General features: G+C 35.4%; 4 protein-coding genes and 1 long non-coding RNA gene across 5 annotated transcripts; 4 read left to right on the forward strand and 1 right to left on the reverse strand.

Annotated features, from left to right (window-relative positions):
• Positions 1-1,405: 1,405 nt before the first annotated feature.
• LOC120351291 lies at positions 1,406-4,026 on the reverse strand. The gene is made up of 3 exons (XR_005571295.1): positions 3,650-4,026; positions 1,736-2,470; positions 1,406-1,530 (listed from the first exon to the last, which is right to left on the reverse strand). It is a non-coding gene; the product is annotated as an uncharacterized LOC120351291 (long non-coding RNA).
• Positions 4,027-16,058: 12,032 nt separating this feature from the next.
• On the forward strand, positions 16,059-26,633 carry LOC111048698. The gene is made up of 7 exons (XM_039432831.1): positions 16,059-16,246; positions 16,483-17,376; positions 18,155-18,291; positions 19,298-19,435; positions 23,464-23,568; positions 23,987-24,085; positions 26,596-26,633. Exons 2-7 carry the CDS (start codon positions 16,484-16,486, stop codon positions 26,631-26,633), a joined length of 1,410 nt encoding a protein of 469 aa, XP_039288765.1. The 5' UTR covers positions 16,059-16,246; position 16,483.
• Positions 26,634-27,492: 859 nt separating this feature from the next.
• Positions 27,493-28,412, forward strand: LOC120352423 (piggyBac transposable element-derived protein 4-like). Its single transcript, XM_039432841.1, is given in 2 exon segments — positions 27,493-27,997; positions 28,000-28,412. Coding segments are annotated over 2 exon segments (918 nt in total).
• An 18,515-nt stretch (positions 28,413-46,927) lies between these two features.
• On the forward strand, positions 46,928-48,022 carry LOC120352425 (piggyBac transposable element-derived protein 4-like). Its single transcript, XM_039432845.1, has one exon. The coding sequence runs from the start codon at positions 46,928-46,930 to the stop codon at positions 48,020-48,022; it is 1,095 nt and encodes a 364-aa protein (XP_039288779.1).
• A 472-nt stretch (positions 48,023-48,494) lies between these two features.
• Positions 48,495-71,081, forward strand: LOC120352426 (serine/threonine-protein kinase VRK1-like). The gene is made up of 5 exons (XM_039432856.1): positions 48,495-48,557; positions 54,077-54,351; positions 62,279-62,461; positions 70,006-70,196; positions 71,049-71,081. Exons 1-5 carry the CDS (start codon positions 48,526-48,528, stop codon positions 71,079-71,081), a joined length of 714 nt encoding a protein of 237 aa, XP_039288790.1. The 5' UTR covers positions 48,495-48,525.
• Positions 71,082-72,089: the final 1,008 nt, after the last annotated feature.

Raw genomic sequence — 72,089 nt, forward strand, 5'->3', positions numbered from 1 at the left:
CATACATGAAATCGGAAGGTGAGATGAACATGTTGATGTATTTATTTTCAATTTTTCGTTTAAATTAACCTCTTAATTTGATATATTAAAACCGGCGCTCTTTTAGAATCACCCTATATAATTATTATACATGGAATGGTTGGCCAATGGGAGGCGATCCTGGATAGGCATCTCCTATCTGACGCCTTTCACAAGACCAAAGAGCCCCAACCACTCGCCAAAAGATACTTTGAAAGAATGGGTCTTTTAAAGGTTGTTATTGTTTCATGCATATATCTAAACTGTGCCTCAAACCACCAGGTTGATGACAGGGCGAGATCCACAATCTTCATCTAAAATTCTACCTAAGGTTTTTACAGAGGCTAGCAGCCTGGTAGAGTCGAGGTATGACCTCATTCATGAGTAATGAATATTATAGCTTTGAATGCTATTTTTTTTTTTTAAACATCTTTATTGCCCATAAAAACAAAATACAAAATAAAAAACTTACAAAAGAAATATTCTAGATTATATTAATATATTATGCTATTTTACATATAAATTAAAATTACATGGCACCACCCAGCAAGGGCAAAACCCTGACCGCTGAGTGAGAGTATCAGCTGTTAGACAATATAAAAAATTTATTTACTAATAATCAAAGCTACAAAAAAATCGAAGTTAACAAATAAATTACTAGTCTTGTAATTATAATATTTGACTGATGTCGAAGAAAAAATTTTGTATCACCCACTTATTTATCTGTTCCATCCTCTGTCTACCCCTATTAGAAAGATATTCTGACAATGCATTTGGCATTATATTTATTATTTTTGAGCTAAGATACCCCAATTGTCTTCTCACTATTGTCAAATCTGAATAGTTAATATTATAAATGTTATGAGATGTAACTCTCAGGTTATACATAGAAACGTTATTATTCACTGTAAATTCTTCCTTCCTCATCCATGCATAATAGAGAAGTTTCTTTATATAAATTTGACGTACTGTCATCACTTTAAATTCGGCAAATGTTTCACTACTAGAAAAAGCCCTTGGCTTATTAAGAATTGCTTTTATTATCATTTTTTGAAATGTAAAAATTTTATTCATGAAAACATCATACGCTCCTCCCCATACCACTAACCCATATTGCAGCACCGATTGAACATAGGCAAAGTAAAGGACCCTAAGTAATTTAATGTCTAATATTTTACGGACTTTATAAAAGATTATTTTACGGATTTTATGGCTATTAATGCCATCGTTTATTCAGAATGTCACCAGGGCAGATTCGCCATATGAAACTGCAATATCCATGGTTATTAGTGAAGCTGTTGGTGGCCAAATGAATGACAAGAAAACAAACTACTCATGTTTTTATACAGAGGCTAACAGCCTGGTAGAGCCAAGGTAGGACCTCATCATGAGTAATGGATATTATAGCTTTGAATGCCATCGTTTATTCAGAATGTCCCCAGGGCAGATTTGCCATATGAAACTGCAATATCCCTGGCTATTAGTGAAGCTGTTGGTGGCCAAATGAATGACCTCATTCATGAGTAATGAATATTATAGCTTTGAATGCTATTAATGCCATTGTTTATTAAGAATGTCGCCAGGGCAGATTTGCCATATGAAACTGCAATATCTCTGGCTATTTGTGAAGTTGTTGGTGGCCATATGAATGACAAGAAAAAAAAACTACTCATTTTTTTATACAGAGGCCAACAGCCTGGTAGAGTCAAGGTATGACCTCATTCATGAGTAATGAATATTATAGCTTTGAATGCTATTAATGCCATCGTTTATTAAGAATGTCGCCAGGGCAGATTTGTCATATGAAACTGCAATATCCATGGATTTTAGTGAAGCTGTTGGTGGACAAATGAATGACAAGAAAAAAAACGACTCAGTTTTTTATACAGAGGCCAACAGCCTGGTAGAGCCAAGGTATGACCTCATTCATGAATAATGAATATTATAGCTTTGAATGCCATCGTTTATTCAGAATGTCGCCAGGTCAGATTTGCCATATGAAACTGCAATATCTCTGGCTATTTGTGAAGCTGTTGGTGGCCAAATGAATGACAAGAAAAAAAAACTACTCATTTTTTTATACAGAGGCCAACAGCCTGGTAGAGTCAAGGTATGACCTCATTCATGAGTAATGAATATTATAGCTTTGAATGCTATTAATGCCATCGTTTATTAAGAATGTCGCCAGGGCAGATTCGCCATATGAAACTGCAATATCCATGGCTTTTAGTGAAGCTGTTGGTGGCCAAATGAATGACAAGAAAAAAAACTACTCATGTTTTTATACAGAGGCTAACAGCCTGGTAGAGCCAAGGTAGGACCTCATCATGAGTAATGGATATTATAGCTTTGAATGCCATCGTTTATTCAGAATGTCCCCAGGGCAGATTTGCCATATGAAACTGCAATATCCCTGGCTATTAGTGAAGCTGTTGGTGGCCAAATGAATGACCTCATTCATGAGTAATGAATATTATAGCTTTGAATGCTATTAATGCCATCGTTTATTCAGAATGTCGCCAGGTCAGATTTGCCATATGAAACTGCAATATCTCTGGCTATTTGTGAAGCTGTTGGTGGCCAAATGAATGACAAGAAAAAAAACTACTCAAAAAAAAAACTACTCATGTTTTTATACAGAGGCTAACAGCCTGGTAGAGCCAAGGTATGACCTCATTCATGAGTAATGAATATTATAGCTTTGAATGCTATTAATGCCATCGTTTATTCAGAATTTCACAAGGGCAGATTTGCCATATGAAACTGCAATATCCCTGGATGTTTGTGAAGCTGTTGGTGCCAAATGAATGACAAGAAAACAAAGACAATGAAGAAATTTCATATCTTATATAGCTTTAATTTGACATGAATTGCACCTAATACTTGGTCACATTTGAATCCCTTATGAGGAGAGTAGGGTGGAATATTACACTATGTTCTGAGAGTAATAGCTCTGAGCTGAGAGCTCTGTTTTACCTCTGTCATGGAACCATGTATGAACATGTAAAAACTGGCAAAAAGATGGTGAGCAAGTGTTGTGATAAAATCAAAATTTGTGACTATGCTATGCCACAGCTGAGACACTGAGAAGTTTAATGCCTAGAGAAGTTTCCAGAAAGTACTCTAACTTTCAGGGGTTGTGAATTGTTTCGTGCATATATCTTAACTGTACCCCAAACCACCAGTGTGAGGACATGGGGAGACACCACAATCTATATTAGAAATGATGGGGCGCACTTGTTTGGGGCTGGCTTGGCAAGTTGCCCTATTGGCTGACCATGATCCTCACAGACGAAAATGGCTATTTCCTGAGACAAAAAGGTTAGTCATCAAAATTATCTACTTGAACAATACTCTGAATAGTCAGATATTGCATTCCTTGGTTTGTTTATTTATTCATTTTTTTATAGCAATAATATTATACATATACAATTCATTCATAAATGAGTTATTGTCAGTTTTGTTGTTTGTCAATTGGATTGTCAGTTTTTCAGTCACAGTGTCCTAGTAATAATCACGATTGAACAGTATCACACAGCCTGCACGCTCTAGCGACTAAAATGAGAACTAGAAATGAAACTACTCATGTATTTATACAGAGGCTAACAGCCTGGTAGAGTCAAGGTATGACCTCATTCATGAGTAATGAATATTATAGCTTTGAATGCTATTAATGCCATCGTTTATTCAGAATGTCGCCAGGGCAGATTTGCCATATGAAACTGCAATATCCCTGGCTATTAGTGAAGCTGTTGGTGGCCAAATGAATGACAAGAAAACAAACTACTCATGTTTTTATATAGGGGCTAGCAGCCTGGTAGAGTCAAGGTATGACCTCATTCATGAGTAATGGATATTATAGCTTTGAATGCTATTAATGCCATCGATTATTCAGAATGTCAAAAGAGCTGATTTGTCATATGAAACTGCAATATCAGTGGATGTTAGTGAAGCTGTTGGTGGCCAAATGAATGACAAGAAAACAAAGACAATGAAGAAAATTTCATATCTTATATAGCTTTAATTTGACATGAATTGCACCTAATACTTGGTCACATTTGAATCCCTTATGAGGAGAGTAGGGTGGAATATTACACTATGTTCTGAGAGTAATAGCTCTGAGCTGAGAGCTCTGTTTTACCTCTGTCATGGAACCATGTATGAACATGTAAAAACTGGCAAAAAGATGGTGAGCAAGTGTTGTGATAAAATCAAAATTTGTGACTATGCTATGCCACAGCTGAGACACTGAGAAGTTTAATGCCTAGAGAAGTTTCCAGAAAGTACTCTAACTTTCAGGGGTTGTGAATTGTTTCGTGCATATATCTTAACTGTACCCCAAACCACCAGTGTGAGGACATGGGGAGACACCACAATCTATATTAGAAATGATGGGGCGCACTTGTTTGGGGCTGGCTTGGCAAGTTGCCCTATTGGCTGACCATGATCCTCACAGACGAAAATGGCTATTTCCTGAGACAAAAAGGTTAGTCATCAAAATTATCTACTTGAACAATACTCTGAATAGTCAGATATTGCATTCCTTGGTTTGTTTATTTATTCATTTTTTTATAGCAATAATATTATACATATACAATTCATTCATAAATGAGTTATTGTCAGTTTTGTTGTTTGTCAATTGGATTGTCAGTTTTTCAGTCACAGTGTCCTAGTAATAATCACGATTGAACAGTATCACACAGCCTGCACGCTCTAGCGACTAAAATGAGAACTAGAAATGAAACTACTCATGTATTTATACAGAGGCTAACAGCCTAGTAGAGTCAAGGTATGACCTCATTCATGAATAATGGATATTATAGCTTTGAATGCCATCGTTTATTCAGAATGTCGCCAGGGCAGATTTGCCATATGAAACTGCAATATCCCTGGATGTTAGTGAAGCTGTTGGTGGCCAAATGAATGACAAGAAAACAAACTACTCATGTATTTATACAGAGGCTAACAGCCTAGTAGAGTCAAGGTATGACCTCATTCATGAGTAATGGATATTATAGCTTTGAATGCCATCGTTTATTCAGAATGTCCCCAGGGCAGATTCGCCATATGAAACTGCAATATCCCTGGCTATTAGTGAAGCTGTTGGTGGCCAAATGAATGACAAGAAAACAAACTACTCATGTATTTATACAGAGGCTAACAGCCTAGTAGAGTCAAGGTATGACCTCATTCATGAGTAATGGATATTATAGCTTTGAATGCCATCATTTATTCGGAATGTCGCCAGGGCAGATTCGCCATATGAAACTGCAATATCCATGGTTATTAGTGAAGCCGTTGGTGGCCAAATGAATGACAAGAAAACAAACTACTCATGTATTTATACAGAGGCTAACAGCCTGGTAGAGCCAAGGTAGGACCTCATCATGAGTAATGGATATTATAGCTTTGAATGCCATCGTTTATTCAGAATGTCCCCAGGGCAGATTTGCCATATGAAACTGCAATATCCCTGGATGTTAGTGAAGCTGTTGGTGGCCAAATGAATGACCTCATTCATGAGTAATGAATATTATAGCTTTGAATGCTATTAATGCCATCGTTTATTAAGAATGTCGCCAGGGCAGATTTGTCATATGAAACTGCAATGAACTCTCTGTCGAGTTCTGGATTCTGAAGCGATAGGACGTTGTTTTTCAAGTGCTCTGTTATCTGTTGCTGCGCTACTCTACAGGTCGACAAGAGATAGCTTCTACACGTAAAGTTATTCAAGCTATTTTCTATTATTTACTCTCTATTTCGCAATAATTCACGTAAATTTTCTATTCTTTGCATCCACTTTCCTTCTTTTTTGTCTGTCGTATTCCTCTTCCAGTTTCAGGGGCTTCCCATTCAATATCTGTATAAAGATGTCACGATAGCCCTCTTGACGCAATTTTCCTTTCAACTACCTTCTATTGTCATATTTACCCTGATTTCCGTGTATTTCATTTCAAATTTATTTTCCATAGTTATTCGCTTACTCGGCGCATATAATATTTTAATTTGTTATCTATTAAACCGTGTTCTTTCATAAATTTATTGTTTGATATGGCTGATAAATCTGCATGCACAATATGCCAGGCTGCAATTCCGGCGACTAGAAGCAAACTTGCATGTAGAGATTGTAAAAAACTAAGTCATCCTCAATGTGTTAACATGACCAAGGCAGACGTGGAATGTATTGTCAAAGAGGGTCAGATTTGGAGATGCCCACCTTGTTCCAAGTTGAGGAGGCAGAGTATGAGTGCTGTGTCTTCTGCTGAGGATGGCAATGCCAGCATATCACAAGTGATATTTATGCTAGAGGAGGCCAGAGAGGATAGGAAGCGAATGGAGAGGGAATTTAATGCTTCTTTCGAGTTTGCAAACAGTAAGATTGACGACCAGACTAATACAATTACTAATCAAACTTTGAAAATAAATGAGTGCCTTAGATTAATTGAGGACTTGAAAAAAGAGAATACAAGCCTTAAGAGGAAAGTTTGTGACTTGGAGACACGGCTCGAAGATGCTGAACAGTACACACGCTCCAATACACTTGAAATCTATGGAGTACCAGAGACGAAAAACGAGGATGTGTATGAAACTGTAAAGAGAGTGTGTAATGCTCTTGATGTTAATATAACAAGAGAAAAAATTGACGTCTGCCATCGACTGGGAAAACCTAAGGGAGACAATCGGCCTGCTGGTATTATTGTGAAATTGTCAGGAGAGAGGACAAGTTCTCGGTGGTGGCGAGGAGAAAGGTTAAGCGTAATTTATCGACGCAGGACCTTGGATTCCAGCAGCAGGCAGTAGTCTACATCAACGAGAGTCTAAGTCCGGCGCGGAGAAGAATTTTTGCAGCTGCCAGGGAGGCTAAGAAGAAATATGACTACGCTTATCTGTGGGTGCAGAACGGGAAGATACTAATGAGGAAGGAGCAGGGTAAACCGATTGTGAAAATATCGTCGTTGAGTGATCTCGATAGACTTTAAATTGTTTTTTCTTAATGTTTCAATACTAGAGGAAAATATCAATGACTTTCGTTTATTGCAAAAATTTCGCTTTCGCTACTCGGGTAGAAATAAGGAATGTTTAATTTTTCATTGTTTGTTTTCTCTCCTATATAAAATTGATTTCTCTAGTTGGTCAAACGTTTTATATTACTTATATTATTTGATAATAGTATATCGTAGAGGTTATGAATCCAATTGTGCACATTGGGTCAAGCGATGTGCTCTAGTTGGTTTATCTCAATTTTTGTGTAATGATAACATTTTCAGCATTGGAAAGCATAGTACTGGTGACACAAATTTTATCACTCAGTTCAGAGCTTTATCAAGCTCCGTTATGATTGTGATGGCTATCCCAGTCGAATTGATAACAGATTTTTGTAGCGGTCTATCGTTGTTTATTATCAATCATGTTAGTTTAAACTGTTTTCTTCTATTCATATTATGTTCTGGTGGAGCTGCTTTTGCCAAATTGATTTTCATTTGTTCAAAAGATTCATTTATTTTTCCCCCATTTATATCAAATTTATGGAAAAGAGTGCAATTGTTGATTGATGCTAGTTAATTTAAACTTCAAAGTTAGCGAATGAATAATTCTGAAACGACTCTTTTAAGCTCAATTGATGAAGTGAATGAGTTTTTTGATTCGGATTCTGGTATTTTGTTCTTCCATCAAAACATCCGAAGCCTAAATACTAATTTTGATAACTTCCTTTCATACATTAATAATTTAATAACCAAGCCACATATAATAATTTTAAGTGAAGCCTGGTTGCAGGATATGAATGAATTAAATTTATATAATATTGTCGGATATGAAAGCTTTGCTGCTGCTGGTTCTGTGACGAGGGCGGGCGGTGTTGTGATCTTTGTTCATTCTTCTATTACTGCCACTAAAAGGATTGTTGCATTGCTGACTGTGACTCACTGTTACTTTTTTGTAAATACAAGAATTATTTATTTAATGTGTTAGGTTTGTACAGATTTCACCTAGGTGATCGGCATACATTTATTGCCAGTTTTGATAGATTCTTGGCTACCACCAGGATCTCAGATTTATATTGTCTAGGGGATGTTAACCTAAATGTTAGTGTTTCGGATGTTTATAGTGATTCGTATCTAAATTGTCTCAATGGAAATGGTATGCAGCAGTTAATAGATATAGGGACGAGGGTAGTGGGGTCATCTTCAACCTGTATTGACCACTTATCATATCGTTCAAATCTTTTTGTCATTGACAAAGTTGCTGTCATTGAAACCCTAATCACGGATCACCGGGCGGTGGCTTGTATTTTGCCTATAGTTATTGAAAAGAGAAGGATTCAGCAGTCTGAATTTAAAAAATTGGACCACAAGCGTTTGAGTACCTTATTAAAATATGAAAATTGGGAACCTGTCTTTGAAGAACCCGAAACTAACAAAGCATTTGATATTTTTTATCAAATCTTAAATAACTGTATTGTAGAATCACAAAAAATATTAAATACAAACAGAACATAAAAATGTTAAAGCCCTGGATGACTCCTGGTTTGTCCAATGCCATTTATGTAAGAGACAAATTGCATAAGATGCATAAAAATGATCCAAACAATTTGATCCTCAAAAGAAAATTCGTAAATATGAAAGATAAAATAAAAGTATGGGTGAAAGAGGCCAAACTTCTATTTTACTCTTCACAGTTATTCATTCAAAAACATAACCCCCGAGAAAAATGGAAAACAATAAAAACACTTTTGCCAGTAAAAGACAATAATAAAGATACGGATATTGTGTTGCAGGAGAATGGTATTTTAATTGATGACAACCGCCTAGTTTCTGACGTAATGAATAAATACTTTATTGAAATGCCTAAGAATCTTTCTGATTCTTTTCCTGCTTTACCCACCCATATTCAGGCACAATCTTCAGAGTCCTTCAGAATTAAAACTAGCCATAAATCTATTTTTTTCAGCCCTGTTACACTTGTTGAACTCAAAACATTTGTTGACTCTCTTTCTACTCGTAAAAGTTCGGGTGACGATGTTGTGACTGCTAGAATCCTTAAAGATAACTTTTCTTCTATTTCTTCAGTTCTTTTATATTTGTTTAACTTGTCGTTGGTATCTGGTTGTTTTCCTGAAATACTGAAGTCGGCTACTGTTGTTCCCATCTTCAAAAAAGGAAATAAACTCAGTAAAGAAAACTACAGACCCATCTCATTATTACCAGTCATGTCAAAACTATTTGAAAAAGTTATAAAACTAGATTACTTTCATTCCTCAATAGCTGCAACTTTTTTTCGGCCTGCCAGTTCGGTTTCAGGGAAAATCTTTGTACAGAAATTGCCTTACAGCATCTTTTGGAATATGTCTATTCAGGATTAAACAGTGGCTGTAGTGGCAAAACAGCGGGAATCTTCCTGGATATTAGTAAAGCATTCGATACAGTTAATCATAGTCTGCTGTTCCGCAAGCTGGAGAGTGCTGGTGTAAGGGGAATTCCACTAGATTGGTTTAAGTCCTTCCTACAGGGTAGGAAACAGTATGTAAGGATCAGAAACGTTGCAAGTGAAGTATTACCCATAACTTGTGGTGTCCCGCAAGGTTCGGTTCTTGGTCCTATTCTCTTCTTAATTTTTGTAAATGATTCGTATAATGGTGAATTGAATGGACGGATAACTGCTTTTGCGGACGACACTGCTCTTTCATATAAAAGTAATAACCTTCAAGATTTACATCAGAAAATGCAGTCTGACTTGAACAAAATATCTCTATGGTTTACATGTAACAAACTTAAAATTAATGTAGCCAAAACTAATTATATGATGTTCAGTCTCTCTGGAAGTGCTGACTTGCCTGCTCCACTGCGCTTTCACTCTCCGGTTTGTTCCTATTCTAGCTGTGACTGCTATTAATGCCATCGTTTATTCAGAATGTTGCCAGGGCAGATTTGCCATATGAAACTGCAATATCCATGGATTTTAGTGAAGCTGTTGGTGGCCAAATGAATGACCTCATTCATGAGTAATGATATTATAGCTTTGAATGCTATTAATGCCATCGTTTATTCAGAATGTCGCCAGGGCAGATTTGCCATATGAAACTGCAATATCCCTGGCTATTAGTGAAGCTGTTGGTGGCCAAATGAATGACAAGAAAAAAAACTACTCATGTTTTTATACAGAGGCTAACAGCCTGGTAGAGTCAAGGTATGACCTCATTCATGAGTAATGAATATTATAGCTTTGAATGCTATTAATGCCATCGTTTATTCAGAATGTCAAAAGAGCTGATTTGTCATATGAAACTGCAATATCAGTGGATGTTAGTGAAGCTGTTGGTGGCCAAATGAATGACAAGAAAACAAAGACAATGAAGAAAATTTTATATCTTATATAGCTTTAATTTGACATGAATTGCACCTAATACTTGGTCACATTTGAATCCCTTATGAGGAGAGTTGGGTGAAATATTACACTATGTTCTGAGAGCAATAGCTCTGAGCTGAGAGCTCTGTTTTACCTCTGTCATGGAACCATGTATGAACATGTAAAAACTGGCAAAATTATGGTGAGCAAGTGTTGTGATAAAATCAAAATTTGTGACTATGCTATGCCACAGCTGAGACACTGAGAAGTTTAATGCCTAGAGAAGTTTCCAGAAAGTACTCTAACTTTCAGGGGTTGTGAATTGTTTCGTGCATATATCTTAACTGTACCCCAAACCACCAGTGTGAGGACATGGGGAGACACCACAATCTATATTAGAAATGATGGGGCGCACTTGTTTGGGGCTGGCTTGGCAAGTTGCCCTATTGGCTGACCATGATCCTCACAGACGAAAATGGCTATTTCCTGAGACAAAAAGGTTAGTCATCAAAATTATCTACTTGAACAATACTCTGAATAGTCAGATATTGCATTCCTTGGTTTGTTTATTTATTCATTTTTTTATAGCAATAATATTATACATATACAATTCATTCATAAATGAGTTATTGTCAGTTTTGTTGTTTGTCAATTGGATTGTCAGTTTTTCAGTCACAGTGTCCTAGTAATAATCACGATTGAACTGTATCACACAGCCTGCACGCTCTAGCGACTAAAATGAGAACTAGAAATGAAATGCATCTATATCAAAACATGCTCCAGCATAGTACCAACACATAGACGTAAACTATTTTTTTCCAAATCATATGTTGTTTCTATAATTCTAAGACTTTTTTCCCATTGAAATATATTCAAATACTCATGAATATATATTTTTTGAGAGATTTTAGTCAGTGGATTTCTTGAGAGAGGTTTACAAAATGATTGTACTTGATATGGGACATTGTGACTGGTAGAAAGTGGGAGACATTAGAGATGGGCGATCCGCTCACGAGCTAGCTCTTGAGAGCCAGTTCTCGTAAAAGCAAGAGTGAGCTATGATCACTGCTATAATAGCAGTTTACTATTCAGAGCCTGAAGTTCTTGAAAGTTTTTTGATGATGTACCAGGTCATGAATACTAGAATAGAAGCACGACTTCCTGAATACCTCCTGTATTTAGGAGGTCCTGATACAAGTTAGAGATCACTCACAGATTTCAGCCTAGATTTCAAGAGATGTGGCGTTCCCCTGAACATAGGCCTAGTAGAAAAGTGACTGACTAAGAGTAATATTTTATTACACTACTAGATATTAAGACTTATGGCAAAAATTTTAAACAACAATACTTCTATATTAAATTTTTGTAAAGCAATAATATTATACATATACAATTCATTCATAAATGAGTTATTGTCAGTTTTGTTGTTTGTCAATTGGATTGTCAGTTTTTCAGTCACAGTGTCCTAGTAATAATCACGATTGAACTGTATCACACAGCCTGCACGCTCTAGCGACTAAAATGAGAACTAGAAATGAAATGCATCTATATCAAAACATGCTCCAGCATAGTACCAACACATAGACGTAAACTATTTTTTTCCAAATCATATGTTGTTTCTATAATTCTAAGACTTTTTTCCCATTGAAATATATTCAAATACTCATGAATATATATTTTTTGAGAGATTTTAGTCAGTGGATTTCTTGAGAGAGGTTTACAAAATGATTGTACTTGATATGGGACATTGTGACTGGTAGAAAGTGGGAGACATTAGAGATGGGCGATCCGCTCACGAGCTAGCTCTTGAGAGCCAGTTCTCGTAAAAGCAAGAGTGAGCTATGATCACTGCTATAATAGCAGTTTACTATTCAGAGCCTGAAGTTCTTGAAAGTTTTTTGATGATGTACCAGGTCATGAATACTAGAATAGAAGCACGACTTCCTGAATACCTCCTGTATTTAGGAGGTCCTGATACAAGTTAGAGATCACTCACAGATTTCAGCCTAGATTTCAAGAGATGTGGCGTTCCCCTGAACATAGGCCTAGTAGAAAAGTGACTGACTAAGAGTAATATTTTATTACACTACTAGATATTAAGACTTATGGCAAAAATTTTAAACAACAATACTTCTATATTAAATTTTTGTAAAGAATGATATTTGCAAATGAGCCTCAAAACTATCACTGAGTACACTCTCTATAATGTTCAATATTCCCAATCCACTTTGACCATCAGGTTGGTTGAACCCCCAAGTTAGAAGATCACAAGCCTCTACTGCATCCAGGTACTCATATAGGTAATGTAGTACTACAGTCACATTATACTGTTATCATTTACAATTTTGTCATAATTTCTTGACATAAATATGATAACCTTGTAATGTTAGGAAAAATAATGAAAAATGTTACGATAAATATTATCAAGTTAACTTGAGAGAGAATTGATTTTGTAATTCAAACTTGTCGATCTTGTACCGCCAAAACAAAATTTTAAACTTGCCGCCTTTTAATGTCGATAAATCAGGTTGACTAAATGAGCTCGATTGAATTGTAACAGTAGTTTATTTAATTTTTTATAAAGTTTTGACATTGTACAAATTAAATAACCAGATTATAACTTAAAATTTAACTTTTATTTGATTGATACATTGAATTATATAACTCAGATTTCGGTAGCATTGAGATTTAGTTGCTCTAGGTAGAGGAAGTTCATGAAATATCCTGCTTGATCTGGTATCTTTTTCACCCAAGAGATCCACGAGATAGAACAAAAATTTGGTTGCTCTACATTTATTTGTAAAATTTTAATTAATAACTTGTTATTTCATTTATTTGTTTGATTAAAAATAAAGTAGAAAATTTGTTTATTGAAATGTAAGTATTGAAAGTGTCAATTTAAATTTTTGAGGTGATGAAAATTAAATGTGAAATCTTGGGTAAATTCACGTAGAGTAGAAATTTTAATTAATTTCATCTATTAGAGAAGATCAGTAAAATTTGATTATTATTTTAGAAATTAGGTCTTGTTGAGAGAAAAACATAATTCAGAGAATAGGTTTGGTAGTAATAAGTTTCTATTTTATTGTGTAACATTCTTTTATTTCGTAACCTTGAAAAGTTTTCAATAAATGTAATCAGATGCAATGTATTTTATTTATTACTAACGCATTATCAACTTAATGAAAATGGTAAATTTGTTAGTTTAGGATCCAGAGTAGAATGATGAATATTTTTATTAGACAAGAGGCAAAATCCTTCTTGGAAAATAAAAGTATCAAATAATTCTATCTCTGAAGTGGAATTTCGGTGCTACAATCAAAGTAGACACACGAAACGCTCCAACCTACTATAGATATTACATACCTAACCTGAATGCGCTCTAAAATAGTAGCTTTTCAAGATGAAATGAATCACTTAAAATTCCTTATAATATTCAATAATAATTCCATTAACTACAAAATAAACTAGCAATTCTGATTGTTTGTGTGAATAAATATATCAAAATTGGAATTTACATTTTTTTTTCAATTTCAGATGTCCAGAAGAGTGTCATCTGACATTTGGTACCACTTTTCCAAATTGGGCGACAAAGGAAAATGCAACTATTGCCAACATTTAGTTGTAATGTCTGCTGGTTCCAGCTCTAACCTTAAGAGGCACCTGAAGCTGAAACATCCCACAGTTACTTTACAAAGAACTAAAAAAAATCACTCCAACAACAAAGGTGAGTCGCCATCATGTGATGATCCAGGTGAAGCAATCCAAGCAAGTTCAACTCAAGCTATGCCATCAACAAGCACTTCCACACCTTTGAGCATTGGAACTACATCTGATGTCAGCTTGCCAAAGTCACAGTTCTCACCAACAACTCCCATACAGCCACTCATGTCAAGGTATGTGGAGAGTATCAAACCAATGTCCATCACTAGGAGTAGAAAAATAGACATTCAGTTATTAAAAGTGATAGCAAAGGAGTATCACCCTTTTCTTTGGTTGAAGACACGGAATTCAAAGAATTTGTCAAGATGCTTTGTCCAAATTATGAATTGCCCAGCCGAAAAACACTTTCAAACTCTTTGCTTCCCAGTGTCCACTTCGACCTTCTAAAAAAGGTAAAATCGGAACTGGCGATGGCTAAAGCTATTTCCTTAACAACAGATGGATGGACAAATATAAACAATAGCAGTTTTTAAAATCATACTTATTAGAATGTTCGGAGTTTTCTGAAAGGCATACAGCCAAAAACATTGCCAATTGGTTGATGTGTGTATTGAAAAAATTTGAGATGGATTACAAAGTAACTGCAGTCGTTACAGACAATGCAGCTAATATGAAAGCTGCTGTATCACTATTGAATTTCAGGCATATTGCATGCTTTGCTCATTCACTGAATTTAGCTGTACAAGCTGCAATAACAGCTTCAATAGGAGAAAGCATTGAAAAGGCCAAGAATGTCATTCAGTATTTTAAAAAAAGCTCTCATGCTCTTGCAAAATTGCATGAAATGCAAGAGAGAATGAAAGTTGATAAAGTAAAACTATAGCAAGATGTTCCTACCAGGTGGAATTCCACCTTTGATATGATGGAAAGATTTTTTAAAAATAAAGATGTCATAGTATCAACTCTAGCAATTCAAGGAGTCAATAACGACTTGAGTGAGGATGATTGGACTATTATCCAGCAGGCTTCTGAAGTATTGAAGCAATTTGATGAGGTCACCAAATCAGTCTCTGAAGAGAAACATGTTTCTATCTCTAAGAGTAGTGTTTTGTCCAGGTTGATGGTATGGCGAGTCAGAATAGACTTGAGTAAAAATTTTCATGCAAAAGTAGAATTACTCCTTAATAACCTTCTTTCACAATTGACTGAGCGGTTAGGAGGTAGGGATTCCCAGGACCTAATTCGTCAGTGTGTTCTCTTGGATCCCAGGTTCAAAAAACAGGGGTTTCAGGACAATAGTTCCTACAAACCTGCCTACCAGGGCTTATTAGCCAAGATGAAAGCCTCTATAGCCAACAACAGACAGATAGTGCAGCAACAATTGCAAACCGCACAATATACTGATGGCATACCCCAAAGTGAAACGTCATCCATTTGGGAGGAATTTGATGAAGACATGAATAAAATACATGGCCAGCATGATCCCACCTCTGCAGCAATCATTGAATTGGATAAATATGTAGCAGAGGCATACTTGCTCCAAACAAGCGATCCACTAAATTGGTGGGAATCTAGGAAAAATGTGTATTCGATTCTTTACAACATGGTGATGAAACGATTATGTATTCCTGCAACTTCGGTTCCTTGCGAACGAATATTTTCAAAGGCAGGATACATTTGCACTCAAAGAAGGAGCCGTCTCACAACGAATAAGATAGAACAATTGATATTTTGCGAACCATAATTCAACATTGATTTAGATACAGATTCCTTGATTTTGTGAACTATATTGTTTATATTTTTGTTTATACATCATTTTATCAATAATTTTAGTATTATATCCATTTGTTATTGCAAAATGTTTTATAATGTTCACTTCTTTTTCATAATTTTCTTTTGTCTTAGGAATATTAATCTATAAATCATTGACCTGAGTGCTGCTGTTTTTTGTTGTCATGGATGGTTGGAATATTTTGTAATTAAAGAATTTGTAGGGGAAGACAGGGAGGGTTGACCATAAGGGAGGCTTGACCCACCACTGTTTTTTGAAAATCCCGCTTGTAGATTCAGTTAACTGTAGCCTTGGCAAAGACCTTCGAGAACATGTATTTCAATTGGCTATTCACTTGGCACTGGATCGTTCAAACAGTGATTTGAATTGTGATTCAATTTTTGCTCAACGAATTCTCATGTTTTTGAGTTTTTCTCTCTAAGAAGTCAGGTGAGTTCAATAGATTTATTCTATAAAACGTTATTTGCCACAGTGTTAATGATGATTTTAGCTATCTTTTCGTATATGAATGATTCAGTTATAATAACCGCTCCATGTTTTAGGTTCAGTTTTATTGGAGTTGGTCATGTTGGGAGGGTTGACCCACCACTTGTAGGGAGGCTTGACCCAGTCAATATTGATCATATTGGCTCGTCAAATCCAAATAATTATTTTATTTTTTTCAGAATGCCTTTCAAATGGGAGGAGGGGGCTAAGCCACGTAAAAAAATTGATGCAGACACCATGAAAAATGCAGTAAAGACAATCATTGAATCTGGAAGAAGTGTTAGGTCAGTTGCACAAGAATTTGAGATAGATAGGAAAACATTAGGAAGATACCATGAAAAAATCGTCAAAGGAGTAGAAACTACATTCAACCCTAATTATAACACATGTCAAATATTTTCGAATGATGAGGAGGAAGACCTCAAGAATTATTTGATATTGTCTTCAAAGCTAAACTATGGTTTAGCTCCAAAGGAATTGCGAAAATTTGCATATGAATATGCAATTGCTAGGGGCAAAAAAGTCCCAGAGAACTGGATGAAAAATAAATCTGCCAGTTATGATTGGCAGATGGGTTTTATGAGCCGACATACAGAATTGTCCTTAAGGAATCCTCAAGCAACTAGTTTGGCTAGGGGAACTGCGTTCAATGAGACCACAGTTTATGTGTTTTTTAGCAACTTGAGGACAGTGTACAAAGAACACAAGTTTAGTCCAGATGCAGTCTATAATATTGATGAGACTGGACTGTCTACTGTTCATAGACCCAGCAAAATCATTTCAGCTAAAGGGCAAAAGCAAGTGTCTAAAGTTACTTCTGCTGAACGAGGAACACTTATCACTGTTTGCTGTGCAGAGAGTGCAGTGGGTAATGCAGTTCCTCCCTTCTTTGTTTATCCCCGCAAAAGAGTGAATGACCGAATGACCCAAGGAGCTCCTCCAGGTTCTTGTGCTGTTGGTGGCGAGTCAGGGTGGATGACTACTGATTCATTCAATCATTATCTGGATCACTTCATAAAAAATGTGAAGTGCTCACCTACAAATCCAGTGCTTGTAGTCCTAGACAACCACGAGTGCAGGGTCCACTGCAGACTCATATTGAAATATGTGGTTTGGACGAGTTTAAAATAGAATAACTTTATGTACTTGAATGCAACTAAATTGAAGCACACTTACAATAAAATAATAAATTGCACAATATTAAACTACTCACAGTACAACTAGAATTCACTGTTATAAAGGCACAAGCTAAACTCGAAGTAAGGTACATACTGTAGTTCTAAAGATGGTTTATAAATTGTAATCATGAATCTTGAGTCAGAATTTATTCAGACATAAAGAATCCCACTACTGTATCACAATTTGGAACTCTGACTCCATGTAAATAACAATATTGTGAAAAATATGATTTTTTTATCTATTCATCTATTTCATATATTAAAATAACAACATTTGAAATGTACCAGAAAGGCTTGTTTGAGGCACAAACATTTCAATTCATACAAAATTCCAGCTCTATAAATTTTAATAAAATGGGAGAGGGCTAAAAGGAAAAACGATTTCAAGTAATTGGAAAAAAGAGAATTCAATTCAACATCATACCACTAATTAACCAAATATCGTTGGTTTCATTTTGTACAAATGTTTTGGCCCAATTGCAAAAAAGGCTGTTAAATCGTGACCATGATTATATTCCAATCAGAGAAGGTTTTTGGTGAAAAGATGGCTTCTCTGATTAGTTCTTTTGGCATTTAATCGGGATTAAAATTCAACAGATATTTGTGCAACCAGGTGTTTTAAGTCTTTTCCTACTTCTTGCTCCTGTTCTTATACTTTTGTTTTTATTTTTAGTTTGGAGATTGATGTAGAAGAACAGACAGCAACAACGAGAGAGACAGAGACAGAGAAGGCCACACCAATGAGGAGACAAGCAGAGATGGAGGTTGATCTTGAACCTCCAGTCCTCCCACCACCACCCCCCGTTGATAGCAAGTATTCATAAAGAGTTCATGATTTGATTTACACACAATTCTGAGTTCAGAAAAATCACCTAGAATTTTGAATTTATCTTATCTATCATTTTACTTTCAAACAAGAAACTTCAATCACAATTTCTATCCTATTTGAAATTTCACTAGAAACCAAGATAAAAATTACCACATTTTCACTTACATTCAATGAAACATAAAAGCCCCGTAACTTATAAATTTTGGTAGCATTCAGTATAAAGAGAGTAGGCTAATAATTCAATTTGTTAACTGTAGCAGGTGCCGTAAATTGGGGTAACTTGAAACAGTGGGGTAACTTGAAACATCCAGAGGTAATTTTTGAAATATTGTACTGGCAGCACTGCAAAGAACTTTTAACGCTTGGTAAACACTTCAAATAAATTCTACTTACAATATTTGTTTAAATTGTTCATCAATATCAAGGTAAGAATAATTTATTCTCCATTTCTAATTTAGTAGTTTTTAACCTAAAAACATACTCGGAAAAACTTTACATGCAAATCACATAAAACTTTGTGGTATCATATTGGTATGTGATGCAACATAGCCTCACATGTTTGTGATTCTGTGTACCGTACATAAATTGCGGTTATGAGCTCTTGAAAAATTACTATAATTAAAACAATTGAATGAGTACAATTGTGGGGTAACTTGAAACACATTTCAAATAGATTTTAAATATAAAAGGTGTCAGTTGAAACTTGGCTATTCGAGAATATAGCCTCCAATCTAATTTTAAATTGAACTAGATAGGTTGAGTTAGACTTGTTAAGAGTTAAGACTTGATCAAATTTATTTTTCAAAAATATTGATCCAAGGGGGGGCATCGCAGGGGGTTCCAAATTTTAGAATCTGAAATATTCATCCTATGTTATCGAGTGATAGCTTATTTTACTCACCTATTCAAGGTGGTTCTAATACATAAATATATGTTGTCATAACAAACCTATAATCTAAAAATTAGAGTTTTTCTTTCTTTGTCCAGGCTTGAACATGGTGAGAAATCAGCAACAGAAGCCAGGGGCACGAAAATATAAAGACTTCAGTGATGAGAATTTATCAAAAGCGATCCAGGCGGTAAATGAGAAGACCTTGTCACTACGCAAAGCAGCAGAAAAATATGGTATTTCAAGCAACATTGAGTAGAAAGACACGGGGTTTGCATTCAATGAGTGTTGGACGTCCTTGTATTTTATCAGCAGAAGATGAAAAAGTATTGTCTCAAGGGTTAGTTCTAGCTAGTGAATGTGAGTTTCCCCTCACAACCTTCGATTTACGTTTAATAATCAAGGCCTATTTGGATCAAAGAGGGGTTAATGAGCCAAGGTTCATCAGAAACATGCCAGGAATTGAGTGGGTGTAAGGATTTTCAATTAGACATCAGGATCTCTTATCTCAATGTCTATGTCAGAACATTAAAAGATCAAGAGCTTAGGTTGGTAATGAACTGATATGTGAGTATTTTGAGTATTTTAAGTTTCACCAGAAGCTCTAATAAACTATGATGAAACCATTATCTTAGGGTCCAAATGATAAACTGACAGAATTCAGTTTCAATGATTTCAGTGACAATGGATTTGTATTGGTAAAACTAATTTATGATGCAAATTTGAAAAAGACAATGGAAAAAACATTTGTTGCACAGATTTTATCTATTGATAAAACTTCAGGAAAACTAAAGTTGAAGTTCATGAGTAAATCAAGTAAAGCACATAACATCTACATTTTTCCTGCAATAGATGACATACCGTAGCTATTGTAAAACTGGAGAATATTGAGAGAAAATTGGTACCCATTTTTACTAGGAGAAGACGCCATTGTTTCTCTGTAGAAGCTGATTTTTAATATCAGACATTCGTCAAAAACGTAAGTCATCAAAATGATCTACTTCAACGATATGGCAATATGATCAGGTTACAATATGGCAGTACTTGATTATTACAATATCATGTAACATGATACTGAGTATTCTCAGTTGTCATGCAGCTGTCAGATAGGCTGCCTCCATTCTGTCAACTGTATTTTGATAACTTCTTCAGTACATATCCCTTATTACAATGGTTAAAGAAAAAAGAAATATATGCAGTGGGAACAATTCGTGTAGATAGATTTGGAAAACCCCCATTGAAAAGTGACCAAGAAATGAAAAAAATGTCTCGTGGCTCAGTGGATGAAGTTGTCAGCCAAGATAAAATCATCTCGACCAAATGGGCTGACAACTCTTGTGTCACATTGGGATCAAATTCTGTGGGTGAAGGAGTAAGTGACACTCATGTCATCGTTGGGATAAAAAGCAGAAAAAGTATATTGATGTGCCAAGGCCACAGTGTGAGCAACTTTATAATGCAAGTGTGGGAGGGGTGGACAAATTGGATTTTCTTGTAGCTGTCTATAGAACATTCATAAGAAGAAAGAAGTGGACCCTGAGAATGTTCACTCATGCTCTCGACCTTGCTGTTACCAATTCCTGGCTGGAGTACAGAAAAGAGTCAGCTAGACAACATCTTCCTGCAAAACAAGTCATGGATCTTATCTACTTCCAACAGTATGTGGCTGAGGTTATTATTGTTGGAGGAAGACAGCCTCCCAAGAGGAGAGGGAGACCATATTCAGCTGAAGAAGCAACGGCTGCACCAATACACCCCAAACGGGTGGCAAACATCCATGGACTGGTATGTGAACAGGTACCGCATAAAAGTCAAAGGGAAGAAGTGATATTTTCCTATCTTCACTTTTCTACTTGATACCACTCTTGTAAATGCATACATTCTGTATTGCTTAGCTAACACAAAAATTCCCTTGCTTGACTTCAAACGCAGTGTGACAAGAGCTTACCTGGCTCGGTCTTCAATTTCATATCCTAAAAATGCAGGGAGACCATCTTATCCTAAAGCAGCTGACAGTGACCGGCGACTCTGTTGCAATACATTTTGATCGGCTAATTGAAATTACGATCTGAATAAATCGATCAGACGTAGTGCAGTGCCAGCCATGGCTAGTTCTATCTGGAGCCGTCTAACTCTTATAGTTTACTTTGGTGAGTAATTGCTCAATTCAAGAAAAATTCACTCATACTACCCCTATTCAAAATTCACAGATCTATTCATATTATCTCTTTCAAAAGTCTATTTTCATGGTTTGTTCGAAATTTCTGAGAGAGAGAAAGAGAGGAGAGAGAAATGGCAATTTTACATTTGATTTCTATAGAGGTTTCAGAAATGTTTGAACAAAGGATTGTGAGCATCGTCTTCTTTAGTTGATTATTCTTGAAATGATTATTAATGAAATGATTTGATTATTATTAGGATTATGATTATTAATAGAAATGATTATTACTTGATTTATGTTTGATTACGGCTTTGCTTAGAGTTTAATGTTAATGATTGATGCTCTGATTAAGTAGATGACTGCTTAAGGAATTTGAATAGTAGTTGAATAAAGTTTGGAGTAAATTTGATTAATTATTGAAATAATTTTTAATTATCGATAGGATTAAATTTTGATTCATTTTGGAATAATTTTGATTGATGCTCGGTTTAATGATGATTAATGTTTAGTTTAGGGAATAATAATTGTATTTGATGTTCTGATTCTGAATTTGATTGCTTAAGGGATTTGATTCGTGATTGATTAATGTTTTGTTTAGTTCACTGATAACGATTGATGATTTGATTAAGAATTGGGTTTACCTTATTGAGAATTAAGGAAGTTGAATATTGTTATGTTAATGAAATTCCATTTGATGGAGCGCGTCCAGAATTGATTGGAAGGGGAAGACTGAGGATAACAGTCCTGTTAGGTCAATTGTTAATTTTCATGGTTTCCTTGTTTAAGAATATATTTGTTGAGTAAAAATACTGTTGTTTTATCGATATGAAAGTGATTTTATTATTTTGATTATTTACCGCTAGTAGTGTTATAATGGGGGTTTTAGGACCAGAGCTAGTAGTGTAATAATGGGGGTTCTAGGACCAGAAGTTGATTGTTAATTTGTATGGTTAGAGTTTGTCATTTTTGAGTCTTTTGATTATTGTTATACTGGAATTATATATTTACTTATTTTATTAAGAACTAGAACTTATTCTGATGATGACTAATTTCAAAAGAACTTTTGTTAGAGGAGGTACCTAGTGAGGTCCTGAATAGTAATTATAGACTTTACAAACTAGAAATATGAAAAGCAATTAAAATATAGATTTTTGATTTGAAATTGCAAGTATGATGATTACTGTAGCGGATATCGAATAGATGTCAGTAGTGTTGCTAATAATTGGAACTTTTATGTTTATGATGGTTAATAAAATTTCATCTTTTTACCTGCATTTGTGTAATTTTTATTGATTTGGTAGTTGTAAGACCTTGATTGTAAGGGTAGCCTTGAAGGGTTCTGCGACGGTTACACAGCATTTAGAAGAGTTGAAGAGGCAGTGCGTCTGGACCCTGTGGGACACATGCTGGAGCATACCACTGAATGAAAGCAGAGGAAATATGGGATATGCAAAACAAATTTCAGAAAGCAATGTGTAAAATGCCTTCATGTTCAGTGTTTTTCTGACTGGCACAAGAAGAAATAACCATCAGAAATGTTTTGAATTATATTTTTCTTATGTATTGAATAATTTTGACATCTGAAAGTAAAATGTGAATAAACTAACTCAACTTCTTTCTTGTATCATTCCTACCTCACAACTGCCATGATCCCCAATTGGGACTTTGAAAAAAATATGACTTACTGGTAACATATGAATAATTTTGGTTGAATTTATGGTATATATTGGTTGTTGTAGGTATTGGTATTACAGCTCTATAAATTTTAATAAAATGGGACAGGGCTAATAGGAAAAACGATTTTAAGTAATTGAAAAAAAGAGAATTCAATTCAACATCAAACCACTAATTACCCATGATATCGTTGGTTTCATTTTGTATGAACGTTTTGGCCCAATCGCAAAAAAGGCTGTTAAATCTTAACCATGATTATACCTGTATTCCAAGAGAGCCAATCAGTGAAGGTTTTTGTAAAAAGATGGCTTCTCTGATTATTTCTTGTGGCTTTTAATCGGGATTAAAATTTAACAGATTTTTGTGCAACCAAAAGTTCAAGTCTTCTAATTCTTGCTCCTGTTCTCATACTTTTGTTTTTATTTTTAGTTTGGAGAATGAAAGAGCAGAAGAAGAGCTTCAGAGACTTCAACTGCAGCATCAGCAACAAAGAGACAGAGAAGGCAACCAATGAGGAGACAATTAGAAATGGAGGTAGATTGTGAACCTCCAGGCCTCCCACCACCACCCCTGGTTCAAAGTAGGTATTCATGAAATATTCATAAAGAGTTCATGATTTGTTTTACACACAATTCCAAGTTCAAAAAAATCACCTAGAATTTTGAATTTATCTTATCAATTCACTTCCAAACAAGAAACTTCAATCACCATTTTTATACTATTTGAAATTTCACATGAAACCAAGATAAGAATTACCATATTTTCACCTACATTCAATGGAACATAAAAGCCCCGTAACTTATAAATTTTGGTAGCATCCAGTATAAAGAGAGTAGGATAATAATTCAATTTGTTAACTGTAGCAGGTGTTAGACCCTTTTTAGAAATGATCAGAAATGTACTGACAAGAAATCTGTAATTTATTTCTGAACAGTTGTTGTTCTAATTTCAGTTGTTGGTGAGTTGATATGGGGCTGGCTGGGGAAGCTGTCCTACTGGCCGGACATAGTGGTGGTGGTGGATGAAGAGGGCCAATACACTCATCAAAAACGTAAGTCATCAAAATGATCTACTTGAACGATATGGCAATATGATCAAGTTTCAATATGGCAGTACTTGATTATTACAATATCATGTGACATGAAATATTGATTATTGATATTATTTATTTATGTTTGTTTTCAGTATGTCAAGTGGTTGGGCAATCAAATTTGTTTGTCTTATCTGGAGCCTGGTACCCCGAAGAGAAGAGTAAAATCACTCTTCAAAATTATAATATTATGTTGTCCTACAGCTAAGATTTCGATTTTGAAAAAAAGTATTATTTAGACATATTTTCTTTTGTCGCCAGAATATTAATATAACTTACTGATATTCATCAGCATTTTCTCCATTGACAATCAATCAATCCTTCAATATATATTTGAACTTATGTTCCTGTCCTGGTGACATGGAGGTCTCTTCATAGATTGAACGGAAACTTGTCATTGGAACACTTTTCTTTTTTCCAACAATTGGTCCTTCAGTGTCTCAGCAAAAATTGATAATTTGATTCATGTTCCTCAAATGTATATTTGAACTTTGGCATTCTGTTCCTGTCCTGATGACATGGAGGTCTCTTCATAGATTGAATGGAAACTTGTCGTTGGAACACTTTTCATTTTTGCAACGATTGGTCCTTAGGTGACTCAGCAAAAATTGATGATTTAATTTAATATGTTCCTCAAATGTATACCATTACCCTAATTAGCAAACCTCTTATCTCCACTTTTTTGTGAAAATGACATTTTCAACCTCACAATATGATTATTGTCTACATGATGAGTGAACCTCTGAACTCCAAAAAAATTGTCTTTTTATATTAAACAATTCGCAAACCTCTCAACTCCATTTCCCATTTTGAAGTTGGCAGAACTTTCAACTCTCAGCTGCAGTACTGTTTTCACACGCATGACTGTGAGGTGTGTATATCCTCAAGTTTTTCGTCTGTTGTTGTTATTCATGTCCAAATTGGAACTTCAAATATGGAAAAGTAAGTAATAAGCAATCTTAATTTGAATCTGAACCAGATTCATGAAATTCTGTTTCAATTGAGGGTTTAATATCAGAATGGAGATAGGAGACTTGCTCAAATGTTGTAGGTTATGGTAACAGAATGAGTTAAGAGTTTTGCATTAGGACTTGGCAGATGTAAACATGATAGGATGTTATGAAGTATTATTGTTTTATGGTTCTAGAAACAATATTGTATCAATCAAAATCGCTGATAAAACCTAAACCAATGCCTTTCCACAATTAATTTTAGAGGTACAGTTCAGGTTTCTCAAACTGAAGTGAACTAATTTAGGTTTGACCTATTTCAGAAGATTATTTCGTATACCTATTTTGTGAACGAAGAGGCTCCTTCCTGGGTTTGGCATTGCAACAAATAACTCAGTCCAACATAGAAAATGAGATGCCTTCATCGGTGGAAATGTTTTTAGAAGCTGCAAAGTCTAGAATAAATATTTTGATTGATGTAAAAAACCTACTATCAACAATAAATGTACCAGCAGATGAGAATTTCCTGAAGTCTACTAAAGATGTGAGCACACATGATGTAACAGGCCTACTACCAACAATAAATGAACCAGCAGATGAGGATTTCCTGAAGTCTACTATGGATATGAGCACGAATGATGCAGCAGGCCCACTATCAACAATAAATGAACCAGCAGATGAGGATATTGCAGAGTCTACTATGGATGTGAGTGCAAATGATTTAACAGTCCTACTACCAACAAAAATGTACCAGCAGATGAGCATGATCATTTAATAATAGATCCACAAGAAGATGAGGATATTATGAGTCTATAACAGATATGTGCACAAAAATGTAACAGTCCTACTACCAACAATGAATGTACCAACAGATGAGGATATTGCAGAGTTTACAATGGATGTGAGCACAAATGATTTAACAGTCCTACTACCAACAACAAATGTACCAGCAGATGAGGATATTGCAGAGTTTACAATGGATGTGAGCACAAATGATTTAACCCTTCGTCGGGCGCAATAGGCCTGACAGGCACAGCAGATTTGTTTTAGTTTCTCTTGATGCCGCTAGGGCGCGTACATCGCTAGTCTCCAGGATACTTGCGTCAATTTTGAAGGTGTTGAATTCCTCATACCAGTAGCCGTTCTGATTGTGTGTTGAGGAGATCTGTCTATCTTGGCTTCTCAGGCCAGTTGCGCCTGAACTCGTCCATTTTTTGAAGGTATGTTTTTTGTTTCATTATTCATTTAGTCAGTTTAATTTGATCATTTTATAAACATAATTATCAAATTTGTGTCTGTTTTACAAAAATATATATGTTTTTTCAGGTTGGCTTCTCAGGCCAGTTGCGCCTGAACTCGTTCACTTTTGGTCAAATGTATATTTTGTATGATTATTTACTCAGTCAGTTTACTTTGATTGTTATATAAAAATAATTTAGCAGTTATAAAAAAGTAATTTAGTAATTTAGCAGTTATACAAATAAGCTATTATAAAAATAATTTTGTTTGTTTTGGTTTCAGTTTTACTGGAAAAATGGCTCGAGAAACGTATGATATGACCAATCAGAAAAATATTGAAGAGCTATGACGTTTCCTTGAGGATGACGATGATGAAGACCCAGCGGCCAATGAGGATTTGGGAGAAGAAAGTGACATCGATTCACAAGATGAAGTGGAGGAACAACAAGGTGATTCCGATACAGAGCAGGATTGTGATAAGTTTAGTGATGATGAAGATACTACGAGTGAAGAAACAGATGAGACATTTTTTTTGGGCAAAGACAAGAAGACTAAGTGGTTGAAAAAGTCACCTGGAAGCACTTTTCGTCGGGTACAATCTCAAAATATTGTAACTCATCTTCCTGGTGTAAAAGGTAATGCAAGAAATGCTAAATCTGCTTTTGAATGTTGGAGCAATTTATTTACTGACGACATCCTTGACACAATTGTAACATGTACAAACCAATACATGAACTCTATCAAGGACCAATTCTCTAGAGAACGAGACATCAAGCCTACTGATGTTATTGAATTGAAGGCTTACATGGTTTGTTGTACCTAGCTGGGGCATACAAAGCAAATCGGCAATGTCTAGAAGAACTTTGGGGAGCTGAGGGTGATGGTGTAGAGAAATTTAGTCTTGTAATGAATCTGAAGCGATTCAAGACTCTAACACGTTGCCTCCGTTTTGATGACCGGACAAATCGAGCTGATCGAAAAAAATATGACCGTCTAGCTCCTGTTAGGGAGGTATTTGAAAAGTTTGTGGAGAATTGTCAGAAGAGCTATTGTGTTGGGGAGAACGTGACTCTTGATGAAATGCTTCCTGGTTTTCGAGGTAGATGTAGCTTCAAGCAGTACATACCATCTAAGCCAAACAAGTATGGAATAAAAGTGTATGCTCTCGTAGATGCCAGAATGACGTACACTATGAAGATGGAAATATATGCTGGTAAACAACCAGCAGGTCCATATTGTTTGAGCAATAAACCAACTGATGTAGTGAGACGAATGGTTGAACCAATTGTTGGAACAGGTCGGAACATAACAGCCGACAATTGGTTCACTGATGTTGACTTGGTTGATGAACTGAGAAAAAAGAAACTGTCCTACGTTGGCACTGTAAGAAAAAATAAATCAGCGTTGCCACCAGATTTTGTGAATGTGAAAGGAAGAAAACAATATAGCAGTATGTTTGCATTCAATGATGGCAAAGTTCTGGTTTCCTACATCCCTCGTGAAAGGAAAAATGTCATTCTTCTATCCTCCCTTCATAATGACTCAACAATTGACCCTGATTCTGGAGAGCGGAAGAAGCCTGAGATTATAACTTTTTATAATCAGACAAAAAGTGGTGTCGATACTGCAGATCAAATGTGCATGACATACAGTGTAAGCCGGAACACCAAGCGCTGGCCAATGGTCATTTTTTTGCAATGCTGAATGTGGGTGGTATCAATTCACAAGTTATCTACATGTGCAATGAACTACAACCCCTGCGCAGAAGAATGTATCTGAAAAAACTGGCGAATGAACTGGTTTATGGAGAGCTACAGAGAAGAAGTATGAAGACAACTGGAATTCCCAGCAGCCTACAAGTTCGTCTGAAGAGATATCGCCCCAGTGCTGATGATGATCGAGAGAAGTCGCCCACGCAAGAACCTCCCAAGAGGCGTAAATGCATCACTTGTGCTGCGGAAACTGGCCACAGAAGGCTGTCGAATTACGAATGTCATGATTGCCATGAGGCGATTTGCCTATCTCATGCCAATATGGTATGCCAAGGCTGCACTGCAACCCGCCAACAAATTGTTGAATCAGAGAGTGAATCTGACTAAAAAAATACAAGTTTCAACTTATATTTATAATAGTTCATTATTTTTTATTTGTATTTACAACAGTTTATAAAATCTAGTTTTAGTTATTTCGGTATAAATCTAATTGCAGTGTTGATTGAGTCATTTTTCACAAAACTTGTAAGTCAATATTTTTCAGTCACATTCACTCGCAAAAACTGAACTGAGATTTGATAAAAAAACTCTTATTAAGATTAAAACAAATCAATAAAATTTACTATGGTTATTATATTTGTCTGTAAATAAGTAATCAATTATCTGAATGATAAAGTAGTTTGTAAGTCAATATTTTTCAGTCACATTCACTCGCAAAAACTGAACTGAGATTTGATAAAAAACTCTTATTAAGATTGAAATAAACCAATAAAATTTACTATAGTTTTTATATTTGTCTTTAAATAAGTAATCAATTATCTGAATAATAAAGTAGTTTGTGAAAAAAATCCATATAATGTGTCTTTTTTTGAATTTACATGGCATTTTATGATAAGCGCCTGTCAGGCACATTGCGCCCGAACTCGGGAGGCTCGACATTGCGCCTGATGGAGGGTTAAAAGTCCTACTACCAACAACAGATGTACCAGAAGATGAGGATCAGAGTGATGACAATACAGATGACTACTTACCCAACAAAGAAAGCACTAAACGAAAGAAATGTCATCAAGTGACCAGGCCGCTTGGAAAACAAATAAGAATGCAGAAAGAAGGAAATTAGGGAAGGAATCCAGTGGAAAAAAATAAAAAGTATGATGGTAAATATGAATATAACATTGGGAAGGGTGCTAGGAAAAATGAAAGATATACGTAATAATTGTAATAAAAAAGAGAATAGTTTACTCCAGTATGCAAAACTTACAGAAGATAATAGAAAAAAAACTTTGAAGAGTTCTGGAAAATGCATTGGCCACAGAAAAAGATGTTTGTGAAATGTTTGACTGAGATCAGTAATAATAGAGCTCTTTATTTAAATTGTTCTTTAGAACGATTATTTGAACTTTGGCATTCTGTTCCTGTCCTGGTGACATGGATATCTCTTCATAGATTGAATGGAAACTTGTCCTTACAACACTTTTCATTTTTCCAACATTTGGTCCTTAGGTGTCTCAGCAAAAGTTCATAATTTATTATGTTTTTCAAATGTATATATTTGAACTTTGGCATTCTGTTCCTGTCCTGGTGACATGGATGTCTCTTCATAGATTGAATGGAAATAGACATATACAATTCTCTCATTGTAGCTACCAGACTGCAAAGGCAATGAGACTAGAAAGCTGGGGGTTTGAGATAGAGGCCGCTTCGATACCAACACCCTGTGAACAAATTAGACTTGAAATTTTGGACCCTTGCAATGAGAACCAAAAGACACACTCCATACTCATAAAGTGTAGCAACATTTTCCTTGAGAGTGGAACAAATAGTTGGAGAGTGAGAGGGCCCTTTATCCCATATCTAGGATCCTCTACTTCTGAGAAAGTGAGGCAAGTAAATAATCAGACTATAAGAGTCGAATCACAAGAGAAGATAGTTAATAGGCGCGTCTATTAACACTCTTCAGTTGGGCAGATTTTTGTAAGAGTCCTACCCTTTGCAACTTGATCAAGGTCCTCATTGAGGAAAAACACTTTGATAAGCTAAGTGAGATCCAGGTGACTATCTTGAAAGGAAACATCCACCATAGATTGCAAACTGCAGTAGTGAACCCGAGTGCACTAATAAACAGCACACAATCACTCTACACACATTTTACCATTTCTACTAGTCAGATGACCGGATTTGCTGCAGGGGGGAAAGACTTCACAATATTCTTCCAAAGTTTATTTCTGTACTCTATGCGTCACATATTTGAATGTATGGGCCATATGGAAAAATGACATCGCATGATTGCAGCGCACATAGTATGTGAGGGATGTACTGAAATAGTAGAGAACAAGGTGATGGTGGTGGAAAACAACTACACACCGTATGATATCAACATTGAATCATGCTTCATCTCACTATCTGATTCTGAGAAGACAACAGCAGCAGTCAGCACATATATAGGTCGTGTGTTGGCTTCAACATGTAGGCATATAGAAGGAAGCCAAGCTGTTGACGACTACAATCCTCCTCTTACAAGTGAACATGCAGGATCTAGCCTCATATCTGTACCACTCTTCCGATTAGGTGATCCGGATGTTGTATTGTTATCTATGCTGATAAGGTTACCCCATTTCCTAAGGTGGGCATGTTCTGAGTCTACATCAGCAATAAAGACAAAAAAATCCTTCAAATTCACACCATTTGTCTTCTGTCTATTCAAGAGTGGACTGCTGCCCGTCTACTGCTCTATTATCAGGTATACACCAACATATGAAGCATCAAAAAATCCTACAATAATGGAGGGTGAGCTGACTCCAGCATTGTTGTACTATGTGAGGAATAGACTTTACAACAGGACGTCGAACCTACATGTCTTCACTGATGAGAACATCACAGTCATATCAGATTTGTGTAAACAGCTTGGGGTCCCCTGTGATAACCCTACCATGTTAGACTTTGACCACCTTGACTTGGAGTGGTCAAGCTTAGACATTCCAAAAATACCAACTACATGCACTCCTTGCCTGGCACAGGCATCACACAATATAATTTCGTGGTCTGGATCTCCCAGGTTAAGGTCAGAAACGCGAACACCAGCAGAGACTCACCTACAATTAAGCTCACCGTTCTATCAAGACCGGAGAACCCCAAACACTCGACAAAAGATATGTTGACAGAATTTGTCCTCACTGTGAGTATAACAACATGTATTCTAGTAAATATTTCAGAAGTTACAATACGGCAGTAGGTACTTGATTATTACAATATCATGAAATATTCATTATTAATATTATTGGATACAATTGAATATTATACACTCATAATGCTGGATACTATTCAGAATGCTGTAACATATCCAATTTCTGACAACGATGCTGTTGATATTGAGGATAGCAATTCTGAATCTGAGAGTACAGTTGATGATACTGATGGAGATGTTACATGGAATCCTACAGGTCTTAATGTGGATACTGACAGTGACTGTAGCAAGCAAGAAGATGTTGAAAACATTTCATATCAAACAACAGACCAACGACTAGTACCAACAGTACCAACTGAAGGTATGAAATAACTTTTGGCTACCATAACGACATATTACAATATGAAGGGCACAGGGGAAAACGATCAAAGTCCAAAAAATCGAAAATCTGGGGAAAAATATTTCTTTAAAGCTTGTTCTGAGCTCTACAAGATAGCACAATCAAAACCTGGGGTAAACGATCACAGTCCCAACAATAAATCGAATAAAATATCATTGACTGGGGAAAAACGATCATAGTCCACTTCAACATCTGAAAGAATGATCAGAGTCCACTTCAACATCTAGAACAACGATCAGAGTCCACCTCACAGCTCACAGCTGACTAGATATCATTATTAATATTTACTGTTCAGTGTGTAGTGTGACATTCAAAATTCTTATTTCATACTTTGAGGTTATATTACATCAGTTTCAAATAATATTAATTTATTATTCAATTCATAAGATCTAGTGTTGTGACAATATGGATATTGAAATAGAAGATTGTGACAGTGTAAGTGAAGATGAGGGTGCAATCAATTCGTTCCAGCTTCGAAGTTTTCTCCAACACAACATCCTTAACATCATTTTAATGATGCTGGAAGAGCCTCCACGCAGTGCGCCTGGATATCCAAATCAGGATGGAGACCTAGATTTGGAGAACTAAATCGAATTAATTCACAAAGCCCTTCTCCCCTCACCCTTCTTCTCTTATTTATGCTTTGGAACTGTTGAATACTAGAATGGCTATTTTTTATTGACTTAGCTGTGAGCCATTCTCTTTTCAGTCTGTCTATCTGACCTATCTGATCTATCTAAAAATGAAAATACCAAAATCGCCATTTTTAAAATCTTTAATAACTTTTGAATTGTGTTGGAATCGAAAGCATTATTAATTGAAGTAGAAATTCGAAGAACACTCTTACATCCCCACTATATTTTAAAATTTTATGATATTTGAAGCATTTCACAAGATATGCAGCTTTGAATAAAAAATTGGCCTTTTTTGTGTGTGGAAATATGTGCTTAAGTACACTCACCGATAAAATTCCCATTTTTGACCAAATTTGACTTGTAATACATGATTTTGAACTGCCTTGATGAGCCAGAAAGAATGAAGTGAAGTACGATGAGATCCGAGCATTGTGTCAAAAGTTATAAGTGTTTGAATTTTTTATCCTTGAGGTGTCCTTGAGCGCGCCTCTCAACTGTGAAATACTCAAATTAAGTGCATCTAGCGGGTGATTCTCATAGAAAATAGTCTAATAAACTTTTATCATTGTGATTGATTATATTGTCACATATATCTCATTTATATAATTATATCATTTATTATCTGATGAGATAGAGCGCTCTACATAGTCTCAGATTGTAGAGCACAAAATTACACCCAGTGGGGTTTTCAATTTTTCATCTAGATTGTAACAATCAGTATATATTGTTGATCAAATACTAAATATCATCAAAATTGTTTTTTTTTCTTAAAATTTCACTCAGTTCTGAAAAATCATAACGCAGTACTCATTGGAGAGTTCCGAATGATCTCATTTCATTCAGAATTTTATAATCTTAAAAAAAGGCGAGAGCAAATTTTTCTGTCCGAAAACTGGAAAATGAACCGAAAATACAAGGTTTTTGAGCCATTCTGAATATAGCACAAGAAAATTCTACATGTAGAATTTGGTTCTGGACTTCTCTCATGTATACAAATGATATAAAAAAATCATAACTACAATATAAATTGCAAGCACATCCCCTTTTTTAAGTCTATATTTAATGGACTATAGGTGTACTTAGAAAATGTATTGCAATTATTTTTCCTGAATGTTGTTCAAAGTTAAGAAAGTAGTGTTTAAACTGAATTTCACTTGAAAAGTTTCGTCGAGCTAGCCTCAAAATATAAATAACATGAATCAAGATTATACATGTTCTTGTAATCATGATATTAGTTCAGAAACTGTGAACTGAGCAAATAACACGTCGCTTTGTATTACATACATAGTATATTGCTATTTTTATCTCGATTGCCACTGACTGAAGAATTGTATGTGTAAAGATATAAATGAGGTCTATTGATTACTACTCATAACAAAACACATAATGGCATTCATATTGCTTCTGATGCATAACTAGTTTTTAAAGAATCATAACATCAATCCCTATATATCTGTAAACTGAAATCTAGACTCACATGTCAGTATCAGTTCATTGCTTTTTTGATATACATTTGAAATTTTGATAGGATACACGTTGAATCAATATCTTGCACAATACATATTGATTTGTTGGTTCCTTGAAGCCCAGTTTTTGGGATCCACATCACTCCTTCCCGGAAAATTATGAAAAGAGTAAATTTTGACAAAAAATCACCCTTTTCTGACTCACAATACTTTAATGACAATGGAAATGAGTTCTATCGAACATTACACTAAAACAACATTTCGATTGATTAATATTCGCAATGAGACATGAAACTCTAAATTATATTTGTTCGACTTTCCAAATGTTCCTCTTGTATGACATTTATTGCTGTAAATTTTATTCTTGTGACATGATCACAAGAAAGTATATAAATAGATTCGAGCATTGGTTCATTGAAAGTGATAAATATCAAAGTCATATCTCTTGCAGATGATGTAAATGGAGGTGATGATGATACAGAAACTTTTGACATAACCCTGTCAGCTAAAGAATGGTCAGATATAGCTCCAAGGGATATCTATTATAAGTGTACAAGTCGGGGTGAAAAAATTTACAAAGGCCTGGCACCAAACGTATGGACACACGTTGTGAATGAGCATTTTTGGTTAGTAACAAGAAAAATCTGCTGTTTGGTCTTCAAAAGAGCAATGGTTTCTGACACTAACAAGTACTACATTAAAATGTCTGAGATGTGCAAAGACAATTTATTGGGTATATGCTGCCTTTAGAATTACAGGCAATAGAGAACATTAAAAAATTAAGTATAAAACTCAAAGAGTTTTTAATATCATTGTGTCTGTACTCCCTGCAGGAGTTTGCAGATAGCACTTTGCGTTTGTGATTGTTGATTATCGATTTTTGTTTATTTATATAGGAGGTTTAAGACTTACTCTTCTACTACATTTTATGTTTATGTTGTTTGTGTTTTGACGCTGTTCCTAATGTACCTGTACATGTTTATGAATAAAGATTTAAAAAAAAAAAAAAAAAAAAAAAAAAAAAAAAAAAAAAATATTGACACCACTCCAGAAAAAGGAGAAAGGTGAGTGTTTCAAATTATTATATATTTAAATGTTTACAAATAATTAGAAATTTAAGTGGAAGGAAAGTAATATTTTTATTCATGGACTAATTTGTATCATACGAGTACTTATCAACATTCATGCACAAAGCCTAAACTGCGCCTGAACTAACTGTGTTTTGTACTGTGTAAAAAAATATATAAGGCGCAGTATAGCCATTGTGCTCAACACAATCTTTTATAAGTCGCAATTTTGGAGAAAATTGTTTTGAAAATTTTGTTATTAATTTTAATGACATGTCAGTTATTTGGGGTAGCTGTCCATGCAATATTTCCGCCGCTGAATTCAAGAGATGACCATTATTTTATAGCCAGTCTCTTAAGGTGCGTACAGATATCATTCCAAGAGCATGCCAGACTATTCATGAAGTCCACCGTAGAGGAGTGCAATTACCGATTTGATGGCATCATATCATTCCAAGAGCATGTCAGACTATTTATGAAGTCTGCCATAGAGGAGCGCAATTACCAATTTGATGGCATCATATCATTCCAAGAGCATGTCAGACTATTTATGAAGTCCGCCGTAGAGGAGCGCAATTACCAATTTGATGGCATCATATGGAGTTGTACAGACTGTACAAGGCTAAATGTGATGAATCTGGCTATGAATCTTTAAGCAGGTTTACATTTAATAAAATTCTGTGTGAGATGAATGTTGCATTGTTCCAGCCACGAAAAGATCAATGTGATAAGTGTTGTCAATACAAAGTTGGTAATTTGTCAGAAGAGCTGTATGGAAAGCATGTTGAAGCCAAGGATCAAGCACGTAAAGAAAAAGAAAATGACAAACGCCAGGCTGCTGAAAATAAATTTATTGCATTGTGTGTTGATGTTCAAGCAGTCAAGTTATGCCCATTTTTGAAAGCTTCTGCAGTTTATTTCAAAACGAAACTATGCAACCATAATTATACTGTGTACAATTTGAACAATTCTGAAGTAGACTGTTACTGGTGGAGCGAGGTTGAAGGGGAACTAAAATCATCAAACTTTACAAGTTTGTTGATTGCACATTTGAAGGAGTTGATAAGTAACTGGAATCCATCAATTTCTAGAATCATAAAAATATGGAGTGATGGTTGTGGATATCAAAACAGGAATAAAGTTTTATCAAATGCTTTGTTAAATCTAGCAGTTGAGACAAATTTCACTATCCACCAGAAATATCTGCATGTCGGTCACACGCAAATGGAGGTAGACTCTGTACATGCCACCATAGAAAGACGTCTTGCCAACAGAGAAGTATACTTGCCATCAGACTATGTGTCAGTAACAAGAGAAGCTAGGTTGAAACCATTTCCATACAGAGCTCACTCTGTAACATTTGATTTCTTCAAGGACTACACCACCAATGAGTTGTACCCTTCTATCAGACCTGGAAAAAAGGTATCCGACCCCACAGTGAATGATGTTTGCGAATATTTATATCTCCCAACTGGAGAAATAAAATACAAATTGCATTTTGATGAAGAATTCCAGGTACTACCACGTCGCCCAAAATCAACTCTGTTGGGTAATTTTGTCTATCCTGATTCATACAAGACAAGGATAAAAATTGCTGACTCAAAATGGGAGCATCTACAGCAATTGAAGGCAGTCATACCCAAAGATGTCCATTCATTTATGATTTACTTCCTCATTGACAGCCTGTTAAAACATTTTGAACATTAATGATCTTTTTTATTTTTATACTCAATACTAATCAATTCAGTTTCAATAAAAATGTTTTTCATACCAAATTCATCCACATTCAATTTATGCCCATTTTTGAAAGCTTCTGCAGTTTATTTCAAAACGAAACTATGCAACCATAATTATACTGTGTACAATTTGAACAATTCTGAAGTAGACTGTTACTGGTGGAGCGAGGTTGAAGGGGAACTAAAATCATCAAACTTTACAAGTTTGTTGATTGCACATTTGAAGGAGTTGATAAGTAACTGGAATCCATCAATTTCTAGAATCATAAAAATATGGAGTGATGGTTGTGGATATCAAAACAGGAATAAAGTTTTATCAAATGCTTTGTTAAATCTAGCAGTTGAGACAAATTTCACTATCCACCAGAAATATCTGCATGTCGGTCACACGCAAATGGAGGTAGACTCTGTACATGCCACCATAGAAAGACGTCTTGCCAACAGAGAAGTATACTTGCCATCAGACTATGTGTCAGTAACAAGAGAAGCTAGGTTGAAACCATTTCCATACAGAGCTCACTCTGTAACATTTGATTTCTTCAAGGACTACACCACCAATGAGTTGTACCCTTCTATCAGACCTGGAAAAAAGGTATCCGACCCCACAGTGAATGATGTTTGCGAATATTTATATCTCCCAACTGGAGAAATAAAATACAAATTGCATTTTGATGAAGAATTCCAGGTACTACCACGTCGCCCAAAATCAACTCTGTTGGGTAATTTTGTCTATCCTGATTCATACAAGACAAGGATAAAAATTGCTGACTCAAAATGGGAGCATCTACAGCAATTGAAGGCAGTCATACCCAAAGATGTCCATTCATTTTATGATTTACTTCCTCATTGACAGCCTGTTAAAACATTTTGAACATTAATGATCTTTTTTATTTTTTATACTCAATACTAATCAATTCAGTTTCAATAAAAATGTTTTTCATACCAAATTCATCCACATTCAATTTATTTCATTACTACCCAAATGGAAACCTCCTATGTCCATATTTTCAGCAATATTTTCGATGCCAAACCGTCTATGTCAAATTCCCCTGAAGTTAATATAAATTTTTCTACAAAGTTACTTTTATTTGTAATATAAATTTCTAATTGTACTCAGAAATCAATATCTGCAGAGGAATTGGCTTAGAAGCTATTTTAGAGAGTTATTTCTTCCTCCTGAAAAAAGGAGGTTTTTGACTTAGAAGGTTTTCATTCTGCACCATCGATATATAAGGTGCAGTATAGCCATTGTGCTCAACACAATCTTTTATAAGTCGCAATTTTGGAGAAAATTGTTTTGAAAATTTTGTTATTAATTTTAATGAAATGTCAGTTATTTGGGGTAGCTGTCCATGCAATATTTCCGCCGCTGAATTCCAGAGATGATCATTATTTTATAGCCAGTCTCTTAAGGTGCATACAGATATCATTCCAAGAGCATGCCAGACTATTGATGAAGTCCGCCGTAGAGGAGCGCAATAACCAATTTGATGGCATCATATCATTCCAAGAGCATGTCAGACTATTTATGAAGTCTGCCGTAGAGGAGCGCAATTACCAATTTGATGGCATCATATCATTCCAAGAGCATGTCAGACTATTTATGAAGTCCGCCGTAGAGGAGCACAATTACCAATTTGATGGCATCATATCATTCCAAGAGCATGTCAGACTATTGATGAAGTCCACCGTAGAGGAGCGCAATTACCGATTTGATGGCATCATATCATTCCAAGAGCATGTCAGACTATTGATGAAGTCTGCCATAGAGGAGCGCAATTACTGATTTGATGGCATCATATCATTCCAAAAGCATGTCAGACTATTGATGAAGTCCGCCATAGAGGAGCGCAATTACCGATTTGATGGCATCATATCATTCCAAGAGCATGTCAGACTATTGATGAAGTCCGCCATAGAGGAGCGCAATTACCGATTTGATGGCATCATATCATTCCAAGAGCATGTCAGACTATTGATGAAGTCCGCCATAGAGGAGCGCAATTACCGATTTGATGGCATCATATCATTCCAAGAGCATGTCAGACTATTGATGAAGTCCGCCGTAGAGGAGCGCAATTACCGATTTGATGGCATCATATCATTCCAAGAGCATGTCAGACTATTGATGAAGTCCGCCATAGAGGAGCACAATTACCAATTTGATGGCATCATATCATTCCAAGAGCATTCCAGACTATTGATGAAGTCCACCGTAGAGGAGCGCAATTACCAATTTGATGGCATCATATCATTCCAAGAGCATGTCAGACTATTGATGAAGTCTGCCATAGAGGAGCGCAATTACTGATTTGATGGCATCATATCATTCCAAAAGCATGTCAGACTATTGATGAAGTCCGCCATAGAGGAGCGCAATTACCATTTGATGGCATCATATCATTCCAAGAGCATGCCAGACTATTGATGAAGTCCGCCGTAGAGGAGCGCAATTACCAATTTGATGGCATCATATCATTCCAAGAGCATGTCAGACTATTTATGAAGTCCGCCGTAGAGGAGCGCAATTACCAATTTGATGGCATCATATCATTCCAAGAGCATGTCAGACTATTTATGAAGTCTGCCGTAGAGGAGCGCAATTACCAATTTGATGGCATCATATCATTCCAAGAGCATGTCAGACTATTTATGAAGTCCGCCGTAGAGGAGCGCAATTACTGATTTGATGGCATCATATCATTCCAGAGCATGTCAGACTATTTATGAAGTCCACTGTAGAGGAGCGCAATTACCGATTTGATGGCATCATATCATTCCAGAGCATGTCAGACTATTGATGAAGTCTGCCGTAGAGGAGCGCATTACCAATTTGATGGCATCATATCATTCAAGAGCATGTCAGACTATTGATGAAGTCCGCCGTAGAGGAGCACAATTACCAATTTGATTGTATCATATCATTCCAAAAGCATGTCAGACTATTTATGAAGTCTGCCATAGAGGAGCGCAATTACCAATTTGATGGCATAATATCATTCCAAGAGCATGTCAGACTATTGATGAAGTCCACCGTAGAGGAGCGCATTACCAATTTGATGGCATCATATCATTCCAAAAGCATGTCAGACTATTTATGAAGTCCGCCATAGAGGAGCACAATTACCAATTTGATTGTATCATATCATTCCAAGAGCATGACAGACTATTGATGAAGTCCGCCGTAGAGGAGCACAATTACCAATTTGATTGTATCATATCATTCCAAAAGCATGTCAGACTATTGATGAAGTCTGCCATAGAGGAGCGCAATTACCAATTTGATGGCATCATATCATTCCAGAGCATGTCAGACTATTTATGAAGTCCACTGTAGAGGAGCGCAATTACCATTTGATGGCATCATATCATTCCAGAGCATGTCAGACTATTTATGAAGTCCACTGTAGAGGAGCGCAATTACCAATTTGATTGTATCATATCATTCCAAGAGCATACCAGATTATTGATGAAGTCCGCCGTAGAGGAGCGCAATTACTGATTTGATGGCATCATATCATTCAAGAGCATGTCAGACTATTCATGAAGTCCACCGTAGAGGAGCGCAATTACCAATTTGATGGCATCATATCATTCCAAGAGCATGTCAGACTATTGATGAAGTCCGCCGTAGAGGAGCGCAATTACTGATTTACAGAGAGTAAAATTTTTGGAAGAAAACAAGAAAAACAACTGAAAAAGAAACTTGAAGCAAAAAATATTGCACCTGCTTACAATGGACAGATGCAGCCCCAACCAATGTATGGACGACCTCTGCCAGTGAGTGAAGGGAAAAAAGAAGACCTGAAGCATCTGAAAAAATTCTGTGGACCTGCTGGAAATTCATTCATTGAAAAAGTCACTTCTTATTCTTTCGAAAAAAGTGATCCTTCTGAAAGTGAGAATGTGAATGAATAAAAATGGACCATTATCGTTTTTCATGTAGGCTAGTGTTTGTTTTTCATTGTTTCTTCTTTTATCAAGATAGTTTTTTTATTGTTATTCTTTAATTGACAATGAAATTACTTTTTTATATCTTTGAATGAGGTGATTTGAACTATTTCAAAAAAATCTTAATACTCTATTAGATTATCTGTTATATGTTATCTTGGTGCATCTTATGCACTGGAAAAATATTCCATTGATTGTGTCACATAATTGTATTTCAATTCAAAAGTGGGATTTTGTTATGCTGAAATAGTGCCATAACTCGAAATTATATATTTATTGTTGGTTATCCATCTTGTTTCCACTATTATTATTACTATTAAATTTTAAAACTACATGGGACCCATCCGTCATCCCATTCCACCTTTGCAGAACACATTATCTCCACTGACCACACACACCCTGACATAGACAACAACCTCGAAATACTCCACTATTCCCTCAAAAACAGAAAATTAAATGTACTAGAACAGTTTGAAATATACAAACACACCAAACAACAGCCAAACAATATTCTAAATGACCAAATCAACTATTCCTCCCACACCCTGTTTGACAAACTCATTTAAATCCTCCTCCATTAACCAGCAAAACTCCCCTCCACCACCACCAAATTTCACCCTCATAACCTTAAACACTTCAGTTTCTGTTCGGCTTGAAAATGTGTGATACCAGCATGAAACGGATGTCGCCACATCAAAGAATGTGAGTGTTTTTTTCATTTTAAAGTTTTACAAAATTTAATAGTAATGTAATAGAGTGGAAATCATATTGATAAAAAAGTGATGTTGTTCTTAACAATGGCTGATGCCTCAGCATTTTAGTGCCTGGCCTTAGCACCGGCGCAAGACAGTGTCTCTGTCTAATTCAAGTAGAATTAGTACTCTCTTTCTCTCTCTTGACAGTGGCATGATTTTTATTCTCGTGGGAAAACTTTTCCCAGGCTAGAGAAATAATAGCTCATTGCTAATAGAAAATTAAAAAACGGCGCAGTAGCCAGGAGACAGTGTTAGCGTATCCAGCCTGGACGGGTTCCACTGGACTATCCTTACAGCATAATGGTGTTATCAGTTCTTTTACTATTGATGGCGATTGGTGAGTGAAAAACTCGAACCTTTACCTATTACCGAATTCAATTCAAAATTGTTTTTTTTTCTAATATTTATATTTAAATAAAAAATTTGAAAAAAAAATTCTTGGCTTTTTTGTTTGCATCCATCTTTAGTAATAATTCAACAGTGTTTTCCAAAAAAAAATTAAATTGAAATTGGAATATTAGTCACTTGCTAAGAAAGGTTTAATGGAGGGCTGAAACTTTAAATAGCTCTCTTGAAAAATTATACATCTTTGACTTATGGCAGTATTGCAGCCGGGGTGCGATATGTAGAATTTTCGGACAAGCCTCCAAAGCCTTCAGCATCCAAATGTAAGTGCGCACCTTTGGGGTGATTGTTGGTAGAGTACTTCCTCATTTCTCTGATTGCATCAAGTAAAAACAACTCTAAAATTATAAGAACAAGTCCAAAATTCCAAGCCACTTGATTTGAAAATGTCTGAAAAAATCTAGTCTTGAAATTTTTTCATCATTGTTTTGGCAATGCTACAGGTAAAGCCAAAAATAAAACAATTGCAATTTCTAGGTATAGAAATCCAGCAATCAGGGTCCACTGCAGACTTTATTCATCAATACTAATAACCTCATCCAGTGCACAGTTGTTTTTGGTTCAGCATGTAATGTTAGTCCACTAGACCTCTCAGGCTTATATAACTTTTCAAAATGATCCATCCACTCCTCTGAACTAATATTTGCTTTCTGCTTTTGAGTTTTACCTTTAAAGTTTCGTACTAACTCATAGAACATTATTTAATCCTTAACTGTTCCGAACTTCTTTTTTTATCTTCCCAATAACTGTATTTTTTCCTTTTACAAAGAACCTTATAATCCTTTACTACTTCAGCATAATCGCTTCTTATTTTATCTGAATTGATTTTCCGGAACAACTTCAAAAGTGCAAACATTCTTTCTCACATAGACTCACACTCAGCATCATACCACTCATTCTTTTTGAATTTCTATTGTTCAACTTCCTCTCATATTTAGAATTGGCTGCACTATAGATGAGATTTTTCAATACATTACTAGCTTTGTTAATATTTTCAGGCAGCAAATTAAAACTTCTACATCTATTAGCCAGCTTTTCAGTAAAAATATTGTTACAACATTTCATGGGTACTTTTGGGGCAATGGGTGTAAGATCATTTTCATTTTTTTCACACATCTGACAATTAAAACTGACACATATTAGCAAATGATCTGAAAAACCTACTGTATTACTCTGAACCCTTCTATTATATTTAAATTTTCTAAACTCATGCAACATAGATCAATGACAGATGACCCTCTACTACTTACAAAAGTGAACTTACAAAAAGTCATATGATATTTTGTTGAAGATGTAAGGCCCTAAATACAAGAATGATTTTTTTTTACTTTTGGGGTCTTATATGGCTGTAAATCTATGACAATGACAATGATATCAGGTACAAGCTATTTGTATGAATATTACTTCCTCTATCATTTTTTGATCTCAATTCTGATGTTTTGTTTGAATTCATGATCTCAAGTTTGTTGATTGTACGCTGTAAACCATGGAAGATAAAATTATGAAAAGTATGATAAATGATTACACTAAAAATATTCCATTTTACAATAATGACTATAAAGAAAAGACAGCCCAAAAGTGAGTCCTATGAAATAAGATAATTCTATAAATTGGAATCCAAGTTATAAGTGAAAAACCCGTGTATCTTAAGTGTCAAAATTTCAACTTCTACCAAGAATAAAAAGTACCTATTTGTCACATACATTGTAAATGCAACTTATGACTGTCAAAATATTTTTATCTCCAATGGAATTTAACATTTTGACACTTGTGAGGTTTTATATCAACATTATTCATATTAGATACTTTTAATATTTTTTGTTCTAGTACTCTATGCAGTTATAACTTACCCTCATCCATGCATGTTTGAATTTTTCAATTACAAGGTTGTATTCTGTTTCAGAACATCTAAAGCTTTACTTCCTTTACTTGAATGGGATGGAATCTGGTGATCAGCCTGATTATGGGTATCTGAAATTCTTATTGAAGTCTGCCATAGAAGAGTGCAATTACCAATTTGATGGCATCATATCATTCCAAGAGCATGCCAGACTATTGGTGAAGTCTGCTGTAGAAGAGCGCAATTACCGATTTGATGGCATCATATCATTGCAAGAGCATGCCAGACTATTGATGAAGTCCGCTGTAGAGGAGCACAATTACCGATTTGATGGCATCATATCATTCCAAGAGCATGCCAGACTATTGGTGAAGTCCACTGTGGAAGAGCGCAATTACCGATTTGATGGCATCATATCATTCCAAGAGCATGTCAGACTATTGATGAAGTCGGCTGTAGAGTATTCTGCTGTATTATTCTATTATTCCATAGTTTTAAGCCTATTTCAATGTGTAACTCAGATGTGACAACATGCAACATCTCATGTGAATAGGTTAAATGTGATAACAACTACATAAAAAATGTAAAAAAAGTAAGTGCAAAAAGACAACCTCAAAATTGGAGGCATGGCAATTTAGTACTTGATGAGGAGGTAACTACATTTAAAGGCATGCATAATTTACCTCAGAAAATATTGGATTCTGAACACCCTTACCACTTTTTCAAATACTTTTTTGATGATAGAACTCATTGATAGAATTTCTGCCGAGAGCTTATTGTACACTACCCAGAAAAATCCAGCCAAACCAAAAGTATATTCCAAAACAGACATTGAACATTTTCTAGGTATCCTGATATTTTCATCCATTTCTCATTGCACAAGCTTGAGAGACATGTGGCATCCAATTCGTGGACATGAGACTGTAATAAATTGCATGAGTGTGAATAACTTTGAGAGCATGCGTTCAGGTTTACACTTTAATGACAATTCAAGTCAATTACCATCATCTGACCCCAACCGAGATCGTCTTCACAAACTGAGGCCGGTTATTGACCAGCTGAATAAAAATTTTGTATCACTTCCAAAGAGGGCTACATTATCAATTGACGAACAAACATGTGCTACTAAAACTAAGCATCACATGAGGCTCTATAATCCAAATAAACCACACAAATGGGGCTATAAACTCTATGTGATCTGTGATGATAGAGGGTTTGCACACAAATTCGAAATTTACTGTGGGAAATCAGAACCTCCAATGCCTGGTGACCCTGATCTAGGAATTACTGGCAATGTTGTTGTCAGACTGGCAAAAGAAATTCCAAGAAACATGAATCATACTCTCTACTGTGACAATTATTATTCAAGTTTGCCATTGTTCTCCTACTTCCATAAGCAAGGAATCTTCATGTTGGGAACATTTCGGAGGGATCGACTTCCTGATTGTCCTCTGAAAGGAAAGTTAGAAATGGTGAAAACATCTAGGGGCACTTCTGATGAGTGGATCACAGTTGTAGAAGACACTCCTATAAGTATAGTTTCCTGGCATGACAACCAGATTGTTACAATTGGCTCAACACTGTGTGGTACCCTGCCACTTGAAAAAATAAGAAGATATGACAGGAAAAACAAGACATTTATTGAAATTCCATGTCCAAACATTGTGAAAGTCTACAATAAGCACATGGGAGGAGTCGACCTAATGGACTCACATATTGGCAGACATCACATTGCAATTAAAAGTAAGAAATGGTATTTCCGCCTCTTTTACCATCTAATTGACATGGCTGTTGTAAACTCATGGATTTTGTATTCTGCTTTGGATGGCAGAAAAAAAATGAGTCAAAAAGAATATCGCACAGACCTGGCTGTTACACTGTGTAATATTGACCTCAAAGCCACTCCAAAAAGAGGAAGACCATCTTCAGCGCAGCATGATCAACATATTACAAAGAGAATAAAAGCATCAGCAGCCCCAAGACCTCCTGTACCAGTGATTAAAGACAAAACTGACCATTGGCCAGTCTGGGATGAGAAGAGGAACCGGTGTAAGACTGAAAACTGCAAAGGCAATACAAATGTCAAGTGCCAAGAATGCAATTTAAATTTGTGTTTCCATGCAAAAAAAATTGTTTCGCTGAATTCCATCATTAAAAAGACTTTTAAAAGGACTATTTGCAGATAATAATAATAATTATATTTGCAGTTTGGTATTGATGAATTAATTTTTATAGTTCATATGTTTATGTTCCTACTTCCATGATGTAACTCATATGTTACAATTTTTTTCTCATAAAGCCAGATAACATCGTCCTTGGACTGCCAAATCAAGCCCCGGTTCATTTGTTAAGTCGCGTTAACACCGGAGTTGGCAACCAATGATTGCCGACATTCATCGGCAATTTAGAGTTGCACGCATTAAAACAACTGCAACTCGCATTGCCAACCGTAGTTGGAGACCGATTTTGCGAGTTGGCAACCAAAATTTGGTTTTCCGACCGGAGTCGATAAAGATCAAAGGTGGTTGCCAACCCTGGTCGGCAATGCGAGTTGCAGCGCTAACTTGAGCTGCAACTTGAGTCTGCAACTACCCCGCTACCCCTCCCGCCTGTTGGCTCCACGTGGTCGCGCTGCGTCAGTTCCTCAGTTCAAGCAGGCTAGTCGTCGTGAGTTGTTGTGTTTTGTGTATGGTTGTTGTTTGTGCTAGTGCAATGGAAAATCTTTCAAGTGAAGTGAAGTGGGCAAATGATCAGGTCATTACTTTGATAGAATTGTTTAGAGAGAAGCCTGTCTTGTGGAACCACACCCTTTCGGATTTTAAAAACAAAAATTTTAAAAATTATGCTTAGAATGAAATTTCCCAGGAAATAAAAGTAAACAAACTTGAAGTCCAGTCTAAAATCAGGAATTTGATTACAACATTCCAACGAATTAATAAGAAGGGAAAAAGTGGTTCTGGAGCCTGAGGGTGATGAAGATGCCAATACATTAACTAAGACTGTTTTCTTAGGACAGGGGAAAAATTCAGATACATTTTGGCTAAGTGAAACTTGTGCTTTACCATCAAAGACAAAATCTAAAAATATAGTGAAAGTTTTTTCTGGGCCTAAGCAATATGCAAGAGATGCTAAGTCTGGAATAGAGGTTTTTCTCAAACTCATGACAGTGGAAATGATTGATAAGATTGTTGAATTTACAAATATTTATATTGAGAAAAAGCAAGCTGATCAAAGCTTTTCAAGAGAGAGAGATTGCAAGCTAACAAGCAGATCAGAGCTTATGGGACTGTTTGGGGTGCTTTATATCCTTTCTATAAATAAAAGCTGCCGAGCTGATGCCAAGAGAGCTTGGATGACCAATGGCACTGGCTTGATGGTTTGCAGAGCTGCCTTTGGTATCAATAGATTTAGATTCCTCTTGCAAGCTCTTCGTTTTGATAATATAAATACACGAGCTACAAGGATGAAGACTGATAAATTGGCAGCTATCAGGGAAATTTATGAATCATTGAACAATAACTATCAAAAAAGTTACTGCCTATCAGAGTTTGTCACAATTGACGAAATGTTGCATCCATTTCGAGGTCATTGTGGCTTTGTCATGTATATGCCGAACAAGCCGGCCAAGTATGGCATCAAAATGTATGCTATATGTGATGCTAAGACCTACTATGTTTCGAGTTTTGAGATTTACTGTGGTACTCAACCCAAAGGTCCTTTTTGCATCTCAAACAAGGCAACAGATGTGGTTAAACGGTTAGTTGCACCCATTGAAAAAACCCACCGAAATTTGACAACAGATAATTACTATACTACCTATGATTTAGCACAATATCTATTAGAAGGTGGCATAACGTTCATAGGAACAGTGAAGAAAAACATACCAGACATTCCACTTGAGTTTCTGCCAAACAAGACACAAGAAGTTGGATCATCTCTTTTTGGCTTCCAAGATAATTGCACACTTGTTTCCCATGTGCCCAAGAAAAACAAAAGTGTGATACTGCTGTCCACAATGCATGATGAGAAAGAAATAGATGATGTCACCGGAAAACCATCCATTATCATCGACTACAACTCAACAAAAGGTGGAGTGGATACCGTCGATCAGAAGTGTGCAAACTATTCCACAAAAAAGAAAACGCGCAGATGGCCAATGGCAATCTTTTATAGATTTTTAGACATGACTGGAGTGAATGCTCATGTAATTTATATTGCAAACAACCTCAACAATCCAGCTGGGAAAAAATACAGAATGGATTTCTTGGAGGAATTAGCTTTCAACCTTCTTGAAAGTCATTTCAAGGAGAGAGCAATGATAAAAAATCTGCCTCTTGACATCAAATGCTATCTTGAGAGATATAAAGAAGTTCCACCAAACCAGGTAAGAGCTAATCCAGATCAGCGCAGATGTGGGCCATGCCATGAATGTAAGAAACATCACAACAACAAGACAACTGTTCGTTGCTCACAGTGTCAAAACTTTGTTTGTAAGACACATTCACAAGCAGTGGTAAGCTGTGACTGCTGCAGAGTCAATAATTCAGATGATGAGTGAACTGGTCAAAACTATAACATTTTAAACTACTGAATGAATTTTTATAATTATTGATGAGTTATTTTTCAAATTTACTACTTTTACTGTGTTTCCATGAATGAATTTGAATATTGATGATGAGTTATTTTTTAAATCTACTAATTTAACTCTGTTTCCATGAATAAATTTGAATTAATATTGAAATGAGTTACTTTTTAAATCCTTGCCAAATGAGTTTTTACATTTTGAAAATGCTACAAATCAATTTTGGGCGAAATTTGAATATGTGGTACTGAGTGCCGCTTGCGTGTACTAGTGTGATTGCTACTGATGCGTGTAGCAGAGGGTTAATTATGAGAATGTTCACTTTCAGTAATCACTAGACGTGGCGATCTTGAAATGCTTGCATATAACATCGTTCATTTGTTGACTGGCCACTTGCCGTGGAAGGATGAGATGGATTATGAAGAGGTCGCACGAAAAGAGAACAAATCAATGGAAGACGTAAAAAGCTTTCTATCGACATGCTTCATGCATATTGGATCCCGCCACCCAGGTAATCCAATAAAAATATCTCTGAATAGATTGATCTATTTTTACTTTCCTTGCTCTATTACCATAGATAAGGAAAGTATTTCTGATAGACTGGGAATCAATATTGATGAAATTATTTTGAATTGTAACGGAAACAATGAATGCGAAGTCAGCAGTATGAAGCCAGCCAGTGCAAGCTGCTCTCACTGCTGTTGGAAAAGGGAAGGTATGAGAAGGAAAGAGCAATCTTCAGGATGTAGAAATATAGTCAATGTATATAGACTGGTCGAGTGAGGGGTGGTCAACAGTGGCAACATTGCAGTGGCCTTGAGAGACCCATTTTCATTTGGGGAACTTTTTTTATAGTGCTGCAAAATCCAACAACGATCCATTACGTTGTGAGATTCTTTGCTTACGCCTCATTACAGTATCACTTCTGTTAACCTCTTCAGGGACAATGGCACGCATGTGGCCATTTGCAGTTTTGCTTCTAATTTATTGTAGAAACATGTTATACGATCGAGTAACAGCTCATTTTTTCCCTTTTATATCTATAATGTTGAACAGCCTGCTTCGAAGTGATGATTCTATGTACTTTGGCACATATGATGCCACAAACATCGACCTCTTTCAATACCAACCTTTAGAAAATTTCCCATTTTCAAAAGTTTTTTATGAATTCAGATTTTAATATATGAATTTATAATTTTCTGTATCTCAAAGTTCAATATTTTAATTAGTTATTCTGATATTCATAATAATAAATTTGTTTCTTATTAATAACGGAAATGTTATTTTTGAAATGGCATCATATGTGCCAAAGTGCAGCAACTGATACCAGTGACCGTAAGTGAGGTTATGTCAGTTTGCCGCGGTTGTGTTGTTTACCAGCATGTTTGTAGAGCATAATTCAGAGTAATTGAGTGATTTGTGTTATTTTTTAACAATAATAGAGTGTTCTTATCATATTATTAATTATGGAGGAAGATATTTGCAACAAGAATGATATAATTGCGATTCTGTCAAGCTTGGACAATGCAAATGATTCTGAACTCGATATTATCACAGACGATGATGGTTGGGAAGAAGAAAATAGTGATGTAAATGTTTTTGATATACTCAGTGAAGTAGGAAGTGCTGTACCAGTAGAAAATTTATCTTCTAAGACTCAGGTTAGTGAGGACAATAGTGATCTACACAGTGCTGTTGAACAAGAGAATGAGTCTACCAGTGTTGAGGCAAGTGGTAACAATAGTTATGGATCTAATTTGAACAGACCTATTACAAACGGTGTAAGTAGTTCCGTAGTTGAAAATAGTATTATAAATAATGCATCTACCAGTGAGGACAATAATAGGCCCAATTCAAATAGATCAGTTGCAAAACGTATAAGGAATTCAGTACCTCCAAATAATATTCCACATGTGAATGATTCAATCTCAAAAAAAGACACCCAGACTGAAGCTCCCATTATTCAAAAAGACATTCTTTGGTTTGCTGAGAAAGATAACAAAAACGTAGAAAATCCACCGAGATTCCTCAGTGATGTATGCTACAACCTTACTGATCCAGTAGTACCTGATCCTGGTAAGAACCTGTTAGCAATAATGTACTTATTATTTAGCACTCTTCTGGTGCTGTGCACAAACATCCTGCTGTTTGAAAGTGATGTTTGGTTCATATTACCAAATGATAGTAGGCTACAATTGTGCACACAACCATTACTGGTATATTAGATCTTCAATTAACTAGACTGATGGTTTATAAAAATCTACACTCATCTAACAAAATATTTTTCTTTTTGATAAATAATATTGTCACAGTTCATTTTATTCAAATTCAATACTCTAAGGAATTTTATTTGCTTTATGTTTCAGGTCCAGTTGAAGGTGTGTTCACAAATTGTAAAACACACACTGAAACATTTATCCAAACTATTGATCCAGTGCTTGAAAAAATTGTGTATGAATCTAATTTATATGCAGTGCAGCAAGGAAAAACCCTTGCTACAGATAGATCGGAGCTGCTTGCATTCATCAGTATCAACTTCTTCATGGGATGCAATGAGTTGCCTTCATGGAAGGACTATTGGTCCACTTCCGCCGATTTTGGTTGTCCCCTTGTTTCAAACACCATGAGTAGGAATAGGTTTGACTTGCTTTTGCATAATTTACACGTGAATGATAATTTGGCCAAACCAACTAATTGTAATGATAAACTGTACAAAGTTTTCATTGGCCACTAATTGAAGGACTCAATGATCAATAATTCATGAAGATATATAATGTAAATAGGGATGTGGCTGTGGATGAGTCGATAATTTCAAGGGGTACTCCACCCTGAAACAGTATAACCCCATGAAGCCCATAAAGAGGGGTTACAAAATGTGGTGCCTAGCTGATGGGAAGGGCTATATTTCAAGATTTGATGTGTACCAGGGTAAATTTGAATCTTGTCCTGACGAAGAGCTCCAAAGCTTTGGAGCAACAGAGCAAGTTGTTTTGCAGCTAACAAAGCCTTATTAGAACACCAATATAAGGGTTTATTTTGATAATTTTTACTCTTCTGTTCCACTGCTTGAGAAATTGATGGCTGAGAATGTCCTTGCCTGTGGGAAAATTAGATCAGACAGGGTTGGACTTCCATCCTTCCCTGAAAAAAAATTATCAAGGGGAGATTTTCAATCCCAATTCTCAAGTTTGGGAATCAGGTTTGGATCAACTCCGCCAGTATTATTGCATGAATAGGCATTCAAAAAAGTGGTGGCACAGAATTTTCTGGGGAATTATTGTCATTGCTTTTGTCAATTCCTTTATAATTTACAACAGCTGTCACCCCCGGATGAGGGTCCTTGACTACAGAAGAGCTGTAGCTCAAGGACTGATCACAAAAATAAAAGTGCATAAGCGGAAATCGACCAGTGCTGCTGGTACATCGTCACAGCCAAAAAGGGGGAAAACCAGCAACTGGTCGGTTCCCAATGATGTCCGGTTGGTGAATGTGAGGGTGCACCATGTAAAGTATGGGCAAAAACGACTGTGGTGCGAGGTTTGTGCCAAGAACAAAATTGAGTCGAAACCTTACTCATTTTGTTGAATGTATAAAGTTCATTTATGTTCTAGTGACAAGAAAAATTGTTTCGACATTTTCCATGACTTAGCTTAGTTAAGAAAAATATAAATATCTCGAATATAAAGATTGTCTTCTTTTTATTTCATAAACCTTCCAAACATTTACCTTTGTCACAGCTCAATTAGACTTACAAGTAAAATAGCAGATTTTGTGTTGAGGCCCAATGGGACTTTTAAGTCCATACTTAATTTACGACTAAGGCCCAATGGGACTTAAAAGTCCCATTTACTTTTTTTCCTGTGAATAAATAAATAAATTTTTCCTAGGCTTCAAAATTTAACTAATCATGTCTAATCATAATTTGCACAAAAATCTAGCAGGTTTGAACAAAAATTTATCTTGTTCCACAAAGGGAACAAAAACAAACAACGAAGGGAAAGAAACAACGAAACGTTCTAGAACTGTTGATGGGGTGGAGTATTCATTATGTATATAACCTAATTTGGATAAAGTTTTCTTTTTCTGCAATACAATTCAGATGTTAATTATGAGAATGTTCACTTTCAGTAATCACTAGACGTGGCGATCTTGAAATGCTTGCATACAACATCGTTCATTTGTTGACTGGTCACTTGCCGTGGGAGGATGAGATGGATTATGAAGAGGTCGCACGAAAAGAGAACAAATCAATGGAAGACGTAAAAAGCTTTCTATCAACATGCTTCATGCATATTGGATCCCGCCACCCAGGTAATCCAATATAAATATCTCTGAATAGATTGATCTATTTTTACTTTCCTTGCTCTATTACCATAGATAAGGAAAGTATTTGTAATAGATTGGGAATCAATATTGATGAAATTATTGTGAATTGTAACAGAAACAATGAACGATGAGTCACCAGTATGAAACCAGCCAGTGCAGGCCGCTCTTGCTGCAGTCTCTTTCTAACTTCGGTTAATTTCTCATCTAATTTCTCTCTCTGAAAAGTGGCGTGATTTTCCGAGTGACCAGCAAGGGAAATTACATCTTGAAAAGGCAATCTGGACAGAGCTACACAAATACCAAAGACAAACCTGTGCCAAAGAAACAGTTTAAAGATTTCTATGCTCTGGAAAATCACTCCAAACAGAGCATGTTCTTGAATAATTGTCTGCTGCAACAAGAGATAGTTTCACACAAGGTAAACTGTGAGAAGAATATTTCAAATAAGTGGGAATATAACCTTCCTTTCTGTAATAAGAGAGTGAAAGTGTGCAGAAAACTGTTATTGACATTATTTCAAATTCAAATTTTAGAAAAGCGCTTGAGAATAGTTCAGAATAAAGCGAAAGAAGGCATTGTCTGCTTTCCTGACAACCGTTGTAGACATTCAAATCGTCCAAATAAGATTGATGGGTCAGTATGGGAAATGATTGATACACACTTGAAACAGTTTCCACATTCAGAATCCCACTACAGTGCTTCAAAATCCAGGAAACTTTATTTTGAAAATTCATCACTGACAGTTAAATTACTTTTCGATTTATTCAAAGAATATTACACTGAGAAAACTAACAAACCGTTGAAAATGAGCTATAAAACGTATCATGAGTATTTCTTAAACAATACCATTTATGCGTTCAGAAAACCAAGAAGTGATGTATGTGACTTTTGTTTTTCAGCAGAGAAAGAACTATCAAATAATCCTCAGAACAATGAATTGAAATTAAAGCTGGCCCTCCATAAGAAAAAAGTTGAGTCACATAAAAAAATTAAAAACGATATTCTCAGCAAGGCAAAAGAGCCTGACAGTAGTACATTGGTTCTGGAATTTGATTATGGCCAGAATCTGCCAATGCCCAAATTATCAGTCAATAGTCAATTCTACAAAAGATTATTGTGGATGAATATTTTTAACATTCATTGTCACAACAATAATGAATCTGTAATGTTCTATTTCCCTGAAACTGTATCAGCAAAAAATCCAGACACAGTTGCCTCTTGAGATCAAGCATTGCATTTTATTCTGAATAAAATCTAGAAATTTATCTACATTACGGTATAGATTTATTTCATTTTATGAACTTGGGAGATTAATATTCACAATCTACTCATATGATGGACTACCCACTGCCTATGTAAAACTGTACAGTATCGCATTGAAGAACTTGATAAAATTGTCACAACATTTAACCGGAGGCAGAGCTCAAATTATTATTATAATATCCACAATATGAAAGGAAAATGAATCATCTATCATATTAGAGTACTGACAGACACAGCTCATGATATGATTTGAACGGCAGTGATTGGTTAGCAATGGGATTGGTGGTCGCTCAAAAGAAAAGCCAGTTACAAAATGACATTGCATCACTATTACCAACCTGTATGTTCACTTATCCATCATCATAATCTGCCTCATGCACATGTCACAAGACTCATGTGGGATTCTTTCAAAAATAAAAAAAAAACATTTACATTTTCCAGGAAAATTGGCTATCTAACAAGAAAAGTATGCTCCGACATCAGAGATCTGACTCTTCTCTCTCAGATTGACGCTCTGGAATTCCTGCACAGTCATGGCTATGTTCATTCAAACATAAAGTCAGATAACATCGTCCTTGGACTGCCAAATCAAGCCCCGGTTCATTTGTTAGACTTCGGTGAAGCCCGTCGTTACCCACAAGGTGACATCCCCATCGCTCACAGAAATGCAAGTATTGGAAGTTCAGCTTTCACTTCGAGAGACAGACACAATCGTCGTAAGTATACAGCTCTATCTTCCAAATGTATATAGTAATGAGTCCACCAAGAATTTACTAATATAGTGTTAGTTGAAAAATAATACCATAGTACCCTTTTTTGAAAAACTTTTAATATAAAATAATCTTTTTAAAAACTTGAAAATGAATTGAACATCTGAATCTAGTTTTTTTTGTATTTTATATTATATATATATATTAATAAAGGGTACTATGGTGTTATTTTTCAACCAATAATTCAATTAGCTCTGTAGAAATATGTCATTGAAATATACTGTAAATCCTGTATATACTGAGTTTCTGCGTTCAGTGAATTGCACAATTTTAGAAAACACATAATTAACAGAAGTGATACTGTAAAGAGCTGCAAACAAAGGCCTAACGTTGTATCACCCCATTTTAAAGAAAGCACTCAAATGTCGGGTATTTTGAAGCAATGATGCTTGTACAGAGCCTACGTTTTCTGAGATAAGCATAGTAGGCCCTATGTGTATACATAATGCGATGGGCTACTGCATTTTGTACTACAGAATGAGTAAAAAGTAGTGAATCTACTGGGCGTCCACATATGGTAGTCAATCCAAGAAAGTAGAGAATTGGTATCAGCATTATAGTTGGCCAAACGAAAATGGGTCCCTCAAGGTCGAAGTTTCTTCTTGACACCACCACTGCCAACACTGTTGCCACTTTGAACTAAGGTTGACTAGTAAGAGAGAAAGTGAATGTGTGTGTGAGAGAGGGTGTGATAGTGAAGTATTGTTCTTGTGAGGAGTATTGTTTGTCTTCTCTGAATTGTTGACTATGAAGAGGACAATATAGTTTACAGTTTTACAAATGTATTGTAATGTATTGTACATAATGCTTATATATTATATATAATACATATAACTTTCAACAGCTGTGCTGGTGTTTGAAACATAATAGAAGCATGAAAAGGAGTTGGATGAGTTGAAATGTGAATAGGCCAGGTCATAAGGATATCAAAGAGTTTTTCTGAGAAATAAAATAATCACCTCCTCACACATAAATGAACAATTCTAGAAAACACTATGATTGTATACCTTCAACCTTTCAACACCATAGTGGATATACTGGCGAGAGGAGTTCATTCTGTCATTTGCAGTTCTGTAAGCAACTTCGCTCCATAACTGATTTATATTGACTGTGAAAAATAGCAGAGTAGTGAGATATGAATTTTATTAATTTTTGTATATTATATTAAAGTTATGTTCTAAATTCAGTATAAAGTGGTAGAGTAGTTAGTTTGTATATTTTGTATATTACAGTATGCCATCTAAGTTTTTATAGTGTTTTTATAGCCCAAAGATTAATTTATTGAAATGGATTGTACGATTGAAATTGAAACACCACCCAACATCAGAATACTTCACACACCTCCAACTAAATCAGGATCACGTAGAGGAAGAGGTGATATTGGGAAGCAAGAAAGGAATATCATCTGGAATGTCTTCAGATTCTTCCAAAAGATAGCCGAAAACCCCAATAGACTTGAATTGATCAATTTTCGAAAAGTTCAACAGGTTACAGCTGAAGCATGTGGAGTTGGGGTTACAACTGTAAAGCAGATATGGAGACGTGTAGATGACATGGATGAGGAAGTGAAATTTGATACGCCTCGAAAAAAGTACTCCAGAGATGCAAAGGTGGTCAACATGGACCATTTTGATAAGGACATGGTGCGCCAATGTGTATTTCAATTCTATGATAATGGAGAGTATCCTACGTCTGAAAGAATCAGAACTGTTTTGAAAGAGAAGATTAATTTCAGTGGGAGTGTTGAATCCATCAGAAAAATCATAAAGAGTTTGGGTTTCAGATATAGGAAGTGTAATGATGGTCGACAATTGTTAATGGAGAGGAGAGACATTGCATGTGCATGAGCAGTTTTTCTCAGAAAAATGCACGAGATAAGAAGAGAAATTAATCCCTGACCAATATTCAACATTGAAAAACGGGTTTCAGATATATAGCCCAGTCAATAAAGGTTTTTTCGATCCGAAAATTAAATAAAAGCTGAATCTTCTACCATCGATAGAACCCTCCCAGAGGGTCATTCCCCCAAAAGTCCCAAGAAATCCCCTTGGAGCTTTCCCCCCTAGCACCCCTCAAAGTTGAAAAATGCAGGTAATCACGGTAAATCAATTACCTCTGTACCCATTGATCGGAAACAGCTTAATTATATGCCATTCGATTCGTTACATTATGGACTACAATATTGGTTATATTCATTTTTTCAATAAAATTAACAGTTTTCTTGATAAAAAATATATATGTAAAGGTTTAGGGGGTTTGCGATTTGATTTTTTTGTTTTCTTCGATTAACTTCGAAGCAAGTAGTTTTAAAGAAAAATGAGTCGAATAATTAATGTAGCCACTCTTATTGCAAATCCATTGATGTATATTGTTATGTATTTGCGATTCTATTTGACGCCGTGGTAGGGGAATTGTCGACGCGGAATGGCGCGGCTGACTCTCTTAGCCATAGTAAACAGCAAACTGGAAATCAATTATCTCTATAACCATTAATCGGAAAAAAATCTATCATATGCCATTCGATTCGTTAAATTAACGACTACAATGTTAGTCGAATTCATTTCCTCAATAAATTGAACAGTTTCCTTAATAAAATAATATAATGTAAAATGTAGGGGTTTTTCGATTTGATTTTTTGTTTTCTTCGATTAACTTCGAAGCAAGTAGTTTTAAAGAAAAATGAGTCGAATAATTAATGTAGCCACTCTTATTGCAAATCCATTGATGTATATTGTTATGTATTTGCGATTCGATTTGACGCCGTGGTAGGGGAAATTGTCGACGCGGAATGGCGCGGCTGACTCTCTTAGCCATAGTAAACAGCAAACTGGAAATCAATTATCTCTATAACCATTAATCGGAAAAAAATCTATCATATGCCATTCGATTCGTTAAATTAACGACTACAATGTTAGTCGAATTCATTTCCTCAATAAATTGAACAGTTTCCTTAATAAAATAATATAATGTAAAAATGTAGGGGTTTTTCGATTTGATTTTTTGGTTTTCTCCGATAAACTTCGAAGCAAGTAGTTTTAAAGAACAATGTGACGAATAATTATTGTAGCCACATTCATTGCGAATCCATTGATGTATGTTGTTATGTATTTGCTATTCAAGTTGACGCTGTGGAAGGGGAAACAGCCGACGCGGCTGACTCCCTTCACCATAGTAAACAGAATAATATTGCTGTCTACATTGCATCTCATTTACAGTATGGCGCTTGAAATATCAATTTTGTCTATTGTTTGGACATGCGCTGTATATAAATTATCACTTTTCAATACTCTTAAAAAATATTACAATTTTCTTGATTTAACCATCCTCATGATAAAAATCAGGATTTCGTTGTTTTCTCACAGAATTTATTATATTAATTTGGAGTGTGCCTTCTCCATACGAGTCAGAGGTAACACAATTTGATAACTCTAGTTTCAGATATTGATGTTTTTCAACGGAGTTTCATGATATATTATGTGTCCGACTCCTTCATCTTATCCTTATTTTGTGAAAAATTAAGATTCAAAATTTATTTTCTTGTTTTTTAACTTGTTTCATCACTCTTTATAATTTAAACACTTGATAATGGAATGAATATCATCAGATCACATGAACAAAAAAAATTTTCAAGCTGAAAGTAGATTAATTTGTTGCACATTCGATTCAAATATTAACAAATGTTACCAAATATTATCACATATAGTGAGAACGAATTATTCTGAAGCTTACTATTCTCACTGAACATGAAGAGGCAATACCAAGCCAGAATCGCAGTTCCGTTCAAATCATTATTATCAGAGCTTTCAAATTGATACTATGTAATTATGGATGTTATCCCCATCTCACAATTTCCCTATTAATCCTTATCCTGATTCAGAATAAAGTAGTTGATCTCTTTAATCACAAAAATCAATGTACAGTACCTATAATAAATAGTAAAAATAACAAAATTTCTAGTAATAATGCAACAGTTTCTAGGTATGAATTTCAAGGCTCATAAAATGACTTTTTCTCAATCACAGGCAGAAATTCCAATGATTATCATAATAGTAATTTAATGAAAATTGTTTATATTGTACATTGTTCGACGTAAGATAAGCTACATCTTTAAGGTAACGTATTAGGATTATCATGTTTATGAATGAAAGCGAGACTGTGATAGAAGATTGGTCAAACTGGAATATAAACATTATAGACAATCCATATTTCTGATCAACTATATTATAAATGATAGTATCAAGCCGTAATGAATTGAGCAACTGAATTTCAAAGTTACTATCCACTGTTCAAATCGCACTGTGATTTCCTTTTTCTTCCAAATGGATTGAATTGCCTCACTCTTCAACGTAACAATTATTGAAAAAACCAGTGGAATGCGAACGTCATCCAAATAGCATTTGAATTTCAATTTTCAGATCATGAAATTCATAAAAAACTAATTCTTGAGAGAATAGTGATGAATTGCAAACAGTGCAAGTAACATTGATACAAAGCGAACAATAAAAGTCAACATCGATTAATTTAATATTGGACTTATGAAATTTATATTATTTATAACGCTTATTAAATGTAAAACCAACATTTTAAATTTTCTCTACTGGAGCAAAACATCGATAGAAGATAAAGAAGAGCCCATCATAAGCACAATATACTTGTGTACCAGAATTCACTTGAACTAACTCATCACTTCAATGATCACAATGAACTAGAATGGTATAAAAACCATGGAATTGATTGATAATCAGGTACATTTTTCAAATAGCTTCACCCAACTAAATCTATGAATGCTAAGTCATAAGAAATCATGTTAAATAGATTCAATTTGGATGCTTCAAATAGAAAATGATCTATTCTTTTGGTGCCCTAATCAAAATCAATTTCAATCAACATTAATCGACATAAAGAAAAGCTTCTGCCAACCTTGTATAGTGAATGACAAGATGCGAGTGGAGGTGAAAAATCAATATGTTAACAAAAATAATAGAAGATGATGAATCGTCTTTCAATTAATCTTATACGGTAGGGTACTTTGTGGTAAATGTGAAACACTTTCATGATTTTCCTACGTTTTATGCATGCTTACTCTTCCTCAATTTGTATGTTTGCATGGCTTTCATCTTTAGAATCTACTGAATTTTCATATTGGACTGTCTAAATAATCTAGATTCAACTAGTAAGAACGGAAGATAAGCTAGCTACTTTACAGAGAGAATCATAGAAAGTTTCGACTCAACAAGCCCAATGTATAATTTTTTTATGCCTCAGCCGTCATATATATTTGGCTCAACTGAAGGTATATTATCAACCTGGCTTGAAGAATATTAACTGTAGAAAACAGCAAACACTGCACGCTATGATTTTTCAGGAAATTGCCACTGTTAACACTATTGTAATCTATGATTTATCTCAGTTTTTGACATAAATTATGATAAATTTTAGCATAGAATTATGATCATACACACATATTTTAAATATGTATTATATTTTGTATATTACAGTATGCCATCTAAGTTTTTATAGCCCAAAGATTAATTTATTGAAATGGATTGTACGATTGAAATTGAAACACCACCCAACATCAGAATACTTCACACACCTCCAACTAAATCAGGATCACGTAGAGGAAGAGGTGATATTGGGAAGCAAGAAAGGAATATCATCTGGAATGTCTTCAGATTCTTCCAAAAGATAGCCGAAAACCCCAATAGACTTGAATTGATAAATTTTCTAAAAGTTCAAGAGGTTACAGCTGAAGCATGTGGAGTTGGTGTTACAACTGTAAAGCAGATATGGAGACATGTAGATGACATGGATGAGGAAGTGAAATTTGATACGCCTCGAAAAAAGTACTCCAGAGATGCAAAAGTGGTCAACATGGACCGTTTTGATAAGGACATGGTGTGCCGATGTGTATTTCAATTCTATGATAATGGAGAGTATCCTACGTCTGAAAGAATCAGAACTGTTTTGAAAGAGAAGATTAATTTCAGTGGGAGTGTTGAATCCGTCAGAAAAATCATAAAGAGTTTGGGTTTCAGATATAGGAAGTGTAATGATGGTCGACAATTGTTAATGGAGAGGAGAGACATTGCATGTGCATGAGCAGTTTTTCTCAGAAAAATGCACGAGATAAGAAGAGAAATTAATCCCCGACCAATATTCAACATTGACAAAACGTGGGTCAATCAAAGTCATAGCAGATCGATGATATGGCAACACGAAGATGGAAGTGGTGGATTGAAAGTTCCAGTTGGAAAAGGAGGCCGATTGATCATTCTTCTTGCTGGTTCAGCTCAAACGGGGTTTATTCCTTACTGCAAACTATTTTTTAAAGCAAAGAAGTCTACTTCGGTAGATTATCACACCGAAATGAATGCTGAAATTTTTACAGATTGGTTCTGGAACTTTCTCAGTCTCCTTGAAGAGAGTTCAGTGATTGTGATGGACAATGCAAGTTATCACTGGATGAAGTGTGATGGGAATCAAATGAGAATTCATACAAATTGAAAAATGCTGAGTGAAGTGGGCACTACAAGAATATTGACTAAAATAAATATAAAATTACATCACTCCACTTCCAATTGATTATTATAAAAGTCTTCAAGTAACCTTTATCAAGTAATAGCTCAGTTTATAAATAGTTTCATTTATAAAGAAAAATCTAATCATGATTATAAAATTGGATTTCTTGATGTCATGACTCAATAAAGAGTTATACATTATACATAACAATATTCTTTTTCCATTTCATGATGTTGAAGAAGATAGGGGAGGAGGGGAGGAGGTAACGGGGGATGTTATTGTTCTAACTTCAAAGAATGACACAATAGAACTTTTGAACCTGACGTGCTCAAAAGAATTTGTGACAGGTAGTGACTGAAAAGAGGAAGAGGGAAGGAATGAGAAGGAAAGAGCGATCTTCAGGGTGTGTCAATGTATATAGACTGGTCGAGTGAGGGGTGGTCACCAGTGGCAACATTGCAGTGGCCTTGAGAGACCCATTTTCGTTTGGGGAACTTTTTTATAGTGCTGTAAAATCCCCACTGATCCATTAGGTTGTGAGATTCTTTGCTTACGCCTCATTACAGTATCACTTCTGTAAATCACTCCCATCATGGTTGCAAGTGAAATTTCCAATTATTTTTTGTTTGGTTTCGTGCTTGGAAATTGATTGATCTGATAAATTCAAAATTTCAGCTGAATTTTATATATTTGTATGTGAATAAATAAATTATGGCATTCTGTTGAAAGTTGGAGATCATTGAAGTAATTATAGTCATTCAAAATCAGACTATCCTTCTTGGGACACATATGATGAATGTATGTAACAAAAATCCACATCACCAATTCAATAATAATTCCAATATTGTTGCTCCTATTTTCGTGACAAGAGGTTTGGCTGCTTCAGTCTTTGATTGTTCTCTCCAGCTGGGATTTGAGAGAGTACTGTAATAGTGTTGGAGAAAAGTTTCCTTATTGTTTGCTAGTATAGAGCACCCAGCGGTGATTTTATCCAGTTTCTCACTGATCTAGAAGGATACTTGAGCGGCTTGAGCCTGTTTTAACATTGATCCAAGAAGGCTATTATAGTTGTCAATGTCAATCTCAATTCATCAGCCAATTCATTGAAAAAAGTGGAGAATTGTGTGCACTGCTCTATTATCGCTTAATGCTTATAGATTTACTGAATGTCCCTCTGAGTGGATTGTAGATTTAGAGTCACCTTTCAAGAATCATTCTAGAAAGAAACAACAAAACGTTCTAGAACTGTGAATGGAGTGGAGTATTCATTATGAATATAACCTAATTTGGATAAAGTTTTCTTTTTCTGCAATACAATTCAGATGTTAATTATGAGAATGTTCACTTTCAGTAATCACTAGACGTGGCGATCTTGAAATGCTTGCATACAACGTCGTTCATTTGTTGACTGGCCACTTGCCATGGGAGGATGAGATGGATTATGAAGAGGTCGCACGAAAAGAGAACAAATCAATGGAAGACGTAAAAAGCTTTCTATCAACATGCTTCATGCATATTGGATCCCGCCACCCAGGTAATCAAATAAAAATATCTCTGAATAGATTGATCTATTTTTACAAAATGCACAGATAATGTTCAAAATAAAAGAACTGTATTAAATATGGATCTTCAAGCTGTTTTAGAGTTTCCTAAAGGAGAAGTATCATCAATCTTTTATAAAAGAAAACTGGCTGTATATAACTTTACAATTTTTGATTAAATTTCAAAAGAAGGAACATGTTGCATGTGGGACGAAACTGAAGGAAACAGAGGTTCTAATGAAATTGCTACATGCATCTTCAACCACATCAATTGGCACAGAGATGTGCTGGAGTTTTTTTTTATGAGTGATAGTTGTGGGGGGCAGAACCTTACCAATTTATCTCTACTGCTTTCTTGTATGCAGTAAAAATGACACATGCAAAAAAGATAGAGCATGTAAATTATGAGCCAGGTCATTCGCAGATGGAGGGAGATTCTATGCATTCAGTCATTGAAAGAGCTGCAAAAAACATTCAAGTAAATACTCCATCAGAATGGCAGTTAATTTGTCAACTTGCAAGAAAAACACCCAAGCCATACAATGTTGTGCCAATGACTCATAACTCATTTATTAATTGGACATCAGTAGCCGAAGAAAATGAAAAAAAGGCGAGAAATGAGACAGTGGATGGAGAAGTAGTGGAATGGCGAAAGATAAAATGGTTCTTGTACCAAAAAGACCACCCTGAATTCATATTTTTTAAGTATGGCTACAATGATGTGGAATTTAAAGAAATAAAGCTCCTGAAGCATGTAGGAAGTTCTCTCAAGAAACCTGATGATCTGCCAAAAGCTTATACCAGCAATTTACCTATAACCTGGGCTAAATATCAAGACCTTCAGGATCTATGTGTTTCAAAAGTAATACCTTCTCTTCATCATAGGTTCTACAAAGAATTGCCTCATCAAGGAAAAAAAGCAGCAGTAACAACAGTAAACGACGCCAGACAAAAACCAAAGAAGAGAGGACAAACAACATCCCTGAAAACTAAGGAGAAGCCGACTTAAATATGATTTTCTACATTTTCTCAAAATTTTATCCAATTATTTTGTCACAATAAAACTTATTGTCTGAATAACCACTTTTTCAATCCATTCCCTGTTTAAACAGTACATTACCCTTTGCAGCCTGACGGGACTCATGCGTCCCAGCACTTTCAGCTCCAATATAAAAACACAGCAATATGATAGAGCATTGGAAACCTGTCGGGACTGTCAAGTCCGTTTTTCTAAACATGCTCACACGGTTTGGTAACTTAGTTCATATTATGACCACAGTTATCGCTAGTAGTTTGTTGACACTACATTGAATTAGACCCAGTTTGTGTGAGCTCTTGAAAAAGTTTTCTAAAATTTATTTCATTTTTATTTATTGATGTAAATTCATTTGATCTGCATGGAATAATATGTGGGTTTTCTATTTTTGGTGAGAAAAATGACATTTTTACAATAGGAAAGAACTATTCATTGAAAATAACAGAGGGACTTGTACGTCCCGTCAGGACTCAAGTGTGTTTACATTGAAAATCCTAACCTATCAATGTTTTGATGTTCAAGACAAACAAACATTCTATTTTTTCTAAGAAATAGTTTTTTAGTGTTGTTCTAGTGATCTATATTGCTCTTCTTTTATTATTAACATAATTAATATACATATAGAACTATAATATTCAAGTAATAGAGCTTATATAATTTTTATTTTTCATAGAAAATTTTGTGATAGTCTAAAAAAGTTGTTTATTAGTACTATCAGTGATTTGTGTAGTGCTATTTTCCTATTTATTATTATTTCTCATGAACAATTCAAAAAATGTCACAAATACTCTCTGAAGAAGGGATCCGGGAACTTTTGTACGAGGATATTCCCGATCTAGATTGTCCTTCTGACTTGGAACTTGAGGATGAGGATGATGAACATGAAGAAATAAGACCCCAATCACCACTTAACAATTTTGATACCGTATTCAATTCAGTTTTGAATCAAGAGAATGAAGCTGAAGAAATTCAAATTGATGAACCAGGTAAGATTTTACAGTCTATTGCTAATATTTACTATAATCTAGATATAAAGATTTCCATACTCAAGTAGGTCTAACATATACAGCTCAGTCTCTCATGTTGCTCAAAGCAATAATTGCTGGTAATGTAATATTTATATTATAGCAGAAATGCTCAAATTATGATTTCACAAATTGATAGAATTCTTGGATTGAACGAATTAATTCTACTAGCCTATTTATACATTTCAGACCAAAAATGTCCATGCTACAAAACTTCATTCTGTCGACCTACCTCCCACCCTGGATTCTTTGGTGTAACTATACTAAAAAAAAAAATTTTTCACAGATGATGACAACAATCAAGATGAGGTACCCATTCCTTCCACATCAAAAGCAGAAGGAACCCCAAAAATAAAAAAACTGAAACGGACTGAGCCTAATAGAAGATGGAAGAAAAAGGAAACAGTGACCAGGATTCCAGATTATCCTCATGATGAAGGTGAGCTATTGACATTTGTTTGAATGAAAAGTTACTGAAATATGTTGTATAACTTCTCATTCAATCAAATGTCAATTTTTCTAATACTGTAATATTGTTTCTTCACAGACTGTTTGTTCACTGTCTTCAATGGCTGCCAAACTGCAACAGATATTTTCTTGAAAATTCTCAGATGTATATTGGACATCATAGTTTTCCAGACGAACCTTTATGCTACTCAGAAAGGCAAAACTCTTCGTCTCCAGGAGAATGAGTTTCTTTCATTCCTTGGTGTGAATATGTTGATGGGCTACCATGAACTTCCTTCAAAACGGCACTATTGGAGTAATGCTCCTGATCTTCATGTTCCAATTGTTGCAGAGACGATGACTAGGGATCGGTTTGATGAAATTCTAAGTTGTCTGCATGTGAATGATAATGAAAACATCCCAGCCAATTGCACTGATAAGTTGTACAAATTACAACCAATGATTGAGGCTTTCAATAAGTCCTTCATGAACTCGTATGATGGGACTAGACAACTGAGTGTGGATGAGTCAATCATTCTCTTCAAAGGAAGGAGTTCCATGAAACAGTACAACCCAATGAAACCGATCAAAAGAGGTTACAAATTATGGTGTGTTGCTGATCTGAAGGGATATATATTCAATTTTGATATATATCAGGGTAAAAATGATAAGATGAAGAATGAATTCATGGAATACGGCTTGGGTGAGAGAGTGGTATTGAGCCTCACAAAAAACTTTTGGGGGTCCAATAGGATAGTTTGCTTCGACAACTATTTCAGTTCAGTAGGACTAGTAGAGAAATTGAAAATGGAGAATATATTAGCATGTGGTACAATCCGCCACAATCGGAGGGGTGTTCCAGAGAAAATGACACCTGACAAACAGTTGCAACGGGGAGACCATGATTATAGAGTGTCAGAAATGGGGATTTCATTTTTCAAATGGCATGACAACAAGGCCATTAACTTTATCTCAAATTTCCACGGCACTGAAATTACAGAAGTGAAGAGGACACAAAAAGATGGGACAAAAAAAAATGTGCCTTGCCCAACAGTTGTAGCTGATTATAATAAATACATGGGAGGAGTTGACCAAGCTGACAGATACAGAGTACTGTATGGTGTCAACAGGAAATCAAAGAAATGGTGGCACAGAATTTTTTTTGGCTTGATTGACATTGCTTTTGTGAATGCATTTATTATCGCATGTGAAATGCACGGAAAAATGAGTGTGCTGGATGCCCGCCGGCAGATAGCAATGGGACTGATCACATACAAAGATATGAAAAAAACATGCAGACGTTCAGCTGGAGACCAACCAGGAACATCTGGATCAGGACCAGCAAAGAGGCGCAAATCAGGATATACAACCTTGAAGGATGTCCGGCTGGGAAATTTGGGGGCTCATTGGCCTAAATTCAATAATGGTCGGGGCCGGTGTGAAATGTGCAGCATGAAAGGGATTGAATCGAAACCAACGTCAATCTGCTATCTTTGCAAGGTTCATCTTTGCTGTAATGAAAAAAAACAATGTTTTTCTGAATATCATGAAATCAAATTTTGAACTAAGAAACAGTCAACCATTTTTAAAAAATATTATTCTGTGTTTCACTTTGGCTTAGTTAGTTCAGTTATTCTCTATTTCATTACTTAGTTGATTAATTAGTTAGTTTAGTGATTCACTTTTTCATTATTTATAGTTTATCAGTTAGGTAAATGGTTGACTAGTTCAATTTCATATCTTGTCACGACTTTTTACATTTCATAAATTTATATAATATTTTTTATTTATGGAATAAGTTCATTATTTGGTTAGTTAGTAGATTATTTAGTTAGTTTAGTGATTCACTTTTTCATTATTTAGTTGATCAGTTAGGTAAAATATAAAAATATATGAATTATGATAACCTAGGTAAGTAAAGCTGGTTCAAATTCATGTTTCATATTTCTATCCTGTAGAAGCCTGTCGGGACGCATGAGTCCCGGATTGATAAATCCATGAAAAAAAGTTTTTTACTTTTAAAAACTTCATTTCTGTGATATTTAGTCACAAATGTACCATAAAAACCAAAAGAAAATTGTCAAAATGATAAAATATTTATACCTAGGCTACAAAGGGTTAAGAAGGGCGAATGTGTAAAATATAGGCTATGTGTAAAAGGGCGAATATACTGCATAATTTTTTTTTTTACATTTTGGTGAGTGGATTAGTATCATAAACTACTCATCAAGTGTTGACATTTGAAGTAATATGTTAATAGTTTTTGGAAACATAAGAATATACTGGTTATTTTATTTGTAAATAATTTATTTTACTATGCAAAGTACAAAAACAGCTCCCTTGAAAAAGTATGAATTGTTGGTATCGCCCTTTTTAAATAATACCGACGATATAGTCAATGTATATAGACTGGTCGAGTGAGGGGTGGTCACCAGTGGCAACATTGCAGTGGCCTTGAGAGACCCATTTTCGTTTGGGGAACTTTTTTTATAGTGCTGCAAAATCCCCAACGATCCATTAGGTTGTGAGATTCTTTGCTTACACCTCCTTACAGTATCACTTCTGTAAATCACTCCCATCATGGTTGCAAGTGAAATTTCCAATTATTTTTTGTTTGGTTTCGTGCTTGGAAATTTATTGATCTGATAAATTCAAAATTTCAGTCAAAATTTCATCTGAATTTTATATATTTGTATGTGAATAAATAAATTATGGCATTCTGTTCAAAGTTGGAGATCATTGAAGTAATAATTATAGTCATTCAAAATCAGACTATCCTTCTTGGGACACATATGATGAATGTATGTAACAAAAATCCTCATCACCAATTCAATAATAATTCCAATATTGTTGCTCCTATTTTCGTGACCAGAGGTTTGGCTGCTTCAGTCTTTGATTGTTCTCTTCAGCTGGGATTTGAGAGAGTACTGTAATAGTGTTGGAGAAAAGTTTCCTTATTGTTTGCTAGTATAGAGCACCCAGCGGTGATTTTATTCAGTTTCTCACTGATCTAGAAGGATACTTGAGCGACTTGAGCCTGTTTTAACATTGATTCAAGAAGACTATTATAGTTGTCAATGTCAATCTCAATTCATCAGCCAATTCATTGAAAAAAGTGGAATTGTGTGCACTGCTCTATTATCGCTTAACGCTTATAGATTTACTAAATATCCCTCTAAGTGGATTGTAGATTTAGAGTCACCTTTCAAGAATCATTCTAGAAAGAAACAACAAAACGTTCTAGAACTGTGAATGGAGTGGAGTATTCATTATGAATATAACCTAATTTGGATAGTTTTCTTTTTCTGCAATACAATTCAGATGTTAATTATGAGAATGTTCACTTTCAGTAATCACTAGACGTGGCGATCTTGAAATGCTTGCATGTCGTTCATTTGTTGACTGGCCACTTGCCATGGGAGGATGAGATGGATTATGAAGAGGTTGCAAGAAAAGAGAACAAATCAATGGAAGACGTAAAAAGCTTTCTATCGACATGCTTCATGCATATTGGATCCCACCACCCAGGTAATCCAATATAAATATCTCTGAATAGATTGATCTGGCAGAGATTTTGGGAGATTTTCAATCCCAATTCTCAAGTTTGAAATGCTTGCATGTCGTTCATTTGTTGACTGGCCACTTGCCATGGGAGGATGAGATGGATTATGAAGAGGTCGCAAGAAAAGAGAACAAATCAATGGAAGACGTAAAAAGCTTTCTATCGACATGCTTCATGCATATTGGATCCCACCACCCAGGTAATCCAATATAAATATCTCTGAATAGATTGATCTGGCAGAGATTTTGGGAGATTTTCAATCCCAATTCTCAAGTTTGGGAATTGGGGTTTTTAAATGGATGGACAATCGTCCTGTGACGTTCATATCAAACTACCATGGGTCTGGGGTCGTGGTAGTTAATCGAAAAAATAAAAAAGGGGAGAAAATTGAAGTGAAATGCCCTGAAGTAGTCAAAGACTACAACACTCACATGGGTGGAGTTGATCTGGCAGATCAACTCCGCCAGTATTATTGTGTGAATAGGCATTCAAAAAAGTGGTGGCACAGAATTTTCTGGGGAATTATTGACATCGCTTTTGTCAATTCGTTTATAATTTACAACAGCTGTCACCCCCAGATGAGGGTCCTTGACTACAGAAGAGCTGTAGCTCAAGGACTGATCACAAAAATAAAAGTGCATTAGCGGAAATCGACCAGTGCTGCTGGTACATCGTCACAGCCAAAAAGGGGAAAACCAGCAACTGGTCGGTTCCCAATAATGTCCGATGTCCGGTTGGCGAATGTGGGGATGCATCATGTAAAGTATGGCAAAAAACGACTGCGGTGCGAGGTTTGTGCCAAGAACAAAATTGAGTCGAAACCTTACTCATTTTGTTCAATGTGTAAAGTTCATTTATGTTCTAGTGACAAGAAAAATTGTTTTGACATTTTCCATGACTTAGCTTAGTTAAGAAAAATATAAATATCTCGAATATAAAGATTGTCTTCTTTTTATTTCATAAACCTTCCAAACATTTACCTTTGTCACAGCTCAATTAGACTTACAAGTAAAATAGCAGATTTTGTGTTGAGGCCCAATGGGACTTTTAAGTCCATACATAATTTACGACTAAGGCCCAACAGGACTTAAAAGTCCCATTTACTTTTTTTCCTGTAAATAAATAAATAAATTTTTCCTAGGCTTCAAAATTTGTTTTTAGGTATAACTAATCATGTCTAATCATAATTTGCACAAAAATCTAGCAGGTTTGAACAAAAATTTATCTTGGTCCACAAAGGGTTAACACTCATAGATTTACTGAATGTCCCTCTGAGGGGATTGTATATTTAGAGTCACCTTTCAAGAATCATTCTAGAAAGAAACAACGAAACGTTCTAGAACTAACGAAACGTTCTAGAACTGTGAATGGAGTGGAGTATTCATTATGAATATAACCTAATTTGGATAAAGTTTTCTTTTTCTGCAATACAATTCAGATGTAAATTATGAGAATGTTCACTTTCAGTAATCACTAGATGTGGCAATCTTGAAATGGTTGCGTACAACATCGTTCATTTGTTGACTGGCCACTTGCCATGGGAGGATGAGATGGATTATGAAGAGGTCGCACGAAAAGAGAACAAATCAATGGAAGATGTAAAAAGCTTTCTATCAACAAGCTTAATGCCGACATGCTTATTGGATCCCGCCACCCAGGTAATCCAATATAAATATCTCTGAATAGATTGATCTATTTTTACTTTCCTTGCTCTATTACCATAGATAAGGAAAGTATTTGTAATAGATTGGGAATCAATATTGATGGAATTATTGTGAATTGTAACAGAAACAATGAACGATGAGTCAGCAGTATGAAACCAGCCAGTGCAGGCCGCTCTCGCTGCTGTCTCTTTCTAACTTGAGTTAATTTCTCATCTAATTTCTCTCTCTGAAAAGTGGCGTGATTTTCCGAGTGCCAGCAAGGAAAATTACATCTTGAAAAGGCAGTCGTGGCCGAGCATTAATACCAGCTCAATACCATACTGAATTTTCGGAAACCTGAATTAAAATGCAAATTAAAATGTTTTTCCAGGTCTACCTTGTATGATGTGACTATCTTCTTATTCAATATTTCTGGTTTGGAGGAAAGCATTTGCCCCTAATATAACCCCAATTACCAATAATAATTACCCCATTACAATAAAATCTTCCATTATTTAATCACCCCATTACACACAAGAAGCAAGCTGATCGTTTTTTTTGGGCCATCTGCGAGAGAAACCACCGGGTTGTGCAATTTTTTCATTCGACTGTCAGAAAAATTCAGTACACCCCAAAGTAAGTGACCAAATTGCTTACTACACTCATCAATTGTATTGTTACAATTTATCTGTGGTTAGAGGATTATCAACTGACTTCGTGACAATGTCTCAATTTATGCCTGGACTGAGAATAAGGAAAGGAAGTCTTCCAGTGAAGTTGCATCCATTGTGTACAGAGAGCTAACCTGATCTTTCTGAGCTAAGCTGCTGATATTTCTGAATATACATCTTATACGACTGGTTGCAGATGGATGTGAAGGTCAAAATAAAAATGGTATAATTGCGACAATGTGCATGAAGTGGCTTGCACCCAGTGCACCACCAGCAATAAAATATTTGGAAATAATATACCCAGTCACTGGTCTTTCATTCATGCCAGCTGATAGAGTATTTGGACTGCTAGAAAAAGAATTCAAAAAGAATAATTTCATTTGTAAAGCGGAGTATCATGAAATCTTCAAGAAGGAAATTGAAGAAGATTGGAAACTACTTAATTGGAGAGAGCAGGCAATCCACTCAAGCAGGAAATTTACTAGAGGAGGAAACTACTTGATTGGAGAGAGCAGTCAACTTCATTTTCAAATTTCAAAATGTAGACGCATCATGCTGCGTAAAACAAAGCCAGGAAATTTGACAGTCAGAGGTGAAATTGGATATGGCTCATTGACTGGAAGGGAGAGACCCATAATGAAAGTGAAACATTCTATTGCTGATATAAATCCAACAATTATGCCTGTCTCGGTGTTACATTGAGGCCTGAAAAGTTGACAGATGTTACCAAGCTACTGGAACATTTCGGAGATAGAGATAATATTTCCTGTGACCGGTCACAGCTTTTTACCATCTGACCATATTTTTTGGAAACATTGAAAAAGAAATAAAGGCTTTGAAAGAGATTATAAAGCCATACATTTTGATAAAAACTTAAAAAGTAGGCAAAAGGTTAATGCTGATAACAAAAGGGAGCACAATTTTAATGCTGTTAAGCTGAAGCTGAAGAGAAAGCCTTCTCCTCTGGATGTAATGCTATCTGAAGATGAAGATTGTGAATATGAGATAGTAGAGGCTGAAAAAGTGATGTAGAAGTCGAGAAGAATTTGGATTTGTTGAGTTCAGGAAAAAATACTTTTGAGGATCTTCTGTCACTTGATAAAGTAGAAAAAAATTGGTGAATATGTAATATTCCTTTATGAAGGAGAATACTTTCCAGGAAAAATTATCAAGTTTGATGAGCAGAGTGTTGAAATATCTGCAATGCAGAAATCTTTGAAATCGTGGAAGTGGCCTG

The sequence above is a fragment of the Nilaparvata lugens genome, chromosome 1, assembly GCF_014356525.2.
Source record: "Nilaparvata lugens isolate BPH chromosome 1, ASM1435652v1, whole genome shotgun sequence".
NCBI lineage: Eukaryota > Metazoa > Arthropoda > Insecta > Hemiptera > Delphacidae > Nilaparvata > Nilaparvata lugens.

Bases quoted from the DNA above. Each gene is read 5' to 3' on its own strand.
- LOC120352425 (XM_039432845.1), top strand. From the start codon at position 46,928: ATGAAGACTGATAAATTGGCAGCTATCAGGGAAATTTATGAATCATTG.
- LOC120352426 (XM_039432856.1), top strand. From the start codon at position 48,526: ATGCTTCATGCATATTGGATCCCGCCACCCAG. The intron at 54,352-62,278 runs GTAAGTATACAG...GTTCACTTTCAG, and splicing joins GAGAGACAGACACAATCGTC to TAATCACTAGACGTGGCGAT. The intron at 62,462-70,005 runs GTAATCAAATAA...GTTCACTTTCAG, and splicing joins TATTGGATCCCGCCACCCAG to TAATCACTAGATGTGGCAAT.
- LOC111048698 (XM_039432831.1), top strand. From the start codon at position 16,484: ATGCCTTTCAAATGGGAGGAGGGGGCTAAGCCACGTAAAAAAATTGAT. The intron at 17,377-18,154 runs GTGCAGGGTCCA...TTTTATTTTTAG, and splicing joins GTAGTCCTAGACAACCACGA to TTTGGAGATTGATGTAGAAG. The intron at 18,292-19,297 runs GCAAGTATTCAT...TTCTTTGTCCAG, and splicing joins ACCACCACCCCCCGTTGATA to GCTTGAACATGGTGAGAAAT.